The sequence below is a fragment of the Chlamydotis macqueenii genome, chromosome W (assembly GCF_036417535.1).
Source record: "Chlamydotis macqueenii isolate bChlMac1 chromosome W, bChlMac1.mat, whole genome shotgun sequence".
Classification (NCBI taxonomy): Eukaryota; Metazoa; Chordata; class Aves; order Otidiformes; family Otididae; genus Chlamydotis; species Chlamydotis macqueenii.
The window spans coordinates 17,571,611-17,643,699 of NC_141592.1; the positions used below are offsets into that span (position 1 = coordinate 17,571,611).

General features: G+C 47.0%; 1 protein-coding gene across 1 annotated transcript; it reads left to right on the plus strand.

Annotated features, from left to right (window-relative positions):
- The first annotated feature begins 6,079 nt into the window (after window positions 1-6,079).
- On the plus strand, window positions 6,080-47,935 carry LOC104479795 (zinc finger and BTB domain-containing protein 5). Its single transcript, XM_086769659.1, has 2 exons — window positions 6,080-6,135; window positions 45,901-47,935. Exons 1-2 carry the CDS (start codon window positions 6,080-6,082, stop codon window positions 47,933-47,935), a joined length of 2,091 nt encoding a protein of 696 aa, XP_086625785.1.
- The last annotated feature ends 24,154 nt before the right edge of the window (window positions 47,936-72,089 follow it).

A 72,089-nucleotide genomic window follows, 5' to 3' on the forward strand; every position in this document is an offset into this window, starting at 1 on the left:
ACTCAGGTGCAGAGCCCTTCTGGTCTGATATCCATAAGGATATATTTTCTTTGTGTAATAGTCACTTTCATTGCTGTACAGTACGATGAACTTGAAAATCTGCATTTTTTAGCTAATTAAAAAAATTATTACATTTCAGGTTGACACCTCCCTTTGAAGGGAAGAACAACAGATAGTGAGCTTGCCCTATGTGTGAGAAAGAAATAATTCTCCTCTCTGTTTCCTGGTATTTTAGGGATTTCTGAGGAAGTTCTGTTTGTATCAGATCCCTTTTCCAGAAGACTCACATCAGTTATGAATATGCAAGTGGGAGGAGGAAGCTAACAGAAAAAAATGCTGCTTGGGGTTGAGAAGGGGACAGATGCTTTACTTGTTTTGTTACTATGAAGAACTGTCTAAGTTATGATATGTGGAGTTCTCCACAAACATAGCCTACAGTTTGTCTGAAGAGCCACAAGACATCATTGTACTCCATGTCAGGTCTCAAAGCATCATTTTCTTATTTTGAGCAATTCACAATCAGACAAGTAAGGGTCCCCACGGTAGCACCAGATGATGATGACTGCCATGGCTCAGCAGCTCAGACCATACAGGGGAAGAGAAGTGGAAGCTTTTCTGCATCTCCTATTGGCTGCTTGTGGCTAGATGCGCATGAAGTCCCCAAGAATGGAATATCCAGAGCCTGGCATTCCTACAAGTAACCGTGGTGGGAAGGATCAGGCCCTTGCAGGCAGAGTCAAGCTAAGTCAAGCTTGCATGTAGGGAATGGTCAACCACACCAGGCTGGCAAGAGAAGCTGCCTCCTGGAGTAAGAGAACTCTTGCACTAGGGTCAATATTTCTTTTATTGGGTGAGATTTTTTGATATTTGCTTTCTACTAGCTCCAGAATTTAAACTATTGGAGTGTTAAACCACTGGAGTGCAAAAGCATGACCCAGAGCACTAAAACCAAGCCAGAAATAGATGTCTCATGCATCAAAGGAAAAAAATTCAGTCCTGTCACAGGCCCCTTAAAGCCTTCCTTTTCCTTGTTGGTTGTGCCTTCCAGTCCAAAATGTGTCTGGCTTCCTTAGGAAGAGATACCAAGGGGCTAAGAGCAATGGTTGCCAATGTCTGAGAGACGATTGACAGCCCTCTCAGTTCCTTCATGCACAATCAGAATGATCCTGCAATCAGTGTTATCTTGGGCTAGAGTCTCCCCAAATATAGCTGCTTCCTTCATTTGGATGGACTGTCAGCAGGACTCTGGACTGTCTCTGGCCAACTAGACAAGAGCTAGGTTTATTCCTCAGATAAGCAGGAAAATGAGGGGTATCCTGGTTTTGGCGGGGATGGAGTTAATTTTCCTCTCAGTAGCTGATGTGTTTTGGATTTCAGATGTGAAGAATGTTGATAAACACACTGATGGTATGAGTTGTTGCTAATGAGACCAAGGATACTGTCTGGCTTTCCAGGTTTCGCTAATGTGCAGGTGCAGGAAGCTGGGAGGAATATAACCAGAACAGTCAACCCAAACTGGAGAGTATTCCATGCCATAAACGTCATGCCTATTATATAAGTGGGGGTTGTCCAGGGAATCATGGCGCTCTTTCTCACTGCTTTGCTTGCTGCTTGGTTTTGTTTCCATGATCGCTGCTCGGAACGGGTTGTATCAGTCATTGGGACATCAGGTGGTGAGAAATCGTGCATTGTTCATTTTGTATATTTTAATATCCTTATATTCTGTTATTATTGTAGTTTTCCTTTGCTATTCTAGTAAACTGTCTTCATCTCAACCCACGAGTTTTCATTTCTTCCCAATTCTCTCCCCCATTCCCGCTGGGGAGGGGGAGGGTGAGCGAGAAACTATATGCTGATGTCGTGGTTTTGTTAGTGAGGGGGGGGCCTAAGGTGGAAGCTTCTGTATGAAACTGCTAGAAGTCGCTCCCCTTTGTTCAGGGGACTTGGCCAGGCCTAGGGCGGACCCACTGCTGGCCAAGGCCGAGCCGATTGGCAGCAGAATGTCTCGTGATAACGCCTCTGCGATAACGTATTTAAGAATGGGAAAACAGGAAAAAAAAGAGAGAAGAGAAGATGTGAAGAAGCTGAGCGGGGGCAGAGGCGCAGAGGGGGAGGCGCAGGCCTCATGGGCCTTGCAGGCCTCACCCTCTGGCCTCTCGCCAGGCAGCCAATTGGGCCCGACTCGGTCCAGCCTGGCTGCAAGAAGTGGAAAGGAGATGAGAAGTGAATAAGATGTAAAAAAAGATCCTGAGAGACATCTACCAGCCTGTTGTGAGGAACGGCTGCAGACGCCAAGGTCAGTGAAGAAGTAGGGGGAGGAGTAATGCGGCTCCTGGCCAAGATTCCCCTGCAGCCTGTGGTGACGACCATGGTGGAGCAGGTTGTCCCCCTGCAGCCCATGGAGGTCCACGGAGGAGCAGAGATCCACTTGGAGCCCGTGAAGGACCCCATACCGGGGGAGGTGGATGCCTGAAGGCAGCTGTGGCCCGTGGAGGGCCCGCTGGGGCAGCTGTTCTAGAGGGACTGCACCCGTGGAAGAGATGACCCACGCCGGAGCAGTTCCACGAAGGACTGTGGCGTAGGGGTGGGACCCCACAACGGAGCAGGGGAGGAATGTGAGGAGTTCTTCCCCCAACCATGAAGCAGCGGCGTGAAACAACATGTGATGAACTGACCACAACCCCCATTCCCTCTTCCCCCCTGTGCTGCTCGGGAGGGGAAGGTAGTAGAGATAATGTTAAGCTCGGGAAGAGGGAGGGGTGGGGGGAGGTTATCTTGTTCTCTGTCTCATTATCCTGCTGTTTGTAGTAATAAATGAATAGTTTTCCCCAAGTTGAGTCTGTTTTGCCCGTGACAGTAACTTTAAGGATTTCTCCCTGTCCTTATCTCAAACCTCGAGCCGTTTTTCCTTATATTTTCTCTCCCTGTTTTCTCAGAAGGTGGGGGGAGTGAGAGAGAGACTGCGTAGTCTGGTCCAATCGGGGCTGAACTATGACAGCTGACTAGGGCGAAACCACAACAAGAGGAGAAGTTGTGCAGAAGCATTCTTGATGATATATGCAATATTAAGAAGCTGAGAGATCCTTGGTAGGGGCTGCTCATTCCCAGTGACTGCAGGCAGTAGATTCCCCAGCAAGTGAGTTAAACCAATCTGTGCAGAAAGAAGGGACTGAAGGAAAACAGGTGATAGATTACATCCCTGAAGTCTGACAGCCTGTATGGATCTGCTTCATCTGAGCTTATGGTTGACAGTATCTTTCATTATGCTTGGATCTTCACTTTAGAGAAGTTTTAAAATAAGTCATATTGGAACAGATGTTTATCCTTCTGTCCTGGTTTCAGCAGGGATGGAGTTAATTTTCTTCTCAGTAGCTGATGTGTTTTGGATTTCATGTGTGAAGAATGTTGATAAAAACACTCTGATGATACAAGTTGTTGTTAATGAGACCAAGGACACTGTCTGGCTTTCCAAGTCTCGTTGAAGTCTTGTTAACGTGCAGATGTGGGAAGCTGGGAGAAAGACAGACAGAATAATTGACCCAAACTGGCCAAAGGGAGTATTCCATGCCATAAACATCATGCTCAGTATTTAAGTGGGGGTTGCCCATGGGAGTGGGCATCCATTCAGGCACCCTTGGTATCCTATGCTTCTCTCTTGCTTGCTGGCATCATTCCCTCTACCTTGCTAGCTTGCTCTTTCCCCTTTGCTTGCTGCTTGGTGTAATTTCCGTGATCACTGCTCGGGTTGCATTGGTCATTCGGACATCAGGTGGTGAGAAATCGTACATCGTTCATTTTGTATATATGAATATCCTTATATTCTGTTATTATTGTAGCTTTTAGTATTCTAGTAAACTGTTTTTATCTCAACTCACGAGTTTTCCTTTCTTCCCAATTTCTCTCCCCCGTCCCGCTGGGTAGGGGGAGGGTGAGTGAGAAACTGTGTGGTGACTCGGGCTAAACCACCACACCTTCCATTCACCATTGCAAAATCCTACAGGCTGAATATCCTCTCCACTAACACACACACACTATATGTCTTTTATGGGATTTCTGACATTCTGAGGACAAGTTTGGTACTGCAAATAGCAAGGAGGGCTAAAAGGGTATTTTCTGTGCTCACAAGAAATTGATGCTTCAATCCTTCTGCTATCTGGTCAACACAAGAAACAGAGTCAATCACTACCTGTGAGGAGAACTAGCACTCCTGTGGTTTCACATCTACTCAAGCTGAGAGCCTCAGCAGGATGATCCACCCCATATCCATTCCTGCACCTTTCTGGGGTGGATTCCAGATACTGCCTTGGTGGCTTCCTGCTTATTTAGATCAGACTGAAAATGACCCTCCTGAGAAATTGCAACTTGCTTTCAGTCAGATCAGCAAGCTATGGCTCACCCTGTAGTCATACATTTAGATGGAGCAAGGAGTCCACATAACTGAAAATTACTCCCCTTTTCTGTTCTTTGCAAGTTAGTTTTCAACCAATCCCCCCGAAATGCAGCAGTAACCAGGCACAGGGGAAGTGGTGAGCATCTCCAGTAGCCGGGGAGGGGGCAGGAAACACTGCATTGCCTTTTGGTGACAGCTTGCAGGGCGGGTAATTTCAGGCTAACCTTAAGGTACAGCCTCGACCCGAGCAGCATGTGGTGATACAAACCTAGAGGAGTGTTGCATACAATAACTGGTACGCACAGATGCTTACAGCCCAATTGTCACCATAGGAAGGGCAGGTTTAAGCAGCACTGTTGTGATAAACTGTGAACTGTTTGTTCATCAAACCTTGTCAGAACAATGGAAATTTACACAAAGTATGCAGGGTTGGCCACAGGCATCCGGCTATGTAAACACGGCATGCAGGACTGCGAAAGGAGGGGGGGGCTCATGAAGACAAAGGGTATAAAACCAGTAACTTTCTAACCAAATAGTTTGAAGAAGCAATTAGTGGGAGGGGGAAGTCTGTTTTCATGAGGAGTGAGAAACAGTCTCACATTATCTCGAGGGAGTGATTAAGAGGAGCAAGGATTCGAACATAGGATGGCATCCATCCCATAAATCTCCTTGCTCAAGGAAAACAGGTGGTTAACAAGGACATGAATCGGCCCAGACTGATAAGGACACTGCCAACTTGTAGGATCAGCACATTCCAGGCAAAGGTGAAAAGTACACCATGAAGAAGACCTACGGCCTTCCTCCCAAAAGACCCCCGAAGACCCTCGCCCACAATTCCTGGGAGAATTTGCGCAAGCGCGAAGGACTGATAAGCTAATTAACATACGAAGCGAGAGTAGGCGGGTTTAGGTAATGAATATGTATAAGCGTCAACGAAATATTCATTGTTTTACTGTATAAGAACGGGGCGGTTTGCTACCTCGGCGCGCGCCGTTGGCGGAGCAGGAGACTCCCCGGCCGCCCAGCGCTGTTTTGCTTACTGGTCGCTTGCTTTAATAAACCAAATTTTTAATTGGCCAATTGCTGTCATTTAATTGGACAAGGAGGACATAAACTATAACACTGTTGATACCAAGGAAGGTCCCACGTTTTGTGCAGGAATGACCTGCTCTGGCTGTTGACATGCTCCCTTCGGCTCTGGAGATCCAGCCCACCCCAAGTCCCCTGCACCTACATAAAAAGTTGTTGCCTTGCCCAAGGACCTCCAAAGTAATAGGGTGCAGCTAATAACTGAACTGAAAAGAGATATTCACAAACTTTTTTTCCCGCAAGCGAAGAGGAAGGGAGGAATGCACAGCTAATTGATAAACCTTCAGCAGCCCCTCAGGGTTTACCAGTAATGACTCGTAAAGTTACTGATTGGCTGGTGTTAGGGCACCATAGGGCAGTGGATGAGGTTCTGTAATTGGCTGGTGGTTTTGTATCCCCACGGATTTTGATGCTTTCTTTTATTCATCTACGCTCTTCTGCGCTGAGTGAGTCGTGGTATGATGACGCTATTTCCGGTTGCTGGTGAGGCGCCTGCTGGGGGGGGGGTGTGGGGTGTGGGGTGTGGGAAGGGAAGGGATTAGAACGAGCTGAAGACAGAGTTGCTTGGGTTGAAAATAATAGCTATTTCTGGCCCTTTTCATGCTCTGGAAATTCTTCCACCTGGATATAAAGAGAAGTGGGCTGGAGGACTGCAGGTAAGGTAGACGGGCGGCAGCTAGTGGTAGCTGTGAGAGGCAGCTGGTTGTGTTGTGCCGGGGTGGGGGATGGTGCGCGCGCGCCTGGATCGCGGACGTGCGCCTGGGAGCGAGTTGGTAAATGTGAAAGGGATGGGGATGTCGGCGGGTGGTTTATTGTTAGTTTGGCTGTTTAGCTGATGATAGAAATGGGGTGCGTGTCTTCTGCGCATGATCTGGGAGATGAATAATGCGGAGGTGGATCAGTTAGGGAATGGGGTTGTATGTTGCTTTCTGATATCCTCCCCTTGGATTCTTCGGGTTGCTGTGAAGTCCTTGTTTTCCTTGCAGTCTTCTGTAGCACTTTGTTCCTTCAATTTGGAGCGTGTGGTGATAGTTCAGCTGGACTTGAATGAAACTTCCACCTGAGCAGTTGCATGGGAGGGGAGTGATGCTCTTGCAGACCGTCTTTCATAAGCATGTGTGTGCCTCTGGGGAAAAGGTGAAAGGACAGATCACTGGAAAAGCTCCTAGCTCCGAGGTTTATCTTTATCAAACTTGTAGATTCTGACTTACAGGAGGAATGCAAGTTATGAACACACCTTTTATAGGCAGCTTTTTAGACATCAGCAACACCTAAGTGATAGTCAGAGGGTTAGACAAATTTTGTCAGTCTCTCCACAACATCCTGGATCTGGGCTCGTGGCAAGCAGCAAACTTCTCTAGCTAATAGGTCAGGTTGGCAGATGGGTGTCTCTGTCCTGTAGCAGGGAGTTGCTCACTACATCACTCACCACTTCCTCCAGGTGATTGCCACACTAGTACAGCTTTGTGAGTAGTATAACATGCATAATAACCTAGCAATACATAGAATGAAAAATACCTGGGTGCTATACAGTGAGAAGGTCTAGTGACTTCATTTTGACGGTATTGTATGAATAAGAGGCTTGCAACACTGGGATATCTCCATTTAGCCAATGCTGCTGAAGTAATGGTAATTAAGTAGGAATACTTTAGATAATGATGAATGTGATTTGTTAAAAAGTAACTGAAGGTTAGCACATAATTCCTAGAAAGCAGTAGATGCTTTATTTATATTTTTGATTGTATACTTATGTTGTTGTTCAAGTTTCCACTTGGTAGAGTCAACGTTTGGTTTGCTTTTTGTCGTTTAATTTTTTTCTTGATGTATACAATTATAATGTTCAAACCATCAGTTGTCTTGCAAATCCAAAACCAAGAGAGAGTGAAGTATTCAATACCATTTAACACTTAAACAAAAGAGAAAAAAAAAAAACAAAAAACCAAAACAAACTAGTGAACTGAAACTGATATTTCACCTCTGCTTTGAAACTTACTAAAAAGTCTTACTCTGAGCAAGTCATACTTTAAAAAAAAAAAAAACACACAAAAAACTCAATCTGTAGAACTTATTTGCTTTGCAGATGATGATAGTTGTGCAAAATATAGTGCTGAATATATGATATAGTCCTATTTAGTAATTATGTGTGATGGTTTAGCCCAAATCACCACACAGCTTCTCGCTCACTCTCCCCCTCCCCAGGGGGATGGGGGAGAGAATTGGGAAGGAAGGAGAACTCGTGGGTTGAGATGAAGACAATTTACTAAAATAAAAGGGAAAACTACAATAATAACAGAATATAAGGATATTAAAAAATATACAAAGTGAACAATATGTGTTTTCTCACCACCCGATGTCCCAATGACCGATACAGCCCGTCCCGAGCAGCGATCACGGAAACAAACCCGAGCAGCAAGCAAAGGAGCAAAAGGGAGCCAGCAAGGTAGGGGGAACGATGCCAGCAAAAACAAGCAGGAAGGATGGATACCAGGAAGGCAGATACCCACCCTCGCCTGCCCCCACTTATATACTGAGCATGACGTTTATGGCATGGAATACTCTCTTTGGCCAGTTTGGATCAATTATGCTGTCTGTCTTTCTCCCAGCTTCCTGCATCTGCAAATTAGCGAGACTTGGAAAGCAGGACGGTGTCCTTGGTCTCATTCACAACAACTGGTATCATCAGGGTGTTTATGAACATTCTTCACACACAAAATCCAAAACATACCAGCTACTGAGAGGAAAAATTAACTCCATCCCTGCCAAAACCAGGACATTATGCAAGAATGAAATGTAGATGTAACCCTGAATTTCTAGAGCTATACATAAAATTTGAATGTTCAAATTGATCTAAAACAACTATGACTTGATTCTTCAGTTTCTCCACCTGTTTTTGAATGTGCTGGGAGGTGAACAAGTAGTCTTACTTCTCCAAAAATTAGTCTAATTATTTGGAATTTTTAAAGTTTGGGTGTTGGTTTTTTTTGGTGACAGCTTAGGAAGAACTACTTTTTTTATACTTGTCATTATTGAATTGCTCATAATAGTTTATGTTGTGGAGGATAATGTTTAATCAAATGGAGAAATGCTATCCATACTGTCAGCATACAAGAGCTGTGCAAATTACAGCTGGCTGTTATAAATATGTATTATCTGTCATGTTGACATGATGTTCTGGTTTTGTTTAGTGAGGGGGGGGGATAAGATGGTAGCTTCTGTAGGAAACTGCTAGAAGTTGTTTCCCCTTTGTTCAGTGGACTCGGCCGGGCCTAGGGCGGACTCGCTGCTGGCCAAGGCTGAGCCAACTGGTAGCAGAATGTCCCGTGATAACGCCTCTGCGATAATGTATTTAAGAAGGGGAAAACAGGAAAAAAAAAAAAGAGAGAAGAGAAGATGTGAAGAAGCTGAGCAGGGGCAGAGAGGGGGAGGCGCGAGCCTTGTGGGCCTTGCAGGTCTCACCCTCTGGCCTCCTGCCGGGCAGCCAAATGGGCCCAACTCGGCCCGGCCCGGCTGCAAGAAGTGGAGAGGAGATGAGAAGTGAATAAGATGTAAAAAGGATCCTGAGAGGCGTCTGCCAGCCTGTTGTGAGGAACGGCTGCAGGCGCCAAGGTCAGTTCAGAAGGAGGGGGAGGAGTAATGTGGCTCCTGGCCAAGATTCCCCTGCAGCCTGTGGTGAAGACCATGGTGGAGCAGGCTGTCCCCCTGCAGCCCATGGAGGTCCACGGAGGGGCAGAGATCCACCTGCAGCCAGTGGAGGACCCCACGCTGGAGCAGGTGGAGGCCTGAAGGAGGCTGTGGCCCATGGAGGGCTGGCTGGGGCAGCTGTTCTGGAGGGACTGCACCCCGTGGAAGAGATGACCCATGTCAGAGCAGTTCACGAAGGACTATGGCCCGTGGGAGGGACCCCACGATGGAGCAGGGGAGCTCACGTTGACCTTCTCATCAACCAACACCCCCAAGTCCTTCTCCTCAGGGCTGCTCTCAGTCTTGTACCCAATCCTCCTCCCATTGAGGGGAGCTCCTAACTTGCTCCTTTCCTAAAGTCTCCAGTCGTTGTCGGAAAGACTCTTATCCTGTTTGTGGATGTCGTGTGTTTTGTGGTTCAAAGGGAGAGCAAGGAGGTGGTTGGTGACAGCCAACATGGCTTCACCAGGGACAGATCATGCTTGACCAATTTGGTGGCCTTCTATGACGGGGTTACGGCATCAGTGGACAAGGGACGAGCAACTGACATCATCTACCTGGACTCGTGCAAAGCTTTTGACACTGTCCCGCACGACATCCTTCTCTCTAAACTAGAGAGACATGGATTTGATGGACGGACCACTCGGTGGATAAGGAATTGGCTGGATGGCCGCACTCAGAGAGTGGTGGTTAACGGCTCAGTGTCCAAGTGGAGACTGCTAACGAGTGGTGTCCCTCAGGGGTCCGTGTTGGGCCTGGCCCTGTTCAACATCTTTGTCGGCGACATGGACAGTGGGATAGAGTGCACCTTCAGCAAGTTCACCGATGATACCAAGCTGTGTGGTGCCGTCAACACGCTGGAAGGGAGGGATGCCATCCAGAGGGACCTTGACAGGCTGGAGAGGTGGGCCCGTGCCAACCTCATGAAGTTCAACCAGGCCAAGTGCAAGGTCCTTCCCCTGAGTTGTGGCAATCCCAGGCACAAATACAGGCTGGGTGGGGAATGGATTAACAGCAGCCCTGAAGGGAAAGAACTTGGGTGTGCTAGGGGACAAGAAGATCAACATGAGCAGGCAATGCGCCCTTGCGGCCCAGAAGGCCAACCGCGTCCTGGGCTGCATCAAGAGGAGTGTGGCCAGCAGGTCGAGGGAGGTGATTCTCCCCCTCTACTCTGCCCTGGTGAGACCCCACCTGGAGTCCTGTGTCCAGTTCTGGAGCCCCCAACACAAGAAGGACATGGACCAGTTGGAGAAGGTCCAGAGGAGGGCCACAAAGATGATAAAAGGGCTGGAGCACCTCTCCTATGAGGACAGGCTGAGAGAGTTGGGGCTGTTCAGCCTGGAGAAGAGGAGGCTCTGGGGAGACCTGATAGCGGTCTTCCAGTACCTCAAGGGGGCCTATAAGAAAGATGGGGAGAGGCTGTTTAGCAGGGCCTGTTGCAATAGGACAAGGAGTAATGGTTTTAAAATAGTGGGGAGTAGATTTAGATTGGAAATTAGGAAAAAATCTTTTACAATGAGGGTGGTAAAACACTGGAACGGGTTGCCCAGAGAGGTGGTGGAAGCCCCATCCCTGGAAATATTCAAGGCCAGGCTGGATGAGGCTCTGAGCAACCTGATCTAGTTGGGGATGTCCCTGTTCCTTGCAGGGGGGTTGGACTAGATGACCTTTGAAGGTCCCTTCCAACTCTAACCATTCTATGATTCTATGAAATGCTATTTGAGTCTGACAACATGTTCTAAAACAAAGCTTTATTGAGGCAATAGGAAAGATGAGCAACAACGCGCCCATACGGCGACTCACCAATAGCAAACACAGGATCATAAGCTATGCTATGGCTCCGGTGGACTGCCAGAGACACTTGGTGTCCAGGTCATCTGGTAGCAACAGCCAACCATGCAAATACCTTTTGAATATGGGTGAGAACTGCACCACCCCTTGGATCCACCAATGACTGAGTGATTTGAGAGAATCAGATCTTACATGGATAATGTGAGTGGCAACCTGTCTATGCTGCTGCTCATGTTGGTCAGGGGGCAGGGTGTTGATAGTCTGTCTACCCTGCCGATATTGGTATTGGGTCAGAGTGTCAATAAATCACGTGGTTCTAGTTTGGGTCTTAAAACCCATGTTGAAAACTGTGTCTCTGCAGGTGGCACAACTGGCATTCTTTATCATAATCTAAATTTTTCTGGGAAAAAGACTGCCATTCCCCATATGGAGTTAAACTAAGTGTCTCTAGTTTCTTTGAAGTGGTGTTTTAAAAGTGTAGGGAAAAACATCTTCAGAATCAAGGAGAGCTGAGAGAGGAGTTGTTAAGATTCTTGAGTTTTCAGTAAACAAATAAGTTGAACTGTTACATTTAGAAATTAATGCTGTATTGAGGCAGGCATCATGCTGAGATGTCTATGCCTCTTTTCCTTTGGATGCTTACATGAAGACCTTTAGCTTCACACATCATTTGTTATTTCATTCATGAACAGAGGATTGTTCTGAGACAGAAAAAGCTGGCGATTGAATTTTCTTTTTTAAAGTTGGATCCCCTCCTGTGGGGAAGATGGCTAATAGCAAAGACTCCCAGAATACCATGAACCCCAAAGGACAGTTTCCTGGGCTGATAATGTAGAAACTGTAAATTCAGATTAATGCTCATTGGTAGCAGCTTATGCTTTTATGCCCTTCTTTGGCTTTATTGCCAGTTCTGTGTGGCAATCAATAGACAATACCCTGCTTTTTCTCCTTCTAAAATCAGTGTTACAACCCAACTGGATTTCTTCTTTTACATCCGTCTGTCTTATCAAACAAGATGTCCTGCTCTTGTGAATAGCTAGTTTCTTGTATCTAGGTATGTTGTGCTATCTTCATAAATTCAAGAATGCAATCTAATGACTTCATTTCCAGGTTTCTATTGATGCCTAACAAATATTGTGCTTTCATATAACAGACTAGAAAAGCTTATTTCAGGTCTTTCTAGAGACTGACTCATATAAAGGTTATAGTACTGACTTTGAAGCTCAAATGATAAAGGCATTGGCAAAGAATTAGCAAGCACCAGTGTTCAGCTTCACAGTTTGTGAGACTGTTTCATATTCCAGTTATAATTTTAACAGGAAACACCCTAACTGGCAAGGCACATCAAAATGCAGGAGTTGAAAGCAAGACATATGGTAAGAGACTGACATTCAAGTGTGAATACTATAACTGAGGTGCATGATAGGGTTAGAGATAAGTGATCTAGAAGACAAAGAACATAAGTAGATGGGCATGCACCCTGCCATCACAGATGGCTTTGGTTGCTTCAGACAGCCAAGTGTGTCCTTTTTAAAAAAAAAAAGCTTTTTATGAATACCCTTTCAACATGCTTTCTGTGGCTAGCAGACCCTACTGTTGTTTTTTTTTACTAGCAAGTTGATCTCACAGCAGGTTGGAGTATCTATTTGCAGTACTTTTCAGATGGTAATAAAACATTGGACACTTTCTGAGACACATGGAAAACTCTTGTTCTTCATTGGAGGGTTGCTGCAACCAGGAGCAGCTTCATCTGGATCAGTTTATCTTCTCTGATTCTTAGGCAAGTGGTAACTCATCCTCTCTAACACAGGAGAAAATTTGTACATGTTGAACTATGCATACAAACACACTAAGCAAACACTGCAAGTGTACTGTGCAAACTCGAATGTCAGGCACTAAAGCCACTAGCTATTGTTTTCCTGTATTTCTCAGATGTGAAATAAAAGTCCTGTAATTGTAGGTGAAATTAAGGTGGCACATTCGTGCATTGAGGTTTTGGTTGGATGGAGCAAATCAGTTAAATGGTGGTTAAAATTATTTCTAGAAGTTCTGGTTCATGTTCAGTCTGAGCACACCCTTACAGCTGTTGATATATATAGCTCATAATTTTGACATTTTCAGTAAGTTATATCTCTTAAAAAAAACAAAAAACCCAACAAACCCAAATGACAAACTCTCCTCTCCCACCTGCTTGTGTATTTAAAAAAAAAAATCCAAAACCAATTGGAAGGATATTTTTAAATAGTGCTTTTATCACTGACTATTATCTGGATTTAAACATCCACTTCAGACTTGATGGGAACTTTTTTTTTTGAGCTGTGTTATTTCTAGCACAATCATTAAGTGCAGTAGAAGAGTGTTCTAATATTTTTGGAAAATGTAACTTAAGCTAATGGGCCAAAAGTTAATATTGACATGTACTCAAGTATTGGCTATTTGCCAGGGATGTCTGTGCTGAGTTGACCTTGGCTGGCTGCAAGGTGCCCACCAAGCTGTTCTATCACTCTCTCTCCATCAACAGGATGGGGAGAAAATACGATAAAAAGCTTGTGGGTCGAGATAAGGGCAGGAAGATTACTTAGCAATTACTATCACAGACAAAACAGACCTGACTTGGGGAAATTAATTTACTGTCAGTTGTAACAGAGCAAGATAATGAGAAAGAAGAACAAATTGAAAAACACCTTCCCCCCACCCCTCCCTTCTTCCCAGGCTCAGATTCACTCCCCGCTCTTCTACCTCCTCCTCTCCCCAAACAGCCCAGTCCTGCAGGATGGTACTGAAACTGTCACCTGACCTGTTTCTGTACCTGAATTGTTGTTGTTCTTAAGGGCAGGATCTTTTAAAGATGCCTAGAAGGGTTACAGCTCCTTAGTGGAGGAAAAAAAAAAAAAGTATCTCCTTGGACTTATCTGAGCATCCTTGGAGACATGGACCTCTTGTGCCACTAACACTTAGACCGACTGACCCTAGGTTGTCCTGTCCAGCTACCTCTTGTTTAAAAGCAGGATGATATGCATTTGTCTAATGAGGGATTTATGTTTCCACTAGGTACATTATTTGCACAGTCAAGTGATGTTTGTTCCCACATAATTAAAAGATTTCCTCTGCACTACTCAGGTCTACTACTTGGCTCCATCAGGTTTAAATCTTTGTAAGATGAGGCTCTTCCTTTGCAACTGTGCGTTTCCCTTTTCTACCTGATTCTTCACAAATTTGGAAATTCAATTTGTAGAGAGCTCAGCCTTAGCCTGATTCTGTCAGGTTTCCTCCTGCTTTATAGCCAATAACATTATCAATTTGATAGGTGGAAGTGATCTGTTACTTACTTTGTACATACTCTACTAAGTCTCTCTTTTCATCCCCCAAACTACAAATCCCAGTCACTAGGCCTGCAGTTTGAGCCATTTACACCTCCTATTGTCCTTTTAATGTTCTGTAAACATCTTTTCAATCCATTTGTTCCAACTAACCCAAGGATTTAGTAGCACAGGTCCCGTTTGGATACCTGCATAAAGCTCTAGAAGGTTGGTTACAAATTTATTACCGTAGACACATTAGCAAAGGATCAGTTCCCCCCTCACATAAGAGTTATATATGTGTAATCTCGGGAGTACTCACAACACGACCAGATCGTGCTGGCTACAAAACTGTTAAGGGATATTAGGAGCACAGCTGCCTCCTCCAGCAGCCATTGCCAGAACTCTCCTACCTGGCTGTTGGATCCCAGCCCAGGGAATCTGGGGTCTCTGCCCAGGCTGAGGGACTCAGCTGTTGCTTTCCTGGTTGCAGGTTCAACCAGCAGTGAAGCTGAGCACGTATCTGAGTCACACACAGGACATATACAGGATATTGATACAGCCAGTCACACAGACTGTCACAGACAAGGTACTGTTGTCAACAGCATCCATGTATTAGGATTCACACGAAACATAAACACGGAGAGTCAAGTCCCCTTCCTCCTCTTCAGCTGGTAGGGATATAAATTCACTAGTGTGTGTGCACATGTGTACTTTCACTGCTCACTAGATTCATAAGGACGTGCACATTCACAGATCCCCCGAGTACCAACATGGACACTTCTGTCCTCTCATTACTCCTGCCCGGATCCTGGGCCCTCTTTTCTGCAACATTACAGGGGGAGGAGGAGCATTAATGGGGGCAGAAAGGGATTTTGGGGAGAGGTTTGAACAAATTCCCTGTTTGGACAGGAACCTTGAGATAGGTTCCCTTTCGGAGGGGGAAGTTTCCATTGTCAGACATAATTATTCCAAACATACCAATAATGCATTTGCTCTGGGAACTGTTCATCCAATTTGAGCCACAAAAAAATGCAGCCTATTGTAACCAAAACTGCCCACCTCAGGCCACCATTGGTTTGCATTTCCAAGAGTGGTCAATACAGGCCAGGTATCCTGACGCAGTTCCAGTGCCCTTTTCTTAGATAACTCTCAGGTTCCACCTATTTTCGACCAATTGGTTAGCAATTCACCTAAAGGTGTCCCTTTCACTATACTGTGTCCGATCCCCATTATTATTAACTCTCACCTCCTCACCGCAAAAAAATTATTCGTCCAACTGCTAACCCCTGTGCTCAAGTTCCCCAGGTGAACTCACCTTTTGTTGCAGTAAAAGCACGGACTCTGTGGATGGTGTTCCGGACACCTTTATTGTCAGTCAGCATGTGTCTTTTATAATTTTTCTAAGTTACATGCGAAGTGCACGCACTTAATCATCTAATTCGATTGGTAGCAATATACTGTTCACACACCTTAAGCTTCATTTGGACTGGTTATAGATTTTTAGTTGTCTTAACTATTTTTGCCTTTGGTATTTACTTATCTTGTTCTAATTACTGTTTTTTGTTATTGAGCAAGTGGTGTTCAAGGACAGCTCAAATTCTTCAATATCAGACAGCTGTGCTGCACTCTCTGTTCCCACAACCTTTTGCTGTCAGTGGGTCGTTGACTCGCAGGGGATCGTAGCGGCTGGTGGATTCAAGTGAGTCGGCAAAGTCCCTTCTGGGGTTCCAAAACTGCCACGGGATTCTTCATTGCTGACCAAGGAAGGAGATGCAGACACCCTTAAGTAGAAAATTCCAAAGGGAAATTCTTTACTGCAATGGGCACGCAGTGCCTCAGCCTGAGGGACTCTAATAATAAGTAACACACAGGTTATATAGAATATACAGGTGGGCTACCTCCCAATTACAGTCCTAAGCTTATCTATAGTCGGCCAACCCTTCATGTGGCTGTGTGATCAGAGACAGTGGTCTGGGCTGTTTTTCATCCTTTGTCTGCTACACGCTCAGAACCAGTTTCCATGGGTTTGTTATCATAGAATCATAGATTCATAGAATAGTTGCCCCCTCCCATGGGCAACCCCCACTTATATGCTGAGCATGATGTTTATGGCATGGAATACTCTCTTTGGCCAGTTTGGATCAATTATGCTGTCTGTCTTTCTCCCAGCTTCCTGCATCTGCACATTAGCAAGACTTGGAAAGCAGGACAGTGTCCTTGGTCTCATTCACAACAACTCGTAGCATCAGGGTGTTTTTATCAACATTCTTCATATATGAAATCCATCTCCATCCCTGCTGAAACCAGGACAGTATCCACCCCTTATACCATACCATTTACGTCATGCTCAGTATATAAGTTGCAGGTGGATATCTGCTCCACTGTTAACCTCCATGGGCTACAGGGGGACAACCTGCTTCACCATGGTCTTCACCATAGGCTGTAGGGGAATCTTTGCTCTGGTGCCTGGAGTACCTCCTCCCCTCCTCCCTCTCCGTCTTCCCTGACCTTGGTCTCTGCATAGTTGTTTCTCTCATATTCTCACTCTTCTCTCTCAGTTACTGTTGCGCAGCATTTTTTACCCTTTCTTTAATATGTTATCACAGACATACTACCAACGTTGCTGATTGGTTCAGCTTTTGCCAGCTGCGAGTCCATCTTGGAGCTGTTTGGAACTGGCTCTTTCTAACATGGAGGCAGCTTCTGGCATCTTCTCACAGAAGCCACCCCTACATCCCCCCTCCACTACCAAAACCTTGCCATGTAAACCCAGTAAAACTGTTTTGAGCCTCCTTATCTGGTGGTGCCTGAAAATGAGCTGTTAACACATGAAGAAGGGAGCAAGGGAATAACCCAAGTCAGGCAAAACAAATATTTTTGTATATAGCATTTTGTACTTTGTTTAGTACATTCAGGTAAGTCGTGCCCATTATTCCAGAAGAAGTCTGGATGTATTGAAACTCCGGGAAAAAAAAATTAGCTGGCAGCCAGTCACCAGCAGTGTTTCTCAGGGCTCAATTTGAGGGCCAGTTCTGTTCAAGATTTTTATCGATCACCTGGATGCAGGATTTGACTGCACCATTAGCAAGTTTGCTGACAATACCAAACTGGGAGGTGCTGTTGACTCTCTTGAGGGACAAGAGGCCTTGCAGAGGGATCTGGATAGACTGGAGCATGGGGCAATGGGGCAATCATCAATGGCATGGAATTTAACAAGAACAAATGCTGAATTCTGCACCTGAGACAGAGTAATGCAGTCAAAAGAGGTGATTATCCTGCTGTATTTACCATTGGTGCGACCTCACCTTGAGTACTGTGTGCAGTTCTGGGCCCCACAATTTAAGAAGGATGTGAAGGTACTCGAATGCATCCAGAGGAGGGCAACAAAGTTGGTGAAAGGGCTGGAAGGCATGTCCTATGAGGAATGGCTAAGGACTCTAGGTTTGTCTAGTTTGGAGAGAAGGAGGCTGAGGGGTGACCTCATTGCTCTCTACAGCTTCCTGAGGAGGGGAAGTTGAGAGGGAGGTGCTGACCTCTTCTCCCTGGTATCCAGTGACAGGATGCGTGGGAATGGTTCAAAGCTGCGTCAGGGGAGGTTCAGACTACACATTGGGAAAAATTTCTTTACCGAGAGGGTGGACAAATACTGGAACAGGCTTCCTAGAGAGGTGGTCGATGCCCCAAACCTGTCAGTGTCACTTGGACAATGCCCTTAATAATATGTTTTAACTTTTGGTCAACCCTGAAGTGGTCAGGCAGTTGGACTAGATGATTGTTGTAGGTCACTTGCAACTGAACTATTCTATTCTATTCTACCATTGGCACAAACTATGTTTTTCTAGAATTTCTAGAACATTTTAGAGACAAAGGCTCATTTATGCTATCAGATGATTAGAAAGGATTTGTAATTCAAATTGGCATTTTTTCCTCAATGGAAAACAGCATCAGTTCACTATTACTGACAGCAGATGGTAGTATTCTTCATTCTTATCTATTTCTACTGCAACGTAAAATAAAGATTTATGAACATTATCTTTTGTATGTTCTGAAGCTTCTGGGAGTTTTTTTAAGTTATCTTAGACACAAAATGGTTGATACTTATGAGTACATTTGCAGCGTAAGAACCAATTGTCCTTCAACTGTGAGAGACTCTATTTAATATTTAATAATATAGAAAGTGTCCTAGTCACTGAATATGACAGAAAAATATCTGGTGGGCCAAGATTTGGTTTTTGCTTGTAGGCAAGCAGATGGAGAAAAATCTTTTAATATATAGTGGTAAGACTGTGAGCAAAATGTAGTCACAGAACTAATGGATTCTGGCAGCAACTATATCAATTTGGAAAAAAGAACTCCCTCTTAGAGCATAAATGTGTGGGAACGTAGTCACGGACCCCCGCTGCATGCTAAGCGAAAATCATTTATTGTTACAGCTTATGTGCTTATATACCCTCTGATCGCCCAACCACCACCAGGTGTCCTTTCTCTTGTTTTCCTTCTGTTGGAAAGTCCCTTGTTTCTCATTCCCATGGCTTCTTGTTTCTCATTCCCATGGCTTCTGATACTCGTCGTCCCCAACAATTCCCCCTTCTTGTTTTAACAGCACAGCATATGCGCTTCTATCAAAAGCTCTTGTGAGGGCTTCTTGTAGACATCATAAAATACAAGGGAGAACACATGCCATGGTCAACAATAACATAATCCATCCTTATTCCTTCTTTTCCAATCAACAGTTATGCCACACACAGGCTTAGCCAATAAAATTACTGATCACACACTAGACATTCATGATTGCTAAGCAAAACTAAGTTTCACTACCTTCGAGTAATTTTCTACTACAGCATTCTTCTGCTATTACAGACATACCAACTCCAGCAACCTTCTTATCTACAAAGCCAGTGACTAGTTTTTTGCAAGCCTCTGTTGAAACAAGCCATAAATTCTGCTAACAATGTCTCGTATCTTAAAGCTTCCCTTCTCATTCCATGGCTTTCTTCCAACAAGCAGGATTGTATCCCTCTCCCAAGGCCGGTGTGCTTGCACTGACACCGTACTGGCTCGAGAAATACCCACATCTCTCTCTTCTTTGTTTATGAGAAGAGGCTTGTTTCAACACTTTATCTATTAAAGTTTGCACACATTTCAACACACGGAATATAGAACAAAATACATGTATAAAAGGAATGAATAAGCATCCTACAGCTATTAGTAACAAGCTTTTTATCAATACACCAAAAAGATTTCTGAATATATCAAAACCATCACTTTGTTGCAGTTTTTGTACTCCTTTTTGCAAGTTTTGAATACTTTTGTGAATAGATTCCGAATGATCAGACAGATTCATGCAGTAAAGCCCATCAAAATCCTGGCAACCGTGATTTTGTACTAATAATAAAAAATCTATTGCTGCTCTATTCTGTTACCAACCCAACTACACCGGAGACACTGCCGAGCAGGAGGATGATGATCAGCCGGGTCAGAGCAGAGAAAGGAGGCAGGCGCAGCACCTTCAGGGCGTCCCCTGTTGTTCGTAGAGTGTGCTCTGGGTCCTTTCTCCCCGTTCTGAGCCACCTCTGTCTACACCCTCAGCAGATTCAGTGGCAGAGTACTGACTAGACGTTGCTGCACATGTGGCCAGCGCATGCAACAAGGCCAGACCAGACGTTGCTGCACACGTGGCCAGCACATGCAACAAGGCCTGTCAAATATGTGCTCTGCAGGCTAACAGCGGTTCTGTTTTGTAAAGTAGCGTAGCGTATAGAATCTACATCAGTTAGCAGCATTGATAGTGCCGATGCAGTTGCGTTTGTTTACTTAGCAAGCCAACAGCCCAATTTATTTAGCGTAGCTAATGCCTGGGCACTTGCCACACCAGGTGCAAAGACTGAAGTGGCAATAATTTCACTTAGGTTCCAAAACTCTATATTGTCTTGGCAGTCAGATTCAAAGCTATGTGTACTTCATTTAGGTCTTTTATGCTGTAAAATCATTGTATTATTGGGTATAAACACCTCTAAGGTTCCTATGGTGCAGGGGTCCCCTTTTATATGGGAGGGTATCCCTGCCCACGCACGGTCTCCATATATGAAAAACATACCATCAGGGAGGCCCACTGGAGTAGTGCTGGATTTTGATATGTTAGTGCTCGCATAATTACACCATACTGTGTCACTGCAATGTATGAAGCATTTACAATCACTGCCCCTCTAGTAACATTAGCTTCTGAATAGTTAAAAAATAGACATAAGTCCATCTTTACTGATCCCAAAAGTTCCATCTCTTGTGGTTCAGCACCCAGCGCTCGCGGCTGCTGTTGTTTTACACAGAGTTGCCGTCCTACCGTTATCTGGCAGGTCAACCAAGCATGTTCTGAAAGGCTTATTTGCAGATGATACAGACAAGTGGTGTCCTGTCCTGTGGCACCAGCCATAGTTACCCACACATTTCTTCTTTCCATGACTGATGTCCATGGGGCTGCCATACAGCTTGTTAACAATCCGACGAACGCAAGGCAGCTTGGAGCGCTGGTCGTACCCATTGTGCAGAGATCCACTTGGTCACTGCTCCTGTAGAGACACAAGCGTATCCTTTCCCCCACGTCATAAGAGGAAATGGTCCTTCCCAATTACCTGTTTCCAGATTCTTAACCATCACTGGAGCTTGCCCTCGGATGGCATCATGTAGAGTAGATGATCCAAAATGTTTCTGTATTGGGGAAGAATTGTCACTCCAATGATTTAGAAAATTGAGCACATGCATTTCTTTTGCTAACTTTTCGTTTGCAGACTTCCCTTCCATTCCCCCTTCTTGTTTTCACAACATATTTTTAAGTGTACCATGGGCACATTCAATGATTGCCCGTCCAGTGGGCTTATGTGGGATACCAGTAACATGCTCGATGCCCCAAAGAGCAAGGAAGGTTTGGACTGCACGAGAAGCATACGCTGGCCCGTTATCTGTTTTTATACGCGTGGGAACCCCCATGAAAGCAAACGGTGACGTCCAATGTTGGCAAACATCTCGAGCACGTTCTCCTGTACGAGCAGAGGCAAACAATAGGCTGGAATGAGTATCAATAGTTACATGTACATATTTGTGTCGGCCAAATGACGGGACATGAGTTATATCAGATTGCCATAATTCTTGAGAGCACAAACCGCGCAGATTAACCCCATATAAAGGTGGCATAATTGTGTTCTGGCAACTGCTACAGGAACGCACAATTGCCCGAGCTTGTTCCCGTGTCAGCTTAAATTGTCGTTGAAGGGCTGTAGAGTTTTGGTGATAAAACTCATGGGACAGCTTGGCCTGCATGAGTGTGTTTGGAACGAGGGCTGCATTAGTGAGAGCATCTGCTCTTGTGTCACCTTCTGTGACAGGTCCTGGAAGCGAAGTGTGAGCTCTCAGATGTACAATAAGGTAAGGATGATCCCGCACATGTAACACCGATAATAGCTGTTGAAACTGATCATACAACAAAGGATTATTAATTTCCCTTAACATTGCCCATTCTGCGCATTGTACTACATTGAACACTGTTCTGGTTTTGTCAGTGAGGGGGGGCCTAAGGTGGTAGCTTCTGTAGGAAACTGCTAGAAGTTGCTCCCCTTTGTTCAGTGGACTCGGCCGGGCCTAGGGCGGACCTGCTGCTGGCCAAGGCCGAGCCAATTGGTAGCAGAATGTCCCGTGATAACGCCTCTGCGATAACGTATTTAAGAAGGGGAAAACAGGAAAAAAAAAGGAGAAGATGTGAAGCAGCTGAGCAGGGGGCAGAGAGGGGGAGGCGCGATCCTTGTGGGCCTTGCAGGCCTCAGCCTCTGGCCTCCTGCCGGGCAGCCGACTGGGCCCAACTCGGCCCGGCCCGGCTGCAAGAAGTGGAGAGGAGATGAGAAGTGAATAAGATGTAAAAAGGATCCTGAGAGGCGTCTGCCAGCCTGTTGTGAGGAACGGCTGCAGACGCCAAGGTCAGTGAAGAAGGAGGGGGAGGAGTAATGCGGCTCCTGGCCAAGATTCCCCTGCAGCCCCTGGTGATGACCATGGTGGAGCAGGTTGTCCCCCTGCAGCCCATGGAGGTCCACGGAGGGGCAGAGATCCACCTGCAGCCCGTGGAGGATCCCACGCCGGAGCAGGTGGAGGCCTGAAGGAGGCTGTGGCCCATGGAGGGCTGGCTGGGGCAGCTGTTCTGGAGGGACTGCACCCCGTGGAAGAGATGACCCACGCTGGAGCAGTTTCATGAAGGACTGTGGCCCGTGGGAGGGACCCCACGCTGGAGCAGAGGAGGAATGCGAGGAGTTCTTCCCCCGATGATGACACAGCAGCGTAAAACAACGTGTGATGAACTGACCGCGACCCCCATTCCCTTTTTCCCCCCTGTGCCGCTCGGGAGGGGAGGTAGTAGAGATAATGTTAAGCCCGGGAAGAGGGAGGGGTGGGGGGAGGTTATCTTGTTCCCTGTCTCATTCTCCTGCTAGTTTTAGAAATAAATGAATACTTTTCCCCAAGTCGAGTCTGTTTTGCCCATAAGGGTAACTTTAAGGATTTCTCCCCGTCCTTATCTCAAACCTTGAGCTGTTTTTGTTATATCATCTCTCCCTGTTCTCTCAGAGGGTGGGGGGAGCGAGAGAGAGACTGCGTAGTCTGGTCCCGATTAGGGACAGAATCGGAGACAATATTGAGGGATTCATCTTTCCACTTATACAAAGCTCATACCACCGCCGCAAGTTCTACAGTTGGGGTTGAACCTTCTACCAATTGTACGTCATGATGCCATTCATCATTTTTCTTCCACACAGTCACGGATTTGTGTGTTTTTCCTGATCCATCTGTAAATACTGTCAAGGCGTTTTTTTATCGGAGTGTAACTTTGATGAGTTGCCGGATACAACATTAGTTCTCCTAAAAATTGCAACATGGGCTGCTTAGGCCAATGAATGGAAATCCGTAGCAAAACTGTTTGTAATGCTGTCTGTGCTTCTGGAGTCAGTCTCCTAGGGGAGGTTAAATCTGAGTCTCCTTTAAGTATTTGGAATACTGCAAAAAGCAATTCTGTAGAGAGGCCTAGAGCCGGGCGTACCCAGTTGATAGCTCCCAGCAATTTCTGCAAATCGTTTAAGGTAAACACTGTTTGAAGAAGTTTTAACTTTTGTGGCGCAGTTGTTCTTTCCATAGTTTGCCAGCCGACATACTCCTAGGGATAGACTTTTTTAATTTTTCCTTGAGCAATAACCAATTTAAATCGGGATAATGCACTGGTGATATCATTAAGAACTCTGTCCACCAGAGAATCATCAGGTGCTGCAATTAAGATATCATCCATATAATGATAAATGAGGCTACTCTTATGCAAGCGCCTTACTGGTGCTATGGCTTGTGTGATGTACCATTGGCAGATGGTTGGACTATTTTTCATACCTTGCGGAAGTACTGTACAATGATATCGCTGATTAGGTTCTCCCGCATTGACTGAAGGCACAGAAAATGCGAATCGTGGAGCATCCTCAGGATGTAAAGGTATAGTGAAAAAACAATCTTTCAAATCAATTAATGATAATATTCCAATCTCGAGGTATCATTGAAGGAGATGGTAACCCCTGTTGCAAATGTCCCATATCCTCAATTACCCTATTTACTGCCCTTAAATCCTGTAAGAGTCACCATTTACCTGATTTTTTCTGTATTACAAACACAGGTGTATTCCAGAGACTGTCTGTTGGCTGTATGCGTCCAAGTTGTAATCGCTCGTCAACTCACTCATTCAAATGGTGCAGCTTTTCTCTTGCTAAAGGCCACTGGTTGACCCAGATGGGAGTATCTGTAACCATGGCAGTTTTTGGGTAAGCTGCCCCCGCCCCACTGGATGGGAGGGGCGCTTGGCAGCGGCCGTGGCCCCGGGCACATAAGAAGAGAAAAAAAAGGCCTGAGGTTTGAGACAAGAACAGGGAGAGATTCTTAAAGCTACCATTACTGGAAAAACAGCCTCGACCTGGGGAAAACTATTCATTTATTACTAAAACCAAAGCGGGATAATGAGAAAGGGAACAAGATAACCTCCCCCCACCCCTCTCTCTTCCCGGGTTTAACGCCATCTCCACCTCCTTCCCCCGACCCAGCGGGACAGGGTGGGGGGGGGGGGGGGCGGGAAGAGGGAATGGGGGTTACAGTCAGTTAATGACATGTCGCTTTATGCTGCAGTTTACTAAGAGGAAACCTACAATAATAACGAAATATAAGGACATTAATATATACAAAATGAACAATGTACAATTTCTCACCACTCGGTGTTCAAATGAACGATACTCTGTCTGTCTTTGGCCCAGCTTCCTGCACCTGCACGTTAACGAGACTTGGAAAGCCAGACAGTGTCCTTGGTCTCATTAACAACAACTCTTATCATCAGAGCATTTTTATCAACATTCTTCACATACAAAATCCAAAGCTACTGAGAGGAAAATTAACTCCATCCCTGCTGAAACCAAGACAGTATTCACCCCTTATTCCATACCATTTACTTCATGCTTATACGCACACACACACACACTGCTTATACCTGTCTAGGAAATTTTTTACTTTCCTCTGGACTATAATCTGGTAATTTGTGTGTTTGCACTGCCTGTCCGTTTTCACTTAAAGATCTTATAACATAACGCTGCGCCTTGCATGGCAACAATACCCACCTGGATGTATCACTTGTTCTAACGGGGTCGACCTGCGACATTGCACACACCAGAACACTCAGCTATAGCACAAATATAGATCAGCTGGAATAAGCTTACATCCACACCAACAACACTGAACAGTAACAAAAATATGACACCCTTGACACAAAGGACACACAAACACAAAAAAAAGCACGACACTGTCGACACAAATGACACCTACACAAACACGCCACCTCTATAACGAGGAAGCTCCAAAGACTGAGGGCTCCTTTTCCGGATCTATGGGACCTGGATCAAAAGGATTTTTCCGGCTCGCTGTTAGTCTTTGTTTCCACGGACAGAGGAGCGGACGAGGTAACGGGTGCTGTCGGATCCCCTTTCTGCGTGTGGTTCTTTAAGGCTTCAAACATTACACGCCACGCCGGTAATAACTTATGAACAGCAGGGTCACCCCACGTTGCACAGTCCCACAGTTCAACACTTACACTGTCCCAGGTGCCCACTGTGTATATATTAGAGGTGTTAGCGTCTGCTATGTGAGCGGACACCCAAACCAACAAACTCTTCAGGTCAGTGTTATTAATAGCACAGTTCTGTTCCTCCAACACTTTTGTTTTAGAATTGTTAAAATTGATTTATGTTCCTTTGAAGCAGTGCTTCCCATTGTTCCTAGCCGTGTTACCTCCCTTATTCAAGGTAACGGATACTGCACAGACTTCCCCAGTTCGGCTAGGTTTCTTATTGGAGCTATGCTCCCCTCGTTCCCGGCCGCTTACCTCCCTTCCTTGAGGTAAGAAATTTGCTGCGCAGGCTTCCTACCAATCAGCCGGGCGTTCCCACCGGAATCACAATCTTCTAATCTTCACTACTTCTAACAAGTCCCTGTTTGGGTGCCATTTGTGGGAACATAGTCACGGACCCCCGCTGCATGCTAAGCAAAAATCATTTATTGTTACAGCTTATGTGCTTTTATACCCTCTGATCACCCAACCACCACCAGGTGTCCTTTCTCTTGTTTTCCTTCTGTTGGAAAGTCCCTTGTTTCTCATTCCCATGGCTTCTTGTTTCTCATTCTCATGGCTTCTGATACTCATCGTCCTCAACACATAAACTTTAGTATAGGTTCTTCTTTGCCATCCAGAGATGGAGCCAGTGTAAGGAAAACATATGAGAAAAAGGGCCTTTACTCAGGATAAAAAAACTCATCACATCAGTCCTCAGACTCAGTCTCTGCTGTGGCTCTTGGAGTAACATAGCACAGTGGACCAGCCTCACGTAGTTGAAGGAGGAACACCATACAGAGGAACTGATCTTGCTGATCTCTTAGTTATGGTCCATTCCTGATTCTCCTCAGTCCTCTGCATTGCATTGTGTACTTCTCAACTCTGACAGAGTCCTGGGCCTAGCGACATCTAAACATAGCCTATGTTCAGTTGTAAGTAGGCTGTCACAGAATGGTTAGGGGTGGAAGGGACCTTCAAAGGTCATCTAGTCGAACCCCCCTGCAAGAAGCAGGCACATCTTCAACTAGATAAGGTTGCTCAAAGCCTCATCCAACCTGGCCTTGAATGTTTCCAGGGATGGGAAATCTCCACGTCTCTGGGCAACCTGTTCCAGCATTTCATCATCCTCATTGGAAAAAATGTCTTCCTTATATTCAGTCTAAATTTACCTTCTTCTACTTTAAAACCATTATCTCTCATCCTACCACAACAGGCCCTGCTAAAGAGTTTCTCCTCATCTTTCCTATAAGTCCCCTTTAAGTACTGGAAGACTGCTATAAGGTCTCCCCAGAGCCTCCTCTTCTCCAGGCTGAACAGCCCCAACTCTCTCAGCCTGTCCTCATAGGAGAGGTGCTCCAGCCCTCTCTGATCATCTTCCTGGCCCTCCTCTGGACCCTCTCCAACTGGTCCATGTCCTTCTTATGTTGGAGGCTCCAGAGCCGGATGCAGTACTCCAGGTGGGGTCTCACCAGAGCAGAGTAGAGGGGGAGAATCACTTCCCTCGACCTGCTGGCAGTGCAGGATGCGGTTGGCTTTCTGGGTTGCAAGCGCACACTGCCAGCTCATGTTGAGCTTCTCATCCACTCCCAAGTCCTCTTCCTCAGGGCTGCTGTCAATCCATTCTCCGCCCAGCCTGTATTTGTGCCTGGGAGTGCCATGACCCAGGTGCAGGACTTTGCACTTGGCCTGGCTGAACTTCATGAGGTTTGTAGGGGCTCATCTCTCCAGCCTGTCAAGGTCCCTCTGGATGGCATCTCTTCCCTCTACCGTGTCAACCGCATCACACAGCTTGGTGTCGTCGGTGAACTTGCTGAGGGTGCACTCTATCCCACTGTCCATGTCGTCGACAAACATGTTGAACAGGGCCAGTCTCAATACCAACCCCTGAGGAACGTCACATTGAGCCGTTGACCACCACTCTCTGAGTGCGGCCATGCAGCCAATTCCTTACCCACCGAGTCGTCCGTCTGTCAAACCCATGTCTCTCCAGTTTAGAGAGAAGGATGTCGTGCGGGACAGTGTCAAATGCCTTGCACAAGTCCAGGTAGATGATGTCAGTTGCTCGTCCCCTGTCCACTGATGCTGTAACCCCATCATAGAAGGCCACCAAATTGGTCAGGCACGATCTGCCCTTGGTGAAGCCATGTTGGCTGTCACCAACCACCTCCTTGCTCTCCATGTGCCTTAGCGTGGTTTCCAGGAGAATCTGCTCCATGACCTTGCCAGGCACAGAGGTGAGGCTGACCGGCCTGTAGTTACCTGGGTCTTCCTTATTCCCCTTTTTAAAAATTGGGGTTATGTTACCCCTTTTCCAGTCAGTGGGAACCTCATCAGACTGCCAAAACTTCTCAAATATGATGGACAGCAGCTTGGCAACTTCATGCACCAATTCCCTCAGGACCTGCGGATGCATCTCATCAGGTCCCATGGACTTGTGCACCTTCAGGTTCCTTAGATGGTCCTGAACCTGCTCTTCTGCTACGGTGGGCAGTTCTTCATTCTCCCAGTCCCTGCTTTTGCCTTCTGTGACTTGAGTGACCTGGCTAGAGCCCTTATCGGTGAAGACTGAGGCAAAAGTCATTAAGTACCTCAGCCTTCTCTGTGTCCTGTGTAAACATCTCACCTGTTTCCTTTCAGAGAGGGCCCACATTCTCCCTGGATCTCCTTTTATCCCCGACGTACCTATAGAATTTTTTCTTGTTGTCCTTGACGTCCCTGGCCAGATTTAATACTGTCAGGGCTTTAGCCTGCCTTACCTGATCCCCGGCCACTCAAACAATCTCTCTGTATTCCTCCCAGGCTATCTGTCCTTGCTTCCACCCTCTGCAGGCTTCCTTTTTGTTTTGCAGTTGGTCCAGGAGCTCCCTGTTCATCCACGCAGGCCTCCTGGCGTTTTTGCCTGACTTCCTCTTCATTGGGATGCATCACTCCTGAGCTTGGAGGAGGTGCTCCTTGTATATTGTGGTGGTTTAGCCCTAGTCACCACACAGTTTCTCACTCACCCTCCCCCTCCCCAGTGGGATGGGGGAGAGAATTGGGAAGAAAGGAAAACTCGTGGGTTGAGATGAAGATAGTTTCTTAGAATAGCAAAGGAAAACTACAATAATAACAGAATAGAAGGATATTAAAATATACAAAATGAACAATGTATATTTTCTCACCACCTGATGTCCCAATGACTGATACAGCCCATCCCAAGCAGCGATCACGGGAATGAAACCGATCAGCAAGCAAAGGAGCAAAAAGGGGGCCAGCAAGGTAGAGGGAACGATGCCAGCAAGCAACGAGAGAGGGGGATGGATGCCAGGAAGGCAGATACCCACCCTGGCCAACCCCCACTTATATACTGAGCATGACGTTTATGGTGTGGAATACTCCCTTTGGCCAGTTTGGGACAATTATTCTGTCTGGCTTTCTCCCAGCTTCCTGCATCTGCACATTAGCAAGACTTGGAAAGCAGGACGGTGTCCTTGGTCTCATTAGCAACAACTCATATAATCAGGGTGTTTTATCAACATTCTTCACACACGAAATCCAAAACACACCGGCAACTGAGAGGAAAAATTAACTCCGTCCCTGCCGAAACCAGGACAAATATCAACCAACTTTCCTGCACCCCTCTTCCCTCCAGGGCTGTAGCCCATGGCACTTTACCCATCACATCCCCAAGGAGGCCAAAGTCTTCTCTCCTGAAGTCCAAGGCAGAAAGCTTGCTGCGCACCCTCCTCCCTGCCCCAAGGATCTTGAACTCCACCATCTCATGGTCACTGCAGTCAAGGCTGCCCTTGAGCTCCACGTCCCCCACCAGCCCCTCCCTGTTGGTGAGAACAAGGTCCAGCATAGCACCTCTCCTCGTTGGCTCCTCTATCACCTGCAGGAGGAAGTTGTCATCCACACATTCCAGGAACCTCCTGGATTGCCTGTGCCCTGCCGTGTTGTCTCTCCAACAGATGTCGGGGTGGTTCAAGTCCCCCGTGAGGACCAGGGCTTGTGACCGTGAGGCTGCTCCTATCTGGCTGTAGAGGGCCTCGTCTGCTCGGTCCTCCTGGCCAGGTGGCCTGTAGCACACCCCCACTGTAATGTCCCCTGTCCCTGCCCTCCCTCTAATCCTGACCCATAAGCTCCTCCTCCATCCCCAGGCAGAGCTCCATGCACTCCAGCTGGTTGCTGACATAGAGGGCGACACTCCCTCCTCATCTCCCCTGCCTGTCCTTCCCTAAAGAGCCTATATCCCTCCATTCCAACGCTCCAGACATAGGAGCCATCCCACCACATCTCTGTGATGCCAACAAGGTCGTAGCCCTGCAGGCGTGCTCACATCTCTAACACTTCCTGTTTGTTCCCCATGCTACGTGCAGAGGCCCTTAAGCTGGGTCCCTGATGAAGTAAACTTGCTGGCTGGATCAACTGGCATTTCCTTGAGCTGCAGTTTAGGTTCTCTTCTACTTACCTGCAGTCCTTCCCCGGCTTCTGGGCACTTGCTGCTGGCACTGGTGCTATACTGATAGTAGTGGGATGGATTGTGCTCCCCCTCTCCCAGCAACATTAGTTTAAATCTCTCTTTACCAGTCTAGCAAGCCTTTGGCCAGAACCACTCTTCTTTGTTAGCTGAACCCCATCAGCCCCTAGCAGACCAGGCTTCTCAAAGCAAGTCCCATGGTCTAAGTAGCCATGTGGGGAAGGCTAAAGCACCATTCCTGAAGCCGTTTGTTGACTTGCCAGATACAACTGTCTCTTTCAGGCCCCTTCCCTTTGTCCGGGAGGATTTATGAAAAGACTACCCGTGCCCCGGAGTTCTTAAGTGTTGCTCCCAGGGCTCTGTAGTCCTTCTTGATACTCCTTCAGGCTGCTCCTGGCTGCGTCACTCGCGTTCACGTGAAACACCAGCAGCAGATAATAGTTCGTGGGCCATACGAGGTTTGGTAGTCTCTCAGTGACATCCCTGATACGAGCCCCCGGTAGGCAGCACACCTCCCTAGAGAGCGTGTCGAGTCGGCAAATGAGTGCCTCTGTACCTCCCAGAAGAGAGTCACCCACTACTATCACCCATCACCTTGACTTGGTTGCACTGATCGTTATATGGGCCAAGTGCCATGGGAGGCGGCCCTGGAGGGAAGAGGGGCCCAGGAAAGTTGGTCTATATTCAAGGAGCACCTCCTCCAAGCTCAGCAGAGGTGCATCCCGATGAAAAACAAGTCGGGTAAAAAGGCCAGGAGGCCTGCGTGGATGAGCAAGGAGCTCCTGGACCAACTGAAAGTGAAAAAGGAAGCCTATAGAGGGTGGAAGTGGGGACAGGTAGCCTGGGAGGACTACAAAGAGGCTGCGCGAGTGGCCAGGGATAAGGTAAGGAAGGCCAAAGCCCTGGCAGAACTGAATCTGGCCAGGGATATAAAATGCAACAAGAAGAGCTTTTATAGGTACGTAGGGGACAAAAGAAAGTCCAGGGAAAATGTAGGCCCCCTCCAGAAGGGAACTGGTGTCCTGGTTACCCAGGACATGGAGAAGGCTGAGGTTCTCAATGACTTTTTTGCCTCAGTCCTCACCGACAAGAGTTCCTGTCCCACCGCCCAAGCTGTAGAAGGTGCAAGCAGGGACTGCGAGAATGAAGAACCGCCCACTGTACTCGAAGAGCAGGTTCGGGATCATCTGAGGAACCTGAAGGTGCACAAGTCCATGGGACCTGATGAGATGCATCCGCGGGTCCTGAGGGAACTGGCGGATGAAGTTGCCAAGCCACTGGCTATCGTATTTGAGAAGTCGTGGCGGTCTGGTGAGGTCCCCGATGACTGGAAGAGAGGGAACATAACCCCCATTTTTAAAAAGGGGAATAAGGAAGACCCAGGTAACTACAGGCCGGTCAGCCTCACCTCTGTGCCTGGCAAGGTCATGGAGCAGATTCTCCTGGAAACCACGCTAAGGCACATGGAGAGCAAGGAGGTGGTTGGTGACAGCCAACATGGCTTCACCAAGGGCAGATCGTGCCTGACCAATTTGGTGGCCTTCTATGACGGGGTGACGGCATCGGTGGACAAGGGACGAGCAACTGACATCATCTACCTGGAGTTGTGCAAAGCTTTTGACACTGTCCCGCACGACATCCTTCTCTCTAAACTAGAGAGACATGGGTTTGCTGGACGGACCACTCGGTGGATAAGGAGTTGGCTGGATGGCCGCACTCAGAGAGTGGTGGTCAACGGCTCGATGTCCATGTGGAGACCGGTCACGAGTGGCGTCCCTCAGGGGTCCGTGCTGGGCCCGGCCCTGTTCAACATCTTTGTCGGCGACATGGACAGTGGGATAGAGCGCACCCTCAGCAAGTTCGCCGACGACACCAAGTTGTGTGGTGCCGTCGACACGCTGGAAGGGAGGGATGCCATCCAGAGGGACCTGGACAGGCTGGAGAGGTGGGCCCGTGCCAACCTCATGAAGTTCAACCAGGCCAAGTGCAAGGTCCTGCACCTGGGTCATGGCAATCCCAGGCACAAACAATGGCTGGGCGGAGAATGGATTGAGAGCAGCCCTGAGGAGAAGGACTTGGGAGTGCTGGTGGATGAGAAGCTTAACATGAGCAGGCAATGCGCCCTTGCGGCCCAGAAGGCCAACCACATCCTGGGCTGCATCAAGAGGAGCGTGGCCAGCAGGTCGAGGGAGGTGATTCTCCCCCTCTACTCTGCCCTGGTGAGACCCCACCTGGAGTACTGTGTCCAGTTCTGGAGCCCCCAACACAAGAAGGACATGGACCAGTTGGAGAAGGTTCAGAGGAGGGCCGCAAAGATGATAAAAGGGCTGGAGCACCTCTCTTATGAGGACAGGCTGAGAGAGTTGGGGCTGTTCAGCCTGGAGAAGAGGAGGCTCCGGGGAGACCTGATAGCGGTCTTCCAGTACCTCAAGGGGGCCTACAAGAAAGATGGGGAAAGGCTGTTTAGTAGGGCCTGTTGCAATAGGACGAGAGGTAATGGTTTTAAAATAGAGGGGGGTAGATTTAGATTAGAAATTAGGAAAAATTTTTTTACGATGCGAGTTATAGAACACTGGAACAGGTTGCCCAGAAAGGTGGTGGAGGCCCCATCCCTGGAAACGTTCAAGGCCAGGCTGGATGAGGCTCTGAGCAACCTGATCTAGTCAGGGATGTCCCTGCTCCTTGCAGGGGGGTTGGACTAGATGACCTTTGAAGGTCCCTTCCAACCCTAACCATTCTATGATTCTATGATTCTATATGAGCAGGCTGGGCTGCCTTGCTCAACTCCAGTGTCTCTCCTAATGTGTTGGGTCTTACTTCTTCAGCCTGCAGAGTGGCAAAGCAGTTCTGCAAGGGCACCTCAAATTTCGGGGGAAGTCTCTTCCTCTTGCTGGCTCTTGCCTTCACGAGCTTCCATTCCTCGGCATCATTGGCCTGCTTACCTACTGCGTGTGTCGGTCGGGGAGAGTTTTGGCTGTTTGGCCAGGGGCTGTGGTTCTGGTGCAGACTGCGCTTGGAACCAAGTATCCAACTCCTTCTCAGCCTCCCTGATGTCACACAGCCTCCTGGCCACCTCCTGCAGCTCAGCCACCTGCCACAGGAGCTCCTCCACCAGGGCACACCTCTAGCAGGCAGGGCTGCTGCCTGTACCTGCCCCAGGAGAAAGGTCCAGGCACTGCCTGCAGTCCAAGGTCTGCACTGCAGCCTCTCCCTTCAGCTGCTCCGTCTGCACGGAGGCATTGGCCACCGCTGGGGTAGCTGGTGCAGGCCTCCCGGCCGGAGCTACACCCTTTGCTCTCAGGCAAGTGCCCACCATTCTGCCTTGAGAGTCAGGTACGGCGAGCGTTAAAGCCTATTGTCATATTGTTGCTGCTCACTGAGTTCGGAATACAGGTTCTCAGCTGCGTCCCCTATACAGCCCTTACCAAGGCCTTCGCAAGACTGGTCAAAGCTAATCAGTAGATGAATAGATAGACAATAGTTGATAAATTAATCCCTACAGGTGTGTTTGCAGACAATAGTTGATAAATTAACCTCTACAGGTGGGCTTACAGTGCTAATGAATAGAAAATTAATCAATTGATCCATGCTTGAGTAAGTGTATTTTGAGTTTTACATACCATAGGCCTTCAAAGAGAAAGATCATGAGATGTGGTGACCTGAGGATAACTTCTTTGAAGCAGAGCAGAAGCAAGACAGGAGAAGAAGTTGTGCTGAGGATGTGAATTCTGTGGACGTTAAGACTGATGAGTTCTAAGAACTGAAAAGGCCAGGTGGAAACTTCTGCAAATGATTAAACCTTATGTAATCATATAGAAATAGTATATAAGAAAATAGTGTATGTAGCGGATTTTGTCACTCACTGCGGTGGTGGCCCAACTCTGAGTTGTTGTGATTAAAGAGCATACCTAGTGTTACCCTGCGTGTGAAATTTCCTTTTACAGCGAGTGCCCTGGGTCGGCACCCTCCCTGCGAGGTTGTCGCAACTAGCTGCGCTTTTGTGCTTCAACATCTTCCCTTCTTGAGTTCCTGGAAAGCTCACTGAAACTAGGGTAAGCTTCGTCCTATTAAGTGACCTAAGTTTGTACTTTTCTTCACAGTGGGCCCATCGCTCAGTGGGGCAGGGGACCTAGTGATCAAGGACATCATAAAAGCCAAGTTACTCAATGCTTTTTTTTTTCCTTCAGTTTTTACTGGTAAGGTCTGCTCTCAGGTCCCTGATCCAGCTAGCACAGTTTAGGGGAGTGAAACAGTAGCCCAGTTGTCCTGGTTTCAGCAGGGATGGAGTTAATTTTCCTCTCAGTTGCCGATGCGTTTTGCATTTTGAATGTGAAGAATGTTGATAAACACCCTGATGATATGAGTTATTGTTAATGAGACCAAGGACACTGTCTGGCTTCCCAGGTCTCACTAATGTGCAGGTGCAGGAAGGTGGGAGGGATATAGCCAGAACAGTTGACCCAAACTGGCCAAAGTGAGTATTCCATGCCATAAACATCATGCTCAGTATGTAAGTGGAAGTTGGCTGGAGGGGAGGGGCATCGATCTCTCTCTCCCCCTCTCCCTCTTGCTCCCTTGCTTGCTGCTCGGATTCGTTTCCGTGATTGCTGCTCAGGACGGGCTGTACCAATCATTTGGACATCAGGTGGTGAGAAATTGTGCATTGTTCATTTTGTATATTTTAGTATCCTTATATTTTGTTACTATTGTCATTTTCCTTTGCTATTCTAAGAAACTGTCTTCATCTCAACCCACGAGTTTTCCTTTCTTCCCAATTCTCTCCCCCGTCCCGCTGGGGAGGGGGAGGGTGAGCGAGAAACTGTGTGGTGACTAGGGCTAAACCACAACAGCAGTGCAGGAAGAAAGAATTAGGGAGCACTTAAGCCAATTGCACATATACGAGTCCACGGGACCAGATGGGATGTATCCAAGTGTGCTGAAGGAGCTGGCCAATGTCATTGGGAGGCCGTTGTCTATCATCTTTGAAAGGTTATGGCAACTGGATGAGGTTCCTGATGGCTGGAACAGGACAAACATCACTCCCATTTTCAAGTACAAGAAGGAGGATCCGGGGAACTACAGGCTGGTCAACCTTACCCTCTTTTCCCAGGAAGATTATGGAGCAAATCCTTTTAGAAGCCATTTCTAAAGAGATGAAAGTCAAGAAGGTGTTTTGGAGCAGCCACCATGGCTTTAGCAAGGGCAAATCATGCCTGACCAATCTCATTGCTCTCTGTTATGAGGTGACTGGTGCTGTGGAAGAGCAGAAGGCAGTGGATGTTGTATACCTTGACTTTAGTAAGGCCTTTAACACAGTCTCCTATAGTCTTTTTATCTCCAAATTTTTGGGATATGGGCTTGATAAGTGGACGATGAGGTGGATGGAAAATTAGCTGGACTGCTGAACTCAAAGAATTGTGATCAGTGGTACAAAGCCCAGCTGGGGGCCAGTAACTAGTGGGGTCCCTCAGGGATCAGTACTGGTAAATACTGGTATTTAATGTCTTCATTAATGATGTGGACGATGGGATGGAGTGCACTCTCAGCAAGTTTGTGTATGACACCAAATTGAGGGGAGTGGTCAGTATGCTGGAGGTCAGGGCTGCCATTCAGAGGGACCTGGACAGGCTGGAGAAATGAGATGACCAGGACCTCATGAAACTCAACACGAGCAGATACAAAGTCTTGCATCTGGAATGAAATAACCCTATGCAACAATACAAGCCAGAGGACGACTCTCTGGAAAGCAGCTCCACAGAAAAGGATCTGGGGGTTCTGGTGGACAACGAGTTGACAATGAGTCAGCAGTGTGCCCTTGCAGCAAAGACGACCAACTGCTTCTTGAGCTGTATTAGCAAAAGTGCAGCCAGCAGGTCCAGGGAAGTGATCCTTCCCCTTTATTCGGCACTTGTGAGACTGCATCTGCAGTACTGTGTCCAGTTTTGGGCTCCCCAGTACAAGAAGGATAGTGACACACTGGAACAAGTCTAGCAGAGGGCCATCAAGCTGGTCAGGGGCTGGAGAACATGACATCCAAGGAGAGGCTGAGAGAACTGGGCCTGTTCAGCCTGGAGAGAGAGGTAAGGACAGGGAGATTACTTGCCAACTACCATCACGGACAAAACAGACTCGCCTTGGGGAAATTAATTTAATTTACTGTAAATTAATTGTAACAGAGCAGGATAATGAGAAAGAAGAACAAATCTAAAAACACCTTCCCCCCCACCCCTCCCTTCTTCCCAGACTTAGCTTCACTCCTGACTCTTCTACCCCCTCCCCCCACTCAGCAGCACAGGGTGATGGGAAATGGGGGTTGCGGTCAGTTCATAACATTTCATCTCTGTGGCTCCTTCCTCCTCACGCTCTTCCCCTGCTCCAGCGTAGGGTCTCTCCCACAGGATACAGTCCTTCGTGAACTTCTCCAATGTGGGTCCTCCCCACGGGCTGCAGTTCTTCAAGAACTACTCCAGCATGGGTCCTTTCCACGGGGTACAGTCCTTCAGGAATGGAAAGCTCCAGTATGGATCCCCCATGGGGTCACAGGTCCTGCCAGAAAACCTGCTCCTGCGTGGGCTCCTCTCCACGGGCCACAGTTCCTGCCAGGAGCCTGCTCCTGCATGGACTGTCCACAGGCTGCAGCTTCCTTCAGGGCACAACCACCTGCTCTGGCGTGGGGTCCTCCACGGGCTGCAGGGTGGATCTCTGCTCCTCCATGGACCTCCATGGGCTGCAGGGGGACAACCTGCCTCACCGTGGTCTTCACCACAGGCTGCAGGGGAATCTCTGTTCCAAGTGCCTGGAGCACCTCCTCCTTCTTCACTGACCTTGGTGTCTGCAGGGTTGTTTCTCTCTCATTTTCTCACTCCTCTCTCTCCCAGCTGCTGTTGCACAGCATATTTTACCCTGATATGTATCCTTCCACAAGCGCAGCTCACCAAGCATGAGTATCATGACACCCACAAAGCCTTTCTGGACCGAGGCTGTACCCAGGCAGCTCTGTGATTGGCTGAGGAAAGGGGAGACGGGGTGGGGCTTACTCCTCCCAGCTGCTCTTTCTCTTGGTCACCTGTAGTTGACGCGAGTTGAGTTTCTGTGCTGCACTTCCCACATCATTGAGAATGTGAGGTGGTGGATGCAGCGTCAAGTTTGGTCGGCGGCAGTGGCAGCTTTTATCTCCAAATTGCGTTTTCAGGTGGCATGGAAGACGCAACAGGTGAGTCACTGGGAAGAGGGTGTGCTGCTGCTCGCATCTGTCTTACTGCGGCGGTGCCACCCTGTGTGGCCTCTCTCTCTCGTCCCTCATTCCTGTCTCATAAGGATTCCCGCCAGTGGTGAAGGTCGCACCGGGCTGGACCTCTGCTGCCTCTGGAGCATGAGCGTCCTAGACTGTCGCGGCAACACGGAGCGGGGCGGGGAGCACCCGGAAGCGGCGGGGGGGGGGGGGTGATGGTGTACGGTAGCCGGGCTGCATCAATTCGTCCCCGCGCTCCAGACTGGGAGTGGCGTCTTGGGACACGCTCCTCAGTGGGAACCGCAGGAGAGACGTTCCGCCATGCTGCGGAGTAGGCGGTGATTGGACAGGAGTAGGGAGAATGACAATAGCACGCGGCAGTCTTCTGCAAGCCGCTTGGAATCCTAGCTGCTGATCCCTTGGTCACTGTCTCTCATCCACACAGGCAGTGAGCTCTGCAGTACCTGCTACCGAGGAGCTGGTGGCAGTCTACACAGCAGAGCTTGAAAGCCTGATTCTGCTCAGGACACAAACACACTCAGATTACTTCTCTAAATCCCCGCATTGTTCCTGACGCAGGCACCAGGAAAAGGCTAAACAAGAGAATGCAATGGCTGCCTTCCGAACTCAACACTCTGTTTAGGTGTCTTCTTTTGGCAATTTCACTTCTTTACAGAGAATCTCTTCTCAGGCTAGAATAAGAGAAAAAAAAAAAAAAGAGAACCATTCAGGTTGGAAGGGACTTCTGGAGGTCTCTAGTCCAACCTCCTGCTTAAAGCAGGGTCAAGACTGAATTCAGACCAGCTCGCTCAGGATTTTCTCTAGTCAGGGCTTGAAAAACTCCAAGACTGGAGACTGCACAACTTCTCAGGGCCCGTGTTCCACTGCTTGACTGGCCTCATGGTGAAAAACAGTTTCCTTATAGCCAGTGCGAACCTTGCTTGTTTCAATTTGTGCCCATTGTGTCATCTTCCCAGTATGCAACACTGTGAAGGGCCTGGCTCTGTCTTCTTGATAGCCTCCTCATAGGTACTGGGGGGCTGCTATTAGGTGCCCCTGCAGCCTTCCTTCCTTCAGGCTGAACAAGCACAATTCCCTCAGCCTCTCCTCATAGTGCAAGTACTCCAGCCCCCTGACATCTTGGTGGCCCTCTGCTGAATTTGATCCACTTTATCAATTACTTTCTTGTATCGAGGTGCCCAAATTTTGACACAGTGTTCTAGATGTGATCTAATGAGCACCAAGTAAAGGAGGATAACCACTTCTTTCAATCTACTAGCTATGCTCCTGGTAATATAGCCCAGGATACTGCTAACTACCTTTGCTGCCAGGGCACATCCTCTCAACTCCTGCAAACATGACAAGAGCAAGAGGTGATATCACCTCCTCCAGGTGTTTGATAAAGATTTTAAACAGGACAGGTCCCAGGATAGAGCCCTGCAGTACGCGACTTGTCACAGTGTCCTGGTTTCGGCTGGGATGGGGCTAATTTTCAGTAGCTGCTGTGTTTTGGATTTAGTATGAGATTTCGTATGTGAAGAATGTTGATAATACACTGATGTTGTTAGTTGTCGTTAAAGAGATCAAGGACTTTTCTCAGCCTCACAGGTTTCGCTAATGTGCAGGTGCAGGAAGCTGGGAGGAGCACAGGCAGTACAGTTGACCCAAACTGGCCAAAGAAAGTATTCCATACCATAGACGTCATGCTCAGTATATAAGTGGGGGTTGGCCAGCGGGCAGGCATCCCGGTAGAGTACAACCCATTAACCACCACTCTCTGAGCTCAGTCGCCCAACTAGTTTTTAAACCCATCTAGTTATCCACCCATCCAGACTATAATATCTCAACTTGGATACAAGAATCCTGATCTCTTGTTAGGGAATTGCTGAATCTGGCAGCACCATAGAGGCAAGTCTACCACAGTTCCATATTCCCAAATCCAACCAGTAGCAAGGCTGAGAATGTATTCCCAGTAGGTATACAAATACATATGTAGCACACATTTACACATGGCCAGTAACACAGAGCAACACAGACAGAAACACTCAGCGCTCAGACAAACAGCAACAATGGCCTCATCCTGTTCCCCTCTCTGGCTGATGAGGATGAAGGTCCATTAGTGGGAAATACATATGTATATACAATGTGGATCCATCCGGTAACTGGATTTAGACACTGAGTCTATCCAGTAGCTGGCCCCTGGATCCCCTGGTCTCCCCAGTTGCTGGCACCTGGGCATACGAGCCCCCAAGCCCATAGCCTCACTCCAGTTGCCAGTACAGACCTCCTCTCACATACACACACAGTGATCCCCCAGTAGCCGGGCTTAGACACTCGATCTACCCAGTAGCTGGCCCCTGGATCCCCCCAGTCGCTTCCCACAGAAACACACACCTCCACACGTAAATGAGTCTCTTATTCCACCCCCAGACCCCACGGTCTCTTCGGCAGTTGTCTTGGACCCTCTGGTTCCTCCGGTAGCCAGTTCCTCCAGGTGCCTTGCCCTTAGAGACACATGCATACCTGGCTCCCAAGCCACGACCTTCTCCAATGTGGTTCCATCCCACGGGCTGTAGTTCTTCAAAACCTGCTCCAGCACGGGTTCTTTCCACAAGGTTCAGTCCTTCAGGAGCAGACTACTCCAGTGTGGATCCCCCACGGGGTCACAGGTCCTGCCAGAAAATCTGCTCCTGCATGGGCTCCTCTCCACAGGTCCCCAGTTCCTGCTAGGAGCCTGCTCCTGCATTGGCTATCCACAGGCCGCAGCTTCCTTCAGGGCACATTCACCTGCTCCAGCGTGGGGTCCTCTCCAGGCTGCAGGGTGGATATCTGCTCCACTGTGGACCTCCGTGGGCTGAAGGGGGACAATCTGCCTCACCATGGTCTTCACCATAGGCATTAAAATATTAAGAGAAAAAAATGCTTGATAATAAATCATTCTGACATTTGAAAAAAATGTGTTCTAAACCTCTTTCAGGAGATATCAAAGTGAACTGTAACACTAAAAGCCATAACAACAAATATGTGGAACGAATCCTCCAGTAATTTCAGTGTTAGTGACTTCCCAAGGCAGAGGTAGTGTCTGAGTAGTTAATAGTCCTCAGTAGATTTTTCTTCCATGAATATATGTAGTTGCATTTGAACCCACAGGAACTTGGCTGCGGTAAGGAGTTTCATAGCTTAACTACACATTGTGAAGAAGTACTTCCTTTTGTTCTGAACCTGCTAGCTTTGTTCCATAGCCCCTGGTCTTAGGGGAGAGAGAACAGTTTTCTTCTCCATTCAGGATTTTATAGTTTTTCTTCATATCTTGCCCTTAACATTTCCCTGACTCTGAAAATTTCTATAGTTATAAAATATTTGTAGCCAAGCAATTTGTGTATTTTGTTTTTACTTTTAGTGATTTGCGCAGTTACAGTACTAAACTGTTCCCTTTCCTGAGACTTACTGAAAGACAATTGAACTGAATGTCTACTGTTTATACCAGTGATGGCTAATTCGTGACCCACTAACTATATCTGACTCCCCAGAAGAATTAATCTAGCATTTCCTGGATCCCCAAGATCTGCATTGGAAAATGGTTTGAGACTGCAGAGACTGGCTACCTAAACAACTTATCACACAACTGGAAGCATGTTGTGTGGCCAAAATGGGTATCCCTCATGACTAGGCACGCACCACTACATAGTTGAAATGCATGCCTTCTAGTCATTTAGTAGGGGAATGGTTTGGATGTTGTCATGGGCAGGACAGTGTTGACTCAGAGAATTTCACTTTAAAATATGTTAATTGGCAATAAATTAAATGTAATTATTAATTCTGGTATTGAGAAACAAAGAAGACAAACAATTTAAAAAAACACTTAGGCAAAACACCTTTCTTCCCCCTTCCCCAGGCTCAACTTCAGTCCAGACACCTCTGTTCCCCCCTCCCTGGTATCCACTGCCCTTATTTTTGCCGTATATTACACTCAATCCCTTCAATGAGGCAACAGGCACTGCAGGATGTTTGGGAAAGTGCATAGTGCTTTTTCTTCCACTGCTCCTGGCTTTGTATTCATTTCCTCTGCTCTGGCAGGGGCTTATCTACAGGCTGCAGCCCCTTTTGGGAGCGTACCTGCTTTGGTGTGGCTTATCCACCGGCTGTAGTCCCCTCAGAGGCATACCACCTCCTCTGTCATGGAACACCTCCTTCTGAGAGTATACCAAACAATGTCCCCTTCCTTATGTCTCTTTCTGTTTTTCATCACGTGTGTCCTCACGTGTCTCCTCCTGTGTCTCCTGCCCCTAGCTGCTACCACCCTTTGTTAAATATGTTTGTGCAGAGGTGTCATGTGTTACCCTGGTTGAAGTTTTGGTATGTGGTGGGTTGTTTTCATCAGTTGCTGAGTTGGCTGTAACCAGCTGTGACTAGCACAGGACAGTTCATGGCCTATGCATGCACAGATCAGTCCTGCAGCCCCCTGCTACCAAAACTCCGCCATTTATGCTAAATATAGGTGTATTGCAAGTACTTCAAGGGAATCTTTGTTGCCAGCTGTTGCTGAAAGGTGAAGCATCATTGAACCAAAAAGGGAAAAGCAGACAATGTCTCAAACTAAGCCTTTCAAAAATAGAATTTTGTTATTGACTTATCTGCATTGCACATGTTTAATAACCTGAAGTTTTGCTGAATCTTGCATGTGCCTAGCACATAATATATATGACCCAAACAGAGTTTTTCACTTTACAAATGCTTATGTGTAAGATCTCAACTTTAAGGTTGCTCAGAGAATTAAATTAAAATAGCCTGTTTCTAATTAATGTACTTTAGCTTTAAACAGTTAGACACATTCACAAAAGCAATACACACATACACACACTGAATCCCCCAGTAGCTGGGCTTAGACACTGGTTCTATCCAGTAGCTGCCCCCTGGTTCCCCCCAGTCTCCCCATTTGCCTCCTACAGAAACACACACCCTCACACACGTAAATGAGTCTCTTATTCCACCCCTAGACCCCACAGTCTCTTTGGCAGTTGGCTTGGACCCTCTGGTCCCTCCGGTAGCCAGGTGCCTCACCCTTAGAGACACATGCATACCTGGCTCCCAAGACACTTCACCTACTCGCTGGCTGTTCTGATTTGATAGTCACTAGCGATCATGCATTTACTTACATACCCTCACTCGCTTGCTCCAGTTGCCGGCACCAAGGACACATGGTCTGTGATCCCCACTGCAGTTGGTGGCACTTAGATCTTTGTACATACACACATGCACACAGAATTGAGAGCCCCTCACCCAGGAAGTTAGTTAGAAATGTAATTTAATGACAAGACAAGACAGGCTGCATTGGTAAGGCACAGGGCGTGGCCAGACAAGCATGCTGACCAGCCACCTGCTTACACACGTTTATCCCTCTGTTTTCCCCACACTTGTTCCTCCTCAAGTCTCCTAGATCCATTTCATTTCTCACCTTTGGTTCCTTCCCTAAACATCCCATAAGTCTTGTGCAAGCCCAAAAGGTTCTTTCCCTGCATCCTTAGGGGTATGGAATATATTATGAGAGTTACCACCCTCAGTTCGAAAGGTGCTTGGGGGAGCTGCCCATTGATTCACAATATGGTTGAGGTTGGAAGGGACCTCTGGAGGGCATGTTGTCCAACCTCCCTGATCAAACAGGGCCACCGAGAGCAGGTTGCTCAGGACCATGTCCAGATGGCTTTTAAATATCACCAAGGAGGGAGACTCCACAAACTCTCTGGGCAACTTGTTCCAGTACTTGGTCACCCTCACAGTAAAGAAGCGTTTCATTATGTTCAGATGGCATCTCCTGTGTTTCAGCTTGTGCCCATTGCCTCTTGTCCTATCACTGGGCAGCACTGAAATGAGCCTGGCTCTGTCTGCTTTGCATCCTCCCTTCAGGTATTTATATACATTGACAAGATCCCCCTTGAGCCTTCCCTTCTCTAGGTTAAAAAGTCATAGAATCGTAGAATACTTTGGGTTGGAAGGGACCTTTAGAGGTCATCTAGTCCAACCCCCCTGCAAGGAGCAGGGACATCTCCGACTAGATCAGGTTGCTCAGAGCCCCGTCCAACCTGGCCTTGAATGTTTCCAGGGATGGGGCATCTACCACCTCTCTGGGCAACATGGTCCAGTGTTCAACCACTCTCATCGTAAAAAAAAGGTTTTCCTTATGTCCAGTCTAAATCTACCTCCCTCTATTTTAAAACCATTACCCCTCATCCTATTACAACAGGCCCTGCTGAAGAGTTTCTCCCTGTCTTTCCTGTAGGCCCCCTTTAGGTATTGGAAGGCCGCTATAAGGTTTCCCCGGAGCCTCCCCTTCTCCAGGCTGAACAGACCCAACTCTCTCAGCCTGTCCTCATAGGAGAGGTGCTCCAGCCCTCTGATCATCTTTGTGGCCCTCCTCTGGACCCTCTCCAACTGGTCCATGTCCTTCTTATGTTGGGGGCTCCAGAGCTGGACGCAGTACTCCAGGTGGGGTCTCACCAAAGCAGAGCAGAGTGGCAGAATCACCTAACTCGACCTGCTGGCCATGCTTCTTTTGATGCAGCCCAGGATGCGGTTGGCTTTCTGGGCTGCAAGTGCATATTGCCATAATGTGGCAATGAGCTTCTCCCCATAGGTCCCCAGTTCCTCCAGGAGCCTGCTCCTGCGTTGACTATCCACAGGCTGCATCTTCCTTCAGGGCAAATCCACCTGCTGTGGTGTGAGGTCCTCCATGGGCTGCAGGGGGACAACCTGCCTCACCCTCGACTTCACCATTGGCTGTAGAGAAATCTTTGCTCTGGCGCCTGGAGCACCTCCTCCTCCTCCTTCTTCCCTGACCTCGGTGTCTACATAGTTGTTGTTTCTCATATTCTCACTCCTCTTTCCCAGCTGCTGTTGTGCAGCAGTTTTTATCCCCTTCTTAAATATGTTATCACAGAGGCACTGCCAACGTTACTGATTGGCTCCACCAATCCAACCACCCCTGCACCACCTCTGCTACCAAAACCTCGCCATGTAAACCCAATACAATGTCAAATACACCTAAATATAAATTGTTACTGTTGGGGAGAGTATGTTAAAGTGCAAACAGTAAATTGTGTTAAATTCATCTGGTAAGGAGAAAAACAAGTCTGATTATTTTTAGACTAAGTATATTAGTATGCTATTTTTTCTTTTATTCTACTTAATGGAATATTTGAAACATACTAGATTGTTTTTACATTATCAAAACAATGAAAGAGATAAATTACAGTGAACTTTAAGCAAGCTTGTGGAAGAGGGAGGGATTTAAGGCTTATTTAGGTGTTGTTTGGTGGGTTTTTTGGAAATTACACTGGCATGTAAACTATTTTTAACGCTTTATTACTGGGCACAGTAAGAAAGTGTTGAATTACAATTCAGAACTACTATATTTCACATAACTTGATAGCGATGATCTTGTTTAACAAGTAAGAAGAAGTTTTGATTCTACACTTGCATGTGTGCTTTTTTTAAAGTGGGACAATGTCTTGTTGGGCAGGTGGAAACATGTAGAGTGACTAGTTCTTAGCTACATGTATGCAAATTGACCGAGACTCGGAAGTTAATTACTGAAGGGAGATGGATGAACAGGTGGTGAAAATCCCTCTTGTTCTCCTAGGAAATCAAAACACTTCCATTTATGCTTTGCACCTTTTATTTATAATCTATATAAGTAAAAATTATTAGATTCAGGAAATAATATTTTATTTTTTCCTGTATAGTAGGGATGCTTGGTCACCAGTAGTAGATGGGGATATAAGTTAATAATTAAAACATTTACTAAGCACACCCTCTATTAATGATTCTTTCAAGTTTATAATCAAAATATTAAGAGAAAAAATGCTGATCCTCTTATTCTTGATAATAAATCATTCTGACATTTGAAAAAAAATGTGTTCTAAAACTCTTTCAGGAGATATGAAAGTGAATTGTAACACTAAAAGCCATAACAACAAATATGTGGAACGAATCCTCCAGTAATTTCAGTGTTAGTGACTTCCCAAGGCAGAGGTAGTGTCTGAGTAGTTAATAGTCCTCAGTAGATTTTTCTTCCATGAATATATGTAATTACATTTGAACCCATAGGAACTTGACTGCTACCAAGCCTCCCCTGTAGCCCCCTGTTACCAAAACCTTCCACATAAACCCAATACAGGGCTATATGTCTATCTGGAGTTCTGTATGCAAATTATATTTGTAGTTCATGGCTGCACACACATGAAAATAATCACTCTTATTTTGAAAGTTCCTATGCAGAAGGCAGATATTTGAATGAAGTTTTTTGTGACGTAACACATAGCAATTGGCTCCTTGTATACTCCTGAAGATGAAGCTAGACTAATTCAGACTAGAGTTAAAGCTCAATTTTTTTAATATGAAGAACGATTTATCAAGGACTGTGTTGGCTTCTTCACAAGTAGAAATTTTTACATCAGGATTGGATGGTTTACTGAAGAGGTGTTTTAGTTTTAACAGGAATTAACAGGAACCACATTGCATTATTCAGCTCACAGTAGAGCATTCTTTAACATGTTCAATGTAGTGTTAGCTATTATACTATATTAACTCCATAACAGATTCTGGTTTGGGGGTTCTTCTGTTTGTTTTTGTGTTCCTTCACAGAGTTGACAGCATAATATCAATATGGTAGTGGGAAATTAAGGCAAGTTTTTGGTAATCTGTCTCTTAGCCATCATTTTTTTTTAACTGTTCTCACTGTGATCTAAGACAAACTTCATCCATTTTTAGCATTATAGCTTCTTCTGCTTTATTTTATAGAATCATGGATTTTCCAGGACACTTCGAGCAAGTCTTTCAGCAGCTAAACTACCAGAGGCTTCATGGCCAACTTTGTGACTGTGTCATTGTGGTAGGAAACAGACATTTCAAAGCCCATCGCTCTGTTCTGGCAGCGTGTAGCACACACTTCCGAGCTCTCTTTACTGTAGCAGAGGGTGATCAAACTATGAACATGATTCAGCTGGACAGTGAAGTGGTGACAGCAGAAGCTTTTGCTGCCCTGATTGATATGATGTACACTTCTACACTAATGCTTGGAGAGAGCAATGTAATGGATGTCTTGCTGGCTGCTTCTCACCTACATTTGAACTCTGTTGTTAAAGTGTGCAAACACTACCTTACTACCAGGACTCTACCAATGTCTCCACCTAGTGATAGAGTTCGGGAGCAAAATGCACGCATCCAAAGATCTTTCATGCTTCAGCAGCTTGGGCTGAGCGTTGTGAGCTCTGCGTTAAATTCCACTAAGAGCACAGAGGAACAACTAAATACCATGAGCTCATCGATGAAAAGTGACATAGAACAATGTACTACTTTTCCTATCCAGCGTCTCCACAAGCGTAAACAATCTTCTGATGATCGGGCCAGACAGCGAATCAGATCTACTGTAGATGGGTCCATTTCAGATGTTACTCCAGAGAGCGAGCAGTCAGTAGTTCATTCACGAGAAGATTTTTTTTCACCAGATTCACTGAAGAATGTGGACAATTCTAAGGCTGATGCTGTTATTGACAAACAAGAGGATAATACTATTGTGTTTGATCAGTCTTTTGGTGTTCAAGAAGATGCTCAAGTGCCCAGCCAGTCAGACAACAGTGGAGGAAACATTTCACAGATATCCATCTCATCTCAGGTAATACAAGTGGAAACCAATTTTGATCAGGAAGACAACAAAAAACAACTGAAAAAACCAAACTTTGCATGCAAAAATCCAGAGGTCAGTCTAAATGAAAAAGAACACACGGAGGTGGTGGTTAAATCTGAGCCTTTGAGTTCCCCAGAGCCTCAAGATGAAGTGAGCGATATCACTTCTCAAGCAGAAGGCAGTGAGTCTGTTGAAGTGGAAGGAGGAGTAGTGAGCGCAGAGAAGATAGAACTGAGTCCTGAAAGCAGTGATCGTAGCTTTTCTGACCCACAGTCTAGTACTGATAGGATGGGAGGCATCCATATTATGGAAGTGTCAAATAACCTGGAACACAAGTCCACTTTCAGTATCTCAAATTTTCTGAATAAAAGCAGAGGTGGTAACTTTGGTGCAAGTCAAAATAACAATGATAACATTCCAAATACAACAAGGGACTGCAGAATGGATGGTGATGCCTCTTACCTATTGAGTCCAGAGTCTGGGCCTGCTAGTAGTCATTCCTCTGTTACAGTTTGTCACGTAGAGAATCCATTCAGTGAGTCTGCAGACTCTCATTTTGTTAGACCAATGCAGGATGCAATGGCTCTTCCATGTGTACAGACTTCTGGGTATAGGACTGCAGAACAATTTGGTATGGATTTTCAAAGGTCAAGCTTGGGCCTGCACTCTTCATCAAGGACAGTGATGGCATCTGTAAGAGGTGGAGCTAGTAGCTTTCCTGGCTATCGTCGCATAGCCCCCAAAATGCCTGTTGTGACCTCTGTCAGGAGCTCCCAGCTACAAGATAACACTTCCAGTTCCCAGCTGTTAATCAATGGAACCACTTTTGAAAATGGACATCCTTCACAACCTGGTCCACCACAGTTGACAAGGGCATCTGCAGATGTTCTTTCAAAATGTAAGAAGGCCTTATCTGAACATAATGTCTTGGTTGTTGAAGGTGCTCGTAAATATGCCTGTAAGATCTGCTGCAAGACTTTTTTGACCCTAACAGACTGTAAGAAGCACATTCGTGTGCATACAGGAGAAAAGCCTTATGCCTGTTTAAAGTGTGGCAAACGGTTCAGTCAGTCCAGCCATCTATATAAACATTCCAAAACAACCTGTCTGAGGTGGCAGAGCAGCAATCTACCTAGCACTTTACTTTAATCTCCTCCACTGCCTAGCCCCATGGTGACGCTAATACAAACTTTTAAGACTGGAATATTTTAGGAACACTAATGTTCTTTTGTTCAAGGCTGAAGGTTAAGAAGCTGCCCTTGTAGATTAGTGAATGCTTGTATGTCATTGTGCTGCATTCACAAAAGTCTTGGTTCTGTAAATTGGTGATAATGCCCTATTTACCTCACAGGGGTGTTGAGACTTAAACAACTGTTAATTAATTACTTTGAGATCTTCAGAAGGAGGTACTGTAGACAGGTTAAGATTTGTTGTTAAATACATGCAGGTCTTGGGCTCACGGGGATGTAATCCCTAAAACCAAGTAGTTCCATTGTAGGGCAGACAGGTGGGGTTTGAGTGAGAATGTAGTTAACTCCTAATTATATTGGAGTTTCAAGAATGAAAAACTGAAGGGCAAATAGTTTTTTTTGGCGGGAGAGATTTTGTAAAATTCTGTAAACTTTTAAATAAATTACCCATAACATAAGATGGTAAGTTGTATATGAACAGTAATGCAAAGAGATCTTTACAGTAACTAATACAGATTGCATATTCTTAAAAGAAAACCAACCTTGAACGCACGTCTGCCATAAAATGCTTTAAAATGCTAATTATGAAAGTAGTTTTAGGGTTCTGAATGCATTTTTGGCTGTTTTGGAGTAAAGGACAGTGTGTAATGAAGATACTTAAAATAAGTCCACAACAAGTAACTTCTGGACTGTTAGATGTGTATATAAATACTGTGAATACAGCAAGATCTGGTTGTTTCACCATTTTTTCTGTAAAAATTTGTATTGAGTAATAAGTGAAATACTATTTCTTGTTTGCGCTATTCTTAGCAATATTTTAACCAACTTGTATTTCATGTTTAAATTTCATAGACATGGAAGCCTGAAACAAGCTTGTCTGTATCTACTTTGGTTTTTTTTAAATGAGAAATGCTTTGTGGTGGCTCTTTATTGGGTAAGGTAGTTTCTTACTCCAGATGCAAATAGTCAATCTGATTCACATTATTGTGTAAGCATACTATCATTTCCTCATTTTATCTTCAGGCTTTAATTTCTTCTTCCATATACTTAGTGTCCTTCCTAACTATAGATTATTCCTAAGATCAATGTCAGGAATGAGCCTCCCTTGCCATATTTATGGATGTCTCTGTATAAAATCTAGCTATCAACACCAATCCTTCAGTTTAGAGTAGTATCATAAATGTACTTTTTCACGTAAGTAAAAATCTAACATTAATTTAATAAAAAATATAGCATTATACACTTTGTAAAGCAGAAGATCAGTGATCTTTATTCTTCAGGTGAATCGCATAGATTGTGTTTTGATTTCCTCTTCTTAGAAACCACTGTAACTAATAATGTTTGCAGGGGATTTTTTGGTTGGTTTTCTTTGTTGTTGTTGTTTTGATTTTTTTTTTTTTTTGTTACAGATGCCCATGAGCTAACTACTACCTTTCAATATATTAAGTTTCTAAATAAATTTTTGAGTACTTATACTGATAAATGTTATTCTGCTATGTGGGAGCTGGGTCAGTGCTTCAGCATGTCAGTTCTACCTAGAACAGACAGATATTCAACATTTTCTATATCTAAGTCACACAGCAGTTGCTGCTTTTAATATAAAAACATACTTGCAAACTTCCCCTCTTTGTTCTGTATAGCAAATATATCCTATGTGATGTTATTGACCAGTTTTGAGGAACTTGTGCTATCCAATAGACAGATATTATAGGTATATTTAGGTAAACTGAAAAGAAAATCTTAATTCACAGTGCTGTAACTAATTTTAACTGTATGAACAATCCAAAGTCACTTTTTGACTAGCCAGAGGTTGTAAGCGAGGACTTAGTTTAAGAAAAAAAAATATTTGTTTTTACAAGTATCAATTTTTAATTTTCATCATTAATTGATTCTAGTGTTCCTGGAGGGGCATACTGAAAACCCATGAACTTGTGTATGACTGCTCTTGCTTTCTTGATCTTTCACTATCATAGATTCACTGAACATTTGGGTTGGAAGTGACCTCAGGAGGTCTCTAGTCCAACATCCTGCTCAAAACAGGGTCAGCTATGAGGTCAGACCAGATTGCTCAGACTTTATGCAGTCAGGGCTTGAAAACCTCCAAGAACAGAACTCCCACAACCTCTGTTGGCCCCTGTTCCACTGCTTGACTGTCCTCATAGTGAAAAAGTTTTTCCTCATATCCAGTCTGAACTACTCTTGTTTCAACATTATGCCTGTTGTTTCTCATCCTCCCACTATGCACCACTGTGAAGAGCCTGGCTCCATCTTCTTGTTGATCTCCTTGTATGTATTGGAAGGCTGCTACTAGGTCCCCCAAAGCCTTTTTTTTCTCCAAGCTGAACAAGCCCATTTCTCTCAGCCTCTCCTTATGCTCTAGCTCTGTGGTGGTTTAGCCCGGATCACCACACAGTTTCTTACTCACCCTCCCTCTACCCAGTGGGATGGGGGAGAGAAATTGGGAAGAAAGGAAAACTCGTGGGTTGAGATAAAAACAGTTTACTAAAAATGCTAAAAACTACAAAGCTAACAGGATATAAGGATATTAATATATACAAAATATACAAAATGAACAATGTACAATTTCTCACCACCCGATGTCCGAATGACCGACGCAGCCCGTCCTGAGCAGCGATCACAGGAACGACACCGAGCAGCAAGCAAAAGGGGGGTGTGCAAGCTAGCAAGGTAGAGGGAACGATGCCAGCAAGCAAGAGAGAAGAAAAGGATGCCAAGGGTGCCTGAACGGATACCCGACAAGAATGCCAAAAAAGAATGCCGGAAAAGGAATACCCCCTCCCATGGGCAACCCCCACTTATATACTGAGCATGACGTTTATGGCATGGAATACTCTCTTTGGCCAGTTTGGATCAATTATTCTGTCTGTCTTTTGCCCAGCTTCCTGCATCTGCATGTTAACGAGACCTTAATGAGACTTGAAAAGCCAGACAGTGTCCTTGGTCTCATTAACAACAACTTGTATCATCAGAATGTTTTTATCAACATTCTTCACACACGAAATCCAAAACACACCGGCTACTGAGAAGAAAATTAACTCCATCCTTGCTGAAACCAGGACAAGCTCCCTGCATTTCTTGGTGGCTGTACTGTGTCTGGCTGGGATAGAGTTCACTTTCTTCATAGCAGTCCATATGGTGGTGTGCTTTGCATTTGTGACTGAAACAGTACTGATAACATGCCAATGTTTTGGCTATTGCTGAACAAGTATGTGCAGGGTGGATGCTTGGCTGCTGGAAAGAGTCAACCCACCCCAGTGGCCTTCCACTGAATTTGCTCCATTTTCTTGATCTCTTTGCTATATTAGGGGGCCCAAAATTGGAAGCAATATTCTAGATGTGGTCTAATGAGTGCCAAGTAAAGGGAGATGACCACTTCCCTGGTTTTTTTTTGTTTGGAGGACTTACTTCCTGAGCATTGGAGTGAGATCTCACATGAAGATGTCAATATGTTTAGTATTACGACACACATCCAAAAATAAACACTTCGGGTTTGTGCTCTTATATCTGATTTGATTTACTTCCCTGCATTGTCCTGTTTTTTTTTTTTTTATTGATAGCTTGCAGTGGATTATTGACTGAATAAATTCTGGTTGTGAGTTCAGTAAGCAGGTTGTGTGTGTTATGCAATCACTTGTCGGTGGAAATTAGTCTTGTACAACTGTGAATACACAATTGTGTTCTTGGTTTTTTTTAACCCAATTAAACAAAGTAGACAGTACTGCTCATGCAAGCCTCCTGCCTGTTCTGGTTTTGTTTAGTGAGGGGGGGCCTAAGGTGGTAGCTTCTGTAGGAAACTGCTAGAAGTCGCTCCCCTTTGTTCAGTGGACTCGGCCGGGCCTAGGGCGGACCTGCTGCTGGCCAAGGCTGAGCCGATTGGTAGCAGAATGTCCCGTGATAACGCCTCTGCGATAACGTATTTAAGAAGGGGAAAACAGAAAAAAAAAAAGAGAGAAAAGAAGATGTGTAGAAGCTGAGCGGGGGCAGAGGCGCAGAGGGGGAGCCGCAGGCCTCATGGGCCTTGCAGGCCTCAGCCTCTGGCCTCTCGCCAGGCGGCCGACTGGGCCCGACTCGGCCCGGCACAGCTGCAAGAAGTGGAGAGGAGATGAGAAGTGAATAAGATATAAAAAAAATCCTGAGAGACATCTACCAGCCTGTTGTGAGGAACGGCTGCAGACGCCAAGGTCAGTGAAGAAGGAGGGGGAGGAGTAATGCGGCTCCTGGCCAAGATTCCCCTGCAGCCTGTGGTGATGACCATGGTGGAGCAGGTTGTCCCCCTGCAGCCCATGGAGGTCCACGGAGGGGCAGAGATCCACCTGCAGCCCATGGAGGACCCCATACCGGGGGAGGTGGATGCCTGAAGGAGGCTATGGCCCATGGAGGGCCCGCTGGGGCAGCCGTTCTGGAGGGACTGCACCCCGTGGAAGAGATGACCCATGCCGGAGCAGTTTCACAAAGGACTGTGGCGTAGGGGTGGGACCCCACAACGGAGCAGGGGAGAAATGTGAGGAGTTCTTCCCCCGACCACGAAGCAGCGGCGTGAAACAACGCGTGATGAACTGACCGCGACCCCCATTCCCTCTTCCCCCCTGTGCCGCTCGGGGGGGGGAAGGTAGAATCATAGAATCATAGAATCACATGGTTGGATGGGACCTATAAGATCCAACCGTCTTCCCACTACCATTGCTGCCACAGGTAGTAGAGATAATGTTAAGCTGGGGAAGAGGGAGGGGTGGAGGGAGGTTATCTTGTTCTCTGTCTCATTATCCTGCTGTATGTAGTAATAAATGAATAGTTTTCCCCAAGTCGAGTCTGTTTTGCCCGTGACGGTAACTTTAAGGATTTTCTCCCTGTCCTTATGTCAAACCTCGAGCCGTTTTTCCTTATATTTTCTCTCCCTATTCTCTCGGAGGGTGGGGGGAGTGAGAGAGAGACTGCGTAGTTTGGTCCGGATCGGGCCTGAACTACGACACTGCCTTACAGTGATTTTTTTTTTTTGCCAACTACAAGGACACACAGTACTTGATCAACATACAAATGGACAGTAGTTGAGCCATTATAAAGTCTTACAGGGTTGTGTTATCCCATCAACATTTTCATAGAATCATAAAATCATATAATAGTTTGGGTTGGAAGGGGCCTTCAAAGGTCATCTAGACCAACCCCCCTGCAAGGAGCAGGGACATCTCCAACTAGATCAGGTTGCTCAGAGCCCCGTCCAACCTGGCCTTGAATGTTTCCAGGGATGGGGCATCTACCACCTCTCTGGGCAACATGGTCCAGTGTTCCACCACTCTCATTGTAAAAAATTTCTTCCTTATATCCAGTCTAAATCTACCTCCCTCTATTTTAAAACCATTACCCCTTGTCCTATCACAACAGACCCTGCTAAAGAGTTTCTCCCTGTCTTTCCTGTAAGCCCCTTTAGGTACTGGAAAGCTGCAATAAGGTCTCCCCGGAGCCTCCTCTTCTCCAGGCTGAACAGCCCCAACTCTCTCAGCCTGTCCTCATAGGAGAGGTGCTCCAGCCCTCTGATCATCTTTGTGGCCCTCCTCTGTGCTGACGCGGAAGTCACACACCCTGCACACGACCAATATGAACAAGCAAATGCCGATTTATTGTTGATACATCCCGGTTAATATAGCCCTTCTAATTCCGTATCATGCGCAAGCTCTCTACTAATTGGCTAACTATATCATGCACACGCTCTTAGCTAAAATATGATCCGTTAAGTCTCTTTGTTCATGCACACAGTTCTCTCCACCTGCACCCTGCTTCACGTTCAGCCCCCAGTCACGTATGCCAGCTGTTTTCCTTCTTCTCAAGGTTGCTTCGTTTACTTTCTCACAGGAAGCTTCATTACTTTTTCACAGGCAGCCTCAGTATTTTCTCACAGGTGGCTTCAGTACTTTCTTACAGGCAGCTTCAGTACTTTCTCACAAGTGGCTTCAGTGATGTCCTTGAGGCCTGCTGCTCACAAACATAGCAATTCCATTCGGTCTGGATTGTTCACTAAGTGCCCCTGGTACTCCAGGTATCCAACAAATCCCCCTTTTTGTTTTGAACAATCCAGACCCACTTTCATCATACGTTCCATAACTTTCACAAAGCATTTTAAAATACACCCCAAAATCATCAGTGTCAACAGCAAACCCATCAATAATACCAACCCATAAAATATCAAATCTTTTAGCCAGCCTGTGACCCCCAAGGATTTCAACCAGTCTGTTAACCTGCTTTCCACTTGTATTGCATGCATGTTGCATCGTAACTCTGCCAACTGATAGCGTATCGACTTAGAGTGATCAGAAGCATTCATGCAACACATACCTTCAAAATCTTCACATCCATGTCCATGCGCTAATAACAAAAAATCAATGGCTGCTAGATTCTGCAAAAATATCATGACGCATACTATCCATGTCTTCTAATAATCCCGATAACATGCTAGAGGTTAAATTCATTTGCTTTTGTGCCCAACAAGCTAATTTATTTAAGTTAGCTAAAGTTTTTGCAGTTGCTGCCCAAGGAACAAATAAAGATAATGCTATCCGCTCAGCTGTACCCAACAGGGTTAAATTGCCGTCACAATGGGGAGTCAATACTTTTAGTGATCTTCTTGCTCGAGTATGATTCCGCAATGTCCTCAGAGATGGAGCAAACATTATCAGTTTTCCAAAATAACATGGTCCTTCTACGGCCCTTTTTGGTACTCCTGACCTTATTTTACTACGGTATCAACTAGGTTCATGTAGGCCTCTACTGAATGTTCTTTTTTTTTTTTTTTTTTTTTTTGAGCCAGATTGTCTGTATTGAATTGTTAATAATTTTTGCAAGCATGGTATGTTAATGATTATGCCTAGTATGATGCCTAGTATCACAATTCCGATTTTAACCAAGGACAGCAACCACCCAGTTATGCCACACACAAACTTAGTTAATAAAATTACTGATCACACGTTATACATATTCATTATTACGAAGCAAAGCTAAGTTTCACTACCTTCTAGTAATTTTCTACTATAGCAGTCTTCTACTATTATAGATATACCAAATCCAGTAACTTTCTTATCTACAAGAGCAATGACTAGTTTTCTGCAGGCCTCTGTTGAAACAAGCCATAAATTCTGCTAACAATGTTTTGTATCTTAAAGCTTCCCTTCTCATTCCATGGCTTTCTTCCTGAGAGCATGATTGCATTCCTCCCCCAAGGTCGGTGTGCTTTCACCGATACCATACTGGCTCAGCGAAATACCACATCTCCCCCTTCTTTGTTTATGAGAAGAGGCTTGTTTCAACGCTTTATCTATTAAAGTCTGCACACATTTTAAGACACAGAATATAGATCAAAATACATATATAAAAGGAATGAATAAGCATCCTACAGCTATTAGTAACAAGCTTATATCAAGTCACCAAAAGATTTCTGAATATATCAAAACCATCACTTTGTTGCTGGTTTTGTACTCCTTTTTGCAAGTTTTGAATACTTTTGTGAATAGATTCCGAATGATCAGACAGATTCATGCAGCAAAGCCCATCAAAATCCTGACAATCATGATTTTGTGCTAATAATAAAAAATCTATTGCTGATCTATTCTGTTACTAACCCAACTACGCCAAAGACACTGCCGAGCAAGAGGATGATTATCAGCTGGGTCAGAGCAGAGAAAGGGTGCAGGCGCAGCACCTTCAGGGCGTCCCCTGTTGTAAATAAAGTGTGCTCGGGGTCCGTCCTCTCTCCTCCGCTCCGAGCCACCTCTGTTTATACCCTCAGCAGATTCAGTGAAAGAGTACTGACCAGACGTTGCTGCATGCATGGCCAGCGCATACAACAAGGCCTGTCAAATATGTGCTCTGCAGGCTAACAGCGGTTCTGTGTTGTAAAGTAGCATAGTATATAGAATCTACATCAGTTAACAGCGTTGATAGTGCCGATGCAGTTGTATTTAGTTGCTTAGCAAGCCAACAGCCCAATTTATTTAACGTAGTTAACGCCTAGGCACTTGCCACACCAGGTGTAAAGACTGAAGCAGCAATAATTTTACTTAGTTTCCAAAACCCTGTATTATCTTGGCAATCAGATTCAATGCTATGTATGCTTCATATAGGTCTTTTATGTTGTCTGGATTTTGATATGTTAGTGCTTGCATGATTACGTCATGCTGTGTCGTTGCAATGTATATATCTTAAAGCATTTACAATCATTACCCCTCAAGAAACATTAGCTCTTGAATAGTTAAAAAAAAACAGACAGAAGTCCATCTTAACTGATCCCAAAAAGTTCCATCTTTTGTAGTTTTAGCACTCAGCACTCGTGGCTGCTGCTGTTTTACACAGAGTTGCCGTCCTACCGGTATCTGGCAGGTCAACCAAACATGTTCTGAAAGGCTTACCCGCAGATGATACAGACTGCAAATAACCCTTTCAGAACACGCTCCCATGACTAATCCCCATGGAGGTGCCATACAGCTTGTTAACAATCCGATGAACGCAAAGCAGCTTGGAGCGCTGGTCGTACCCATGGTGCAGGGATCCACTTGTTTACTGCTCCTGTAAAGACATAAGCGTATCCCTTCCCCCAAGTTATAAGAGGGAACGGTCCTTCCACTTATACAAAGCTCGACTCAGACAGGAGTATCTGTTAACCATGTCAGGGGCGGGGGGGTGGGGGCGCCTGGCGGCGGCCGTGGCCCCAGGCATATAAGAGGAAAGAAAACTAAAACCCGAGGTTTAAGACAAGAATAGGGAGGGATCCTTAAAGCCACCGCTACAGGCAAAACAGACCATCACTAAAACCAAAGCAGGATAAGGAAAAAGGGAACAAGACAACCTCCCCCCACCCCTCCCTCTTCCTGGGCTTAACACCATCTCCACCTCCCTCCCCTGCCCCCTGAGCGGGACAGGGATGGGGGGGGCGGGAAGAGGGAATGGGGTTTACAGTCAGTTAATCACGCGCCGCTTTATTGATATCAATGGCTTAACTGCTGCACCTACAGCAGCAGCCATGACTGTAGCCTTTTCTTGTTCTAACATTCGCTCGGCAGCTTCCAGCAGTTGCCCTGTACTAGATCCTTTTGGCAGCACACTAAGGGCTCTCTTAGTTTTTTCATTAGCATTATTAAAGGCAAGCATATCTAAGAACTTTGCTTTCATGTCATCATCCAGATCAGGGTGAGCCATAATTGAAGTGTGCAACTGATCAATAAATTTCCCATATGGTTCTGTGGGACCTTGCCTTACTGACGTAAAGGCAGGTCCGGACTTTTCATCGTGCACCCTAGCAAGCGCTCTATAAGCCAAATCTTGGCCCAGTTGTAACACTTCGGTAGCAAATTGCGCTTGCCAATCAGATCGTGTGTAGGGTCCCGCTTCCATCTGTGGGGTAACGTTAGCAGGGCTGCATGTATGCAGGAGGGGCAGTCTGCAGTGATTCGCGCGCTAGGCGCGGATAGGTCCATGGGTGCAGGGGGCAGGTGCGTCCACGTACGTGGTGGGCACGGATAAGTCCATGGGTGCAGGGGCAGGTGCGTGGCGGGCACGGATAGATCCATGGGCGCAGGGGGCGGGTGCGTTCGCATGCGTAGCGGGTGTACGGGTATTTAACCCTGTGTTGCGCAGCATTAAATTGAAGGCTTGGCTTGACGGTATCCGTGTGATGCCCTGCTTTCCCCGGAGCGGGGCTCCGGTGCGTGCGGGGTAGGTTAGCTGGCAAGAGAGCCGGCAAGTGGTGACCCCGACGTGATACAGGTCCGGACGGTTTTGAGCTGGGGCCGCGCGGTGGTCGTGCCTGCCTGCTGTTAGGATGACATCCATCTCTGATACAGTGAAGGTATTAAAGGCGTTGGGTAAAGATGTGAATTGTCCGGTGCATAGGGCACCGTTGACGGAGTTCATCCTATGGATGCAGAAAAGGGGCTTGATTAACAAGCCGGGAGAGGTGATGGACGTGGCGCGGTTACAGGCGGCGGGGAAAGAGTTACTGGAAGAAGGGGGGGGGTCGGAACGAAGGGTGTGGCGACTCGGCTAGAGATGTTAGGTTCGGTGAAAAGACTGCTGGCTAAGGCTCGAGAGGCGCACCAAGTGTGGGTTGCAGCTTTAACTGCAATCAAAGAAGGGTGGCCCTCGGAAGGGGAGGGGGACGAACGGGGTCGAGACGGCGCGGAGGGGACAGGGGGTGGCGCTCCGGTGGTCTGCCTCGTTTGGCCGGGAGCCTCTGATGGTGGTAGAGGGGCGATGGAATTTGGGTGTACTCCCCCGTGTATCACGCCTTCTTTGCCGGAGGAGCCTGACCCGAAAGAACAACCCCCCAAATACGAGGACACAGAAATGCCCTCTGTCTCTCTTTCTGCCCCATCGGCTCCACCGCTTGTAAATTCGCGGAGGGGTGATAGTGAGGTGGGAGCCAGTTTCGAGGTGGCGCCCGAGGAGTCGCGGGGCGCGGAGCGGGGTCCTAGCGCTTTCCCGGTGGGGAAAAGAGCCGCGGTCCCCGAGATCAAGGATAAAGCGGCGGGTGATAGAGCCGCGGTCCTCCAGACCAGAACGACGAGAAGCACTGCTTCAAAGGAACATAAATCATAGAATCATAGAATCATAGAATAGTTAGAGTTGGAAGGGACCTTCAACGGTCATCTAGTCCAACCCCCCTGCAAGAAGCAGGGACATCCCTGACTAGATCAGGTTGCTCAGAGCCTCATCCAGCCTGGCCTTGAACGATTCCAGGGATGGGGCATCCACCACCTCTCTGGGCAACCTGTTCCAGTGCTCTACAACTCTCATTGTAAAAAATTTTTTTCTAATATCTAATCTAAACCTACCTCCTTCTAATTTAAACCCATTACCCCTTGTTCTATCACAACAGGCCCTACTGAACAGCTTCTCCCCATCTTTCCTGTAGGCCCCCTTGAGGTACTGGAAGACCGCTATCAGGTCTCCCCGGAGCCTCCTCTTCTCCAGGCTGAACAGCCCCAACTCTCTCAGCCTGTCCTCATAGGAGAGGTGCTGCAGCCCTCTGATCATCTTTGTGGCCCTCCTCTGGACCCTCTCCAACTGGTCCATGTCCTTCTTGTGTTGGGGGCTCCAGAGCTGGAAGCAGTACTCCAGGTGGGGTCTCTGCAGGGCAGAGTAGAGGGGGAGAATCACCTCCCTCGACCTGCTGGCCACGCTCCTCTTGATGCAGCCCAGGATGCGGTTGGCCTTCTGGGCCGCAAGGGCGCATTGCCCACTCATGTTGAACCTCTCGTCTACCAACACTCCCAGGTCTTTCTCCTCAGGGCTGCTCTCGATCCAATCCCTGCCCAGCCTGTATTTGTGCTTGGGATTGACACGACCCAGATGCAGGACCTTGCACTTGGCCTGGTTGAACTTCATGAGGTTGGCACGGGCCCACCTCTCCAGCCTGTCCAGGTCCCTCTGGATGGCATCCCTCCCTTCCAGCGAGTCGACGGCACCACACAGCTTGGTGTCCTCGGCGAACTTGCTGAGGGTGCACTCTATCCCACAGTCCATGTTGCCGACAAAGATGTTGAACAGGGCCGGGCCCAACACGGACCCCTGAGGGACGCCACTGGTGACCGGTCTCCACTTGGACATTGAGCCGTTGACCACCACTCTCTGAGTGCGGCCATCCAGCCAACTCCTTATCCACCGAGTGGTCCATCCATCGAACCCATGCCTCTCTAGTTTAGAGAGAAGGATGTCGTGCGGGACAGTGTCAAATGCCTTGCACAAGTCCAGGTAGATGATATCCGTTGCCCGTCCCTTGTCCACCGATGCTGTTACCCCGTCATAAAAGGCCACCAAATTGGTCAGGCACGATCTGCCCTTGGTGAAGCCATGTTGGCTGTCACCAACCACCTCCTTGCTCACCATGTGCCTTAGCATGGTTTCCAGGAGAATCTGCTCCATGACCTTGCCAGGCACGGAGGTGAGGCTGACCGGCCTGTAGTTGCCCGGGTCTTCCTTACTCCCCTTTTTAAAAATGGGGGTTATGTTTCCTCTCTTCCAGTCATCGGGGACCTCACCAGACCGCCACGATTTCTCAAATATGATGGCCAGTGGCTTGGCAACTTCATCCGCCAGTTCCCTCAGGACGCGCGGATGGATCTCATCAGGCCCCATGGACTTGTGCACCTTCAGGTTCCTTAAATGATCTCGAACCTGCTCTTCGAGCACTGTGGGCGGTTCTTCATCCTTGCAGTCCCTGCCTGTGCCTTCCACAGCTTGGGGGGGAGACAAGAGTTCTTATCAGTGAAGACTGAGGCAAAAAAGTCATTGAGTACCTCAGCCTTCTCCACATCCCGGGTAACCACGACACCCGTTACCTTCCGGAGGGGGCCTACATTCTCCTTGGATTTTCTTTTGTCCCCTACATACCTGTAAAAGCTTTTCTTATTACTTTTTATATCCCTGGCCAGATTCGATTCCATCAGGGCTTTAGCCTTCCTCACCCTATCCCTGGCCGCTCGCACAGTCACTCGGTAGTCCTCCCAGGCTACCTGTCCCAGCTTCCACCCTCTATAGGCTTTCCTCTTCACTTTCAGTTGGTCCAGGAGCTCCTTGCTCATCCACGCTGGCCACCTGGCCTTTTTGCCCGACTTTTTCTTCATCGGGATGCACCTCTGCTGAGCTTGGAGGAGGTGCTCCTTAAATATGGACCAACTTTCCTGGGCCCCTCTTCCCTCCAGGGCCGCCTCCCATGGCACTTTGCCCATCAGGTCCCTGAAGAGGCCGAAGTCCGCCTTCCTGAAATCTAGGGCAGAGAGCTTACTGTGCAGTTTCCTTGCTGCCCCGTGGATCTTGAACTCCACCGCGTCATGGTCACTGCAGCCAAGGCTGTCCATCAGTTTCACGTCCCCCACCAGCCCCTCCCTGTTGGTGAGCACAAGGTCCAGCATGGCACCCCTCCTTGTCGGCTCCTCTATCGCCTGCAGGAGGAAGTTATCATCCACGCATTCCAGGAACCTCCTGGACTGCCTGTGCCCTGCCGTGTTGTCTCTCCAACAGATGTCAGGGTGGTTCAAGTCCCCCATGAGGACCAGGGCTCGTGACCGCTGTGAGGCTGCTCCTATCTGGCTATAGAGCGCCTCGTCCGCTCTGTCTTCCTGGCCAGGCGGCCTGTAACAGACCCCCACCGTAACATCCCCCGTCCGTCCCTGTCCTATGATCTTAACCCATAAGCTCTCTGTCAGCTCCTCCCCCATCCCCAGGCAGTGCTCCACGCACTCCAGCTGGTTGCTGACATAGAGAGCGACACCCCCTCCTCGTCTTCCCTGCCTGTCTTTTCTAAAAAGCCTGTACCCCTCCATGTTGACGCTCCAGTTGTAAGAGTCGTCCCACCACGTCTCCGTGATGCCAACAAGGTCGTAGCCCTGCTCGCGTGCACGCATCTCCAGTTCTTCCTGTTTATTTCCCATGCTGCGTGCGTTGGCATAGAAACACTATCAGTTTTAACGAGTCTAACAAAAGTGTTAGAAGAACAGAACTGTGCTATTAATAACACTGACCTGAAGAGCTTGTTGACTTGGGTGTCCGCTCACGTATCAAACGCAAACCTCTGTAATATCTATACAGTGGGCTCCTGGAACACCATAGGTATTAGACTGTGGGACTGTGTAACGCGGGGTGACCCTGCTGTTCAAAAGTTATGACCGGTGTGGCATGTAATGTTTGAAGCCTTGAAGAATCACACGCAGAAAGGAGATTCAACAGCACCCGTTACCCCGTCCGCTCCTTCGTCCATGGAAACAAAGACTAACAGCGAGCCAGAAAAATCCCTTTGATCCAGGTCCCATAGATCCAGAAAAGGAGCCTTCAGTCTTTGGAGCTTCCTTGTTATAGAGGTGGCGTGTTTGTGTGTGTGTGTGTATAAGCATGAAGTAAATGGTGTGAAATAAGGGATGAATACTGTCTTGGTTTTAGCAGGGATGAAGTTAATTTTCCTCTTAGAAGCTTTGGATTTTGTATGTGAAGAATGTTGATAAAAATGCTCTGATGATAAGGGTTGTTGTTAATGAGACCAAGGACACTGTCTGGCTTTCCAAGTCTCGTTAATGAGCAGGTGCAGGAAGCTGAGCCAAAAAAAAAAAAAAAAAAAAAAAAAGTGAAAATAAGAATCTGGAAACAGGTAATTGGGAAGGACCATTCCCTCTTATGACGTGGGGGAAAGGATATGCTTGTGTCTCTACAGGAGCAGTGAACAAGTGGATCCCCGCACGATGGGTACAATCAGCGCTCCAAGCTGCCTTGCGTTCGTCGGATTGTTAACAAGCTGTGTGGCAGCTCCATGGACATCAGTTACGGAAAGAACAAATGTGTGGGTAATTATGGTTAATGCCACAGGACAGGACATAATTTGTTTGTCTATATCATCTTCAAATAAGCCTTTCAGAACATGCTTGTTCAATCTGCCAGATCAGATAGCGGTAGGATGGCAACTCTGTGTAAAACAACAGCAGCCGCGAGTGCTGAGTGCTAAATAACAGAAGATGGAACTTTTGGGATCCCTAAAGATGGACTTCTGCCTATTTTCTCTAACTATTCAGGAGCTAATGTTACTAGAGGGGTAATGATTGTAAATGCTTTAAGACCTATACATTGCAACGACACAGCATGGTGTAGTCACGCAAGCACATATCAAAATCCAGACAGCATAAAAACCTAAACGAAGTACACATAGTTTTGAATCTGATTGCCAAGATAATATAGAGTTTTGGAAACCAGGTGAAATTATTGCTGCTTCAATCTTTGCACTTGATGTGGCAAGTGCCTAGGCATTAGCTACGCTAAATAAATTGGGCTTTTGGCTTGCTAAGTAAACACATGCAATTATATCAGTACTATTAACACTGTTAATTGATATAGGTTCTATACGCTATACTATTTTACAAAACAGAACCGCTGTTAGCCTGCGGAGCACATATTTGACAGACCTTGTTGCATGTGCTGGCCACAAATGCAGCAACGTCTGGTCAGGCCTTGTTGTATGCGTTGGCCACGCGTGCAGCAACGTCTAGTGGCTACTCTTTCACTGAATCTGCTGAGGATAAAACGGGGGTGACTCGGGGCGGGGACGGGGAGAGGACCCAGAGCACACTTTATTAACAACAGGGGACGCCCTGAAGGTGCTGCGCCTGCCTCCTTTCTCTGCTCTGACCCAGCTGATAATCATCCTCTTGCTCGGCGGTGTCTTTGGCGTAGTCGGGTTGGCAACAGAATAGATCAGTAGTAGATTTTTTATTATTAGCACAAAATCATGGTTGTCAGGATTTTGATGGGCTTTGCTGCATGAATCTGTCTGATCATTCGGAATCTATTCACAAAAGTATTCAAAACTTGCAAAAAGGAGTACAAAAAACTGCAACAAAGTGATGATTTTGATATATTCAGAAATCTTTTGGTGGATTGATATAAGCTTATTACAAATAGCTGCAGGATGCTTATTCATACTTTTTATATATGTATTTTGATCTGTATTCTGTGCGTGTGTTGAAATACGTGCAGACTTTAATAGATAAAGCGTTGAAACAAGCCTCTTCTCATAAACAAAGAAGAGAGAGATGTGGATATTTCTTGAGCCAGTACGGTGTCAGTGGAAGCAAACTGACCTTGGGAGAGGGATACAATCATGCTCGCTGGAAGAAAGCCATGGAATGAGAAGGGAAGCTTTAAGATACAAAACATTGTTAATGGAGTTTATGGCTTGTTTCAACAGAGGCCTGCAAAAATTAGTCACTGGCTTTGTAGATAAGAAAGTTACTGAAGTTATTATGTTTGTAGTAATAGAGAATATCATAATAGAAAATTAGTAGAAAATAGTGAAATTTAAGTTTTGGGTTTTTTTTTATATATATAAGGTGTCATTAGTAATCTTATTAGCTTGTGTAGGGCATAGCTAGGTGGTTGCTATCCTTAGCTAAAAAATTGTGATACTAGGCATCATACTAGGCATAATCATTAACATTCCATGCTTGGTCACCTGCCTACAAAAAATGATACAGAGAATACTACATCAGGGCGCGCACGCCATACAACGTCAGTTCCAACTGCCCATCTCACACGGTTGGGCTGTAGTGGCAGCCTGTCCAGCATGTCAAGCAGCAAAGCCGAACCAGGCCTTATACTACCCAGGCGTTAACCCCGGAGGTATGCTCCGAACCAGGTACAATAACTAGATATCACAGACTATGCGCTATTTGGCTGTTTCAAATACATTCATGTTGCGATCGACACTTGCTCCCGAGCTCTCTTCGTGTGTCCATTCACGACATCCATAACACAAAATCCATCCTGCACCAGAGCTGGGCTTTTATTTGCCTAGGGTACCTCGGAAAATAAAGACTGACCGTGGGCCGTCACGGGTATCTCACCACTTCCTGCAGACGTGGGGAGTCCGCCATACGTTTGGCATTCCTCTGAACAGCACCAAGCAAGTGATTGTAGAATGCGCACACAAAACCCTGAAAGCACAGCTAATCTGCTTCAGAGAGGGGGGAAAGAGGGGTTCTCCGGGAGTCTTGGTCAGTGAAGCGCTTGTAGTACTGAATCATATGTCCTTCGCTAACCCCCAATCCATTTCCCCTATCCAGAACCATTTTTCCTCGCGTCAGCTGCTGTTTGGGGGCAAGGCACTCCCAAAGGTCTGGTTCCGCCTGCCAGAAAACCCAGGCTGGGAAGGTCCCGCTGATTTGCTAACATGGGGACGAGGGTATGCTTGTATCTCCACAGGTGCGGGGACCCGATGGATCCCAGCCTGATTGGTGCAGCTGTGGCTGAAGGATCAGCAGGGTAACCGAGTGGCGTGGCACTCTCCAGCTCATCCTAGTGGGATTGATCCTGATTGTGAGTCTTCCAATGCCAGTGATAACGACTAACTTTTGGGAGCAATTCACGCATTATACCAACTCTACTTAGGTTTGCATAGCGTGTGGCCTGTTGGGCTCTTGGGAATGCCAACCGCACAGCCCTCGCCATATCTGAACCGGCGACTGCCTTAGCAGCACACGACGAAGGACTGACACAAATGAAGTTGGCATTAGATTATGCCCTTGCGAGGCCTGGCATCTGTTGCAGTGACCTAGAGGGAGTCCTAGGTCTCCAGGGTTCCTGCTGTTTGGACTTCAGCAAGAACGCCTCCTCGGCCTTGGAGAAGACGCGTGCGCATGCTGCCCAGTCAGTATTCAACGTCAAAGCCCTAAAGGACTGGGGGTAGTTTCCAGACCTCTTCGGTTTACCTAGATGGCTAAGAAATATTGTGTCTATGGGTTTGACAATCCTAGCAGTTGCTTTGATAATGCTTTGTTTGTTTCTGTTACTGTTACGTTTCGTGCATGCTATGATTGAGGGGTCAATAGGCGACTATCCATGATCAACTATGTTATAGCGGCATCCACCTCAGGGTACCAGCCATTAGACCAGGATGATTTAGCATAGAAGGGGAGAATTGTGGGGTAACGTTAGCAGGGCTGCATGTATGCAGGAGGGGCAGTCTGCAGTGATTCGCGCGCTAGGCGCGGATAGGTCCATGGGCGCAGGGGGCAGGTGCGTCCACGTACGTGGTGGGCACAGATAAGTCCATGGGTGCAGGGGCAGGTGTGTGGCGGGCACGGATAGATTCATGGGCACAGGGGGTGGGTGCGTTCCCGTGCGTAGCGGGTGTACGGGTATTTAACCCTGTGTTGCGCAGCATTAAATTGAAGGCTTGGCTTGACGGTATCCGTGTGATGCCCTGCTTTCCCCGGAGCGGGGCTCCGGTGCGTGCGGGGTAGGTTAGCTGGCAAGAGAGCCGGCACCATCAGCATTTGAGTTTGCACCCCGAATAATGGATCACCCTGTTGTCGAAGCGTTGCAGCTGCCCTATCACAAGCAGTCTGGCAATGCTGAAAGAACTGCAGCTGCTGTGACGGTGGCAGAAGCATCTGGACAATCATTCTGATACCATAAGGAGCTAACAACTGTGACGAAAAAATATGCTGCACAGACTGAGTATATGATGATTTCAGCCCATACTGAGTAACTGCACTTTTAGCTTCCTTCAATATTTTCCAGTCTAATGCTTCCCACACACTTTTCCCAGTATTATCAGTCACAACTGGAAATGCCATGGGCAAAGGCTGTCCTACTATCACGGCATCTCGAATCACTCCTTTCCACCATGCTGTCAGATTCGGATCCCTGGCCCCTCCCGCCGGCGTCCCTTGCAAAGGTGCAAAAAGACTGATCTCACCCGATGCTCCGTTCGGAACGAACAGGTTGGACGCTGGCAGGTCTCGGTGTGGCACAGGTGAAGGAGTTGACAAGTTTCCCAGCGACGCTTCTAGGCGAACCTCTAGGGCTTCCAGCCTTTTCAGCGTCTCTTGCAGCTGTGCGTCCTTCAAGCCGGATGAATGTTCATCCCCCTCTTCCTCACGCCGTGGTGGCGGGGAAGAAGGTGGTAACAGGGGATAAACCGGAGCTGTTGGCGCCGGCGAAAAGGCTCGTGACTCTGAGCCTGCACTGGCGCAGTGTGGCGGGGTGCCTGGCGGTGGTACATCTGATGGTGGTGAAAGGCTTTCGGCAGTTTTTCCCTCTGGTGCCCGCATATCTATAGTTATAGGGGCTGTGGCTGCAGTTCCTGCAGTCCTTGCTGGGGCTCGAAGCCCCCCACCCTCAGCACGAGCCGGGGCGGCGGCAGGGCTCGTTAAACTCAAGAACAGCATGCTGGTGGCATAGGTGGACCCGCCGGCTGGAGTTAAAGCCGCGAAAGCAGATGCGGCAACTGAACGCTCGGCTTTCATACTTTTCAAGGTTTCATTAATTAGCCTCCACACGGTGGAGAGTTTGCTCGCCTCCTTTGATCCTTTACTTATTTCATCCCACAGCTTTTTTCCTATCTTTTCCCATGTCGGGAGTTCAAAAGGATCATCAACTGTGGGGATTAATTCCCTTTTCTTTGCCCACTGCAGCAAAGCTTCTAGGACGGACGAGTCATAACTCAGTCCTCTCATAGAGAGCATATGTTGGAGGAGCTTAACCACTGCTGACTCCTCTTTGGTCAGTGTGGACCCAGTCTCCTCACTGGCCGCTCGCCTGGCCAAGACGAGATTCCCTCCGTACCTTTTGTACCTTTTTGCGCTATAGCGACTTCCTGAGTGCCGGGGCAGCACTCGACTTAGACCGGCTTCCGCCCCCTCATTTCTTCTTTCCTTCTTCAGCTCCGTCGGGATGTCCAACACCGATCTGAGGGTCCCTGTTCGGGCGCCACTTGCTGACGCTGAAGTCACACACACTGCACACGACCAATATGAACAAGCAAATGCCAATTTATTGTTGATACATCCCGGTTAATATAGCCCTTCTAATTCCGTATCATGCGCAAGCTCTCTACTAATTGGTTAACTATATCATGCACGTGCTCCTAGCTAAAATATGATTCATTAAGTCTCTTTGTTCACGCTCACGGTTCTCTCCACCTGCACCCTGCTTCACGTTCAGCCCCCAGTCACGTATGCCAGCTGTTTTCCTTCTTCTCAAGGTTGCTTCGTTTACTTTCTCACAGGAAGCTTCATTACTTTCTCACAGGCGGCCTCATTATTTTCTCACAGGTGGCTTCAGTACTTTCCCACAGGCGGCTTCATTACTTTCTCACAAGTGGCTTCAGTGATGTCCTTGAGGCCTGCTGCTCACAAACATAGCAATTCCATTCGGTCTGGATTGTTCACTAAGTGCCCCTGATACTCCAGGTATCCAACAGTATACTGTGGCCAGGATTAGAGAGGCCCTGCCTCCAGCCAGGCAGAGGAGAGGGACAACAGAGTTTATTGGACTGTGTGGATCCAATGGCCTGGCACATCAGACCCACAAGAGTAAAAAGCTCTAGTGGACACTGTTGCACAGCGTACCTTGATGCCATCAAGATATAATGGGACAGAACCCATTTGTATTTCTGGAGTGACAGGAGGATCCCAACAGCTGTCTGTATTGGAGGCTGAAGCGAGCCTGACAGGGAATGAGTGGCAAAAGCACCCCATAGTGACCGGCCCAGATGCTCCATGCATTCTTGGTATAGATTACCTCAGAAGGGGATATTTCAAGGACCCAAAAAGGTATCGGTGAGCTTTTGGTGTAGGTGCTTTGGAGATGGAGGAAATTACACAGTTGTCCACCTTGCCTGGTCTGTCAGAGGATCCTTCCATTGTGGGGTTGCTGAAGGCTGAAGAACAACAGGTGCCAATTGCTACCACAACTGTGCACCGGCGGCAGTATCGCACCAACTGAGACTCCCTGATCCCCATCCATAAGCTGATTCGTCGGCTGGAGAGCCAGGGAGTGATCAGCAAGTCCCACTCACCTTTTAACAGTCCTATATGGCCAGTGAGAAAATCAAGTGGAGAGTGGAGGTTAACAGTGGACTATCGTGGCCTGAATGAGGTTACGCCACCACTGAGTGCTGCTGTGCCGGACATGTTAGAACTTCAGTATGAACTGGAATCCAAGGCAGCCAAGTGGTATGCCACCACTGATATTGCCAATGCGGTTTTTTCAATCCCATTGGCAGCAGAATGCAGGCCACAGTTTGCTTTCACTTGGAGGGGGGTCCAGTACACCTGGAATCGACTGCCCCAGGGGTGGAAACACAGCCCCACCATTTGCCATGGGCTGATCCAGACTGCACTGGAAAAGGGTGACGCTCCAGAGCACCTGCAGTACATTGATGACATCATCGTATGGGGCAACACAGCAGCAGAAGCTTTTCAAAAAGGGGAGAAAATAATTAAAATCCTCCTGAAAGCTGGGTTTGCCATAAAACGAAGTCAGGTGAAAGGACCTGCAAGAGAGATACAGTTTTGGGGGATAAAATGGCAAGATGGGCGTCGTCAGATTCCAATAGATATAGTCAACAAAATAACAGCTATGGCTGCACCGACTGACAAAAAGGAAACGCAAGCTTTCCTGGGCATTGTGGGTTTCTGGAGGATGCATATCCCAAATTATAGTATGATTGTAAGCCCTCTGTATAAAGTCACCCGAAAGAAGAATGATTTCAAATGGGGCCCTGAACAACAGCAAGCTTTTGAACAAATTAAACAGGAGATTGTTCACGCAGTGGCTCTTGGGCCAGTCCGGACAGGGCAAGAGGTAAGAAATGTGCTCTACACCGCAGCTGGGGAGAATGGCCCTACCTGGAGTCTCTGGCAGAAAGCACCAGGGGAAACCCGTGGTCGACCCCTTGGGTTTTGGAGCTGGGGATATAAAGGATCTGAGGCCTGCTATACTCCAACCGAAAAAGAAATCCTGTCAGCATACGAAGGAGTTCGAGCTGCTTCAGAAGTGATTGGTACTGAAGCACAGCTCCTCCTGGCACCCCGACTGCCAGTGCTGGGCTGGATGTTCAAAGGGAATGTCCCCTCTACACATCATGCAACGGATGCTACATGGAGCAAGTGGGTTGCACTGCTCACACAGCGGGCCCGAATAGGAAACCCCAATCGCCCAGGCATATTAGAAGTAATTACAGACTGGCCAGAAGGCAAAGATTTTGGAAAGCCACCAGAGGAAGAGGTGATGCGTGCTGAAGAGGCCCCACCATATAACAACCTCCCAGAAAATGAGAAGCAGTATGCCCTATTTACTGATGGGTCCTGTCGTATTGTAGGAAAACATCGGAAGTGGAAAGCTGCTGTGTGGAGTCCTACACGACGAGTTGCAGAAGCTGTGGAAGGCCAATATAATGCAAATGGAATTATTATTCTGCCTCGTGGAGTCTTTGCCCACCTACCCTTCTCTATTTCTCCACCTAAATCTTCAATTAATTTTCAATCCTGTTTGCCTTGAAACTCATTTAAACTTATCAGGGACTGGTATTTGTCAAGAAACTGGTATTTGTCAAGGACTAATATGTCAAGTAAAGGACGGAATACTGGGTCACAATCAATTTGTATTTTTGTATTTTATCTGGGACTAAAGACTGCACCTCTAATTCGCCCCTCTCAGCCGCTCTTTTGGCTTCCCGGTCCGCCATAGCATTGCCCAATTCCTGAGCGGTATTTCCTTTCTGATGAGCCTTGCAATGCATGATAGCCACTTTTTCAGGTAGCTGCACTGCTTCCAGGAGCCTAAGAATTTCTTCAGCATGTTTTATATGTTTCCCTTGGGTGGATAGGAGTCCCCCTTTCTTTCCATATCACCCCATGGGCATGGACTACCCCAAAAGCGTATTTGGAGTCCGTCCAGATATTAATCTTCTTGTCTTTAGCTAGTTCCAATGCTCAGGTTAAAGCTATTCTTTCTGCCTTTTGTGCCGAGGTATTTGGGGCAAGGGCTGCAGATTCTATTACCTGATCCATAGTGGTTACCGCATACCCTGCTTTGCGGATGCCTTGTCGAACAAAGCTGCTTCCATCTGTGTTCCAGGAGTCTTCAGCATCTTCCAGCGGCTCCTCTTTCAGGGCCGGTCAGCTGGAATAGACTGCTTCAATCGTTTCCAGGCAGTCATGCAATACCGGTTCTCCCGTGGTTCCGCTGAGGAAAGATGCTGGGTTGACAATGTTAGTAACCACTATTTCCACATCATCCTGTTCCACCAGAACGGCCTGGTATTTAAGGAACCTTTGTGGTGAGAGCCAGTGCCCCCCTTTTATTTCTAATACTTTGGATACAGTATGAGATATCAACACCGTCATCTTTTGGCCTAATGTAAGCTTACGTGCTTCTTGGATATTTAGCACCAATGCTGCTATCGCCCTTAGGCAGCTAGGCCAACCTTTACTTACTTTTGCTTCATCAAGTTGTTTGGAGAAGTACGCCACTGCCCTTCTATATGGTCCCAAGTTTTGGGCTAGGATTCCCAGGGCTATTCCCTGCTTCTCGTGAGAGAACAGCCAGAATGGCTTAGTAGTATCTGGTAACCCCAAGGCAAGGGGCATCCATTACTTTCCTTTTCAGTTGCTGGAATGCTTTTTCTGCCTCTCCATTCCAGGTGAGGTCTTTTGGATTAGATTTCAACAGTTCATAGAGTGGCCTTACCAAGTGTCCATAGTTATATATCCATAGGCGAGCTGTCTGTGGTCGAGGAGTCTGACAGATGGCCTCCTTTCTTGCTGTTCCTAGGGTCCTTTGGCCAGAAGTTATCTTGTATCCGAGGTAAGTCACCTGCTGCTGAGCCACTTGTGCTTTCTGTGGAGAGACTCGATAGCCATTAAGTCCAAGGAAATTTAGCAGACTGACTGTCCATATTATACACAGTTCTTTTGTCTCAGTGGCTATCAATAGATCATCTACATATTGTAATATTATTCCACTTCCATGTGGTCGCTCCCACCGTTCCAAGTCTTTAGCTAATTGGTTTCTGAAAAGAGTGGGGCTATTCTTAAACCCCTGTGGTAACACAGTCCATGTTAATTGTGTCCTTTGCCGGCTCTCTTGCCAGCAAACCAACCCAGGACGCACCGGAGCCCCACCCCGGCAAAAGCAGGGCATCACACGGATACCGTCAAGCTAAGCCTTCAATTTAATGCTGTGCAACACAGGGTTAAATACCCGTACACCCGCTACGCACGCGAACGCACCCACCCCCTGTGCCCATGGATCTATCCGTGCCCGCCGTGCACCTGCCCCTGCGCCCATGGACTTATCCATGCCCACCACGTACGTGGACGCACCTGCCCCCTCCACTTGTGGACTCATCCACGTCCAGTGTGTGAATCGCCACGGACCGCCCCTCCTGCATACATGCAGCCCTGCTAACGTTACCCCACATCCTTCTTCCAGAATCAGGGTTTTCCCATTCAAATGCAAACAACAACTGGCTTTCTGTGCTCAAGGGCAGGCAAAAGAAGGCATCTTTCAGGTCCAATATGGTAAACCAGGCCAATTCAAGTGCCAATTGAGTTAATAATGTGTATGGGTTTGCTACGACAGGATACAGATCTTCAACAATTCTATTAATAGCTCTGAGATCTTGTACTATTCTGTAACTACCATCCGACTTTTTGACTGGTAGAATGGGAGTGTTATGCTCCGACTCAGACTCTGTTAACAGCCCATGTTTGATAAACTGGCTGATTATTGGTCGGATTCCTTCCCTATCCTCTGTCCTGAGGGGGTATTGCCTGATTCTT

Excerpts from the sequence above, each read along its gene's own strand:
- LOC104479795 (XM_086769659.1), top strand. The coding sequence starts at position 6,080 with ATGCTCTGGAAATTCTTCCACCTGGATATAAAGAGAAGTGGGCTGGAG. Across the intron at positions 6,136-45,900 it reads AGTGGGCTGGAGGACTGCAG|AATCATGGATTTTCCAGGAC; the intron begins GTAAGGTAGACG and ends TTTATTTTATAG.